General features: G+C 37.1%; 4 protein-coding genes and 1 pseudogene across 5 annotated transcripts in view; 3 read left to right on the top strand and 2 right to left on the bottom strand.

The window, feature by feature from the left end:
- Window positions 1–2,823, top strand: part of LOC122299559 (pathogen-related protein-like) — a 6,443-nt gene extending 3,620 nt beyond the window's left edge. The window contains exons 4-5 of the mRNA XM_043109932.1: window positions 2,241–2,306; window positions 2,403–2,823. Coding sequence (XP_042965866.1) covers window positions 2,241–2,306; window positions 2,403–2,546 — 210 coding nt within the window. The 3' untranslated portion in view covers window positions 2,547–2,823. The remainder of the gene's footprint in view (window positions 1–2,240; window positions 2,307–2,402) is intronic.
- Window positions 2,824–17,524: 14,701 nt separating this feature from the next.
- LOC122299504 (pathogen-related protein-like) lies at window positions 17,525–18,930 on the top strand. The gene is made up of 4 exons (XM_043109855.1): window positions 17,525–17,760; window positions 17,859–17,991; window positions 18,114–18,412; window positions 18,515–18,930. The coding sequence occupies exons 1-4, from the start codon at window positions 17,623–17,625 to the stop codon at window positions 18,656–18,658; spliced, it is 714 nt and encodes a 237-aa protein (XP_042965789.1). The 5' UTR covers window positions 17,525–17,622; the 3' UTR covers window positions 18,659–18,930.
- Window positions 18,931–19,987: 1,057 nt separating this feature from the next.
- Window positions 19,988–24,205, bottom strand: LOC122299503 (uncharacterized protein C57A10.07). 2 transcript variants are annotated; one of them, XM_043109853.1, is made up of 3 exons: window positions 23,118–24,205; window positions 20,977–21,101; window positions 19,988–20,445 (listed from the first exon to the last, which is right to left on the bottom strand). In XM_043109853.1, the coding sequence occupies exons 1-3, from the start codon at window positions 23,713–23,715 to the stop codon at window positions 20,128–20,130; spliced, it is 1,041 nt and encodes a 346-aa protein (XP_042965787.1). In that variant the 5' UTR covers window positions 23,716–24,205; the 3' UTR covers window positions 19,988–20,127. The 2 variants fall into 2 exon arrangements, with proteins under 2 accessions (XP_042965787.1, XP_042965788.1); XM_043109854.1 differs by having other exon boundaries at window positions 19,988–20,424.
- Window positions 24,206–25,514: 1,309 nt separating this feature from the next.
- On the top strand, window positions 25,515–51,793 carry LOC122299604 (annotated as a pseudogene).
- An 882-nt stretch (window positions 51,794–52,675) lies between these two features.
- On the bottom strand, window positions 52,676–55,304 carry LOC122298424 (glycolipid transfer protein 3-like). Its single transcript, XM_043108153.1, has 6 exons — window positions 55,041–55,304; window positions 54,900–54,955; window positions 54,490–54,620; window positions 53,596–53,731; window positions 53,024–53,167; window positions 52,676–52,926 (listed from the first exon to the last, which is right to left on the bottom strand). The coding sequence occupies exons 1-6, from the start codon at window positions 55,249–55,251 to the stop codon at window positions 52,891–52,893; spliced, it is 714 nt and encodes a 237-aa protein (XP_042964087.1). The 5' UTR covers window positions 55,252–55,304; the 3' UTR covers window positions 52,676–52,890.
- Window positions 55,305–59,289: the final 3,985 nt, after the last annotated feature.

Below are 59,289 nucleotides of genomic sequence, written 5' to 3'. Positions count from 1 at the left end.
CAGTTAGGACTATACGTCCCCCACAGCGTTTCTCACCTACTTTGAATTACATTCTGTTGACAGATGGTGGAGAACCGCAGAGTTATGAAGAAACCTTGCAAGATGAGAATTCTAGCAAGTGGGAGCTGGCCATGAAAGACGAGATGGATTCCTTGCTAGGGAATCAGACATGGGAGTTGACAGAACTTCCATCAGGGAAGAAGGCATTACACAACAAGTGGGTGTACCGGGTGAAAACTGAGCATGATGGCAGTAAGAGGTACAAGGCTAGACTTGTTGTAAAAGGCTTTCAGCAAAAGCAGGGTATTGACTACTCTGAGATCTTTTCTCCTGTGGTAAAGATCACAACTATCAGGATGGTACTGGCTATGGTTTCCACTGAAGATCTATTTCTTGAGCAGTTAGATGTGAAGACAGCTTTTCTTCATGGAGACCTTGAAGAAGACATCTACATGCACCAGCCTGAGGGGTTTGTGGTACAGGGAAAGGAAGGTTCAGTTTGCAGACTGAAGAAGAGCTTGTATGGCCTGAAACAAGCTCCTAGACAGTGGTACAAGAAATTTGACAACTTTATGCACAGTGCAGGGTACATTAGATGTCAGGCAGATCACTGTTGTTATGTCAGGCATTTTGACAATTCTTATATTATTTTGCTATTGTATGTGGATGACATGCTTATTGCAGGGGCTAGTATTGATGAGATCAATAATCTGAAGAAGCAGATGTCAGAGCACTTTGCAATGAAGGATTTGGGAGCTGCAAAGCAAATCCTTGGCATGAGAATTGTCAGAGACAGAGTCAGAGGTACGTTGAGACTCTCACAGGCTGAGTATGTGAAAAAGGTACTCAGCAGGTTCAACATGGATAAGGCCAAACCAGTTGGCACACCCTTGGGAAGTCACTTCAGACTCAGCAAGAATCAGTCACCAGAGTCAGAGGAGGAACGAGATTACATGAGTAAGGTTCCTTATGCCTCAGCCATTGGTTCACTTATGTATGCTATGGTTTGTACAAGACCGGATATTGCCCATGCAGTGGGAGTTGTGAGTAGATACATGAGTAACCCAGGAAAGCAACATTGGGAAGCAGTGAAGTGGATTTTGAGGTACCTAAAGGGTTCCTCAGAAACCTGTTTATGTTTCTCTGGAGAGAGCTTGGAGGTGCAGGGCTATGTTGATGCTGATTTAGCTGGAGATATTGACAGTAGAAAGAGTACCACGGGCTTTGTTTATACACTTGGTGGTACTGCAGTGTCATGGGGTTCTAATTTACAGAAAACAGTTTCTTTGTCTACAACAGAAGCTGAGTATATTGCAGTGTCAGAGGCTGCAAAGGAGATGGTATGGCTACAAGGCTTCTTGGAAGAATTGGGTAAGAAGAATCAGAAAGGCACTCTCCACAGTGATAGTCAGAGTGCCATATTCCTTGCCAAGAATCCAGCATTCCATTCCAGGACCAAACACATTCAGATCAGGTATCACTTCATACGGTCATTGTTAGATGACGGACAGTTGTTACTTGAAAAGATATGTGGAAGCAAGAACCCTGCTGATATGTTGACAAAGGGTGTTACGCTTGAGAAACTGAAGTTGTGCGCAACTTCAGTTGGTCTTCTAAAATGAAGACAGGAGCAGTGAGTTGCAGAGGTGGAGGATATCATGTTTGAGGAAGACGGTGATACAGCGAGTGTACCAGTCTCCAAGTGGGAGAATTGTTGAGTAATGTGGAGTCTGGTTCACACCGCTCGAGCGGAGTCATTGGCCGCTCGAGCGAAGTCAGGCAGAGTCGAACGCTCGATGTTGGCTCGACAGTGAGCTCGAGCAGGAGGAGTTCGCTCGAGCGGAGGCATTGGCCGCTCGAGCGAAATCAGGCAGAGTCGAACGCTCGACGTCAGCTCGACAGTGGGCTCGAGCGGGATGCGGAAGGGAAGTTCGCTCGACGCGCGCTCGACACGCCGCTCGAGCGAACATACGATTTAGGGATTCCGCCGTTTGAACTATAAATCTGATTTTTGCCTCTTAAGTCTGTAACAGAGCAGCTACGAAAACACTGTGGATGAACAGTGTTGTGACCCATCTTGTAGTGTGATTCCTCAATAATAAAAATCCTCTGCAGCTCCCGTGGACGTAGGCAATTTGCCGAACCACGTACATCTTGTGTCGTGTGTGATTGCGTGTGTGATCGTTTTCTCATTCGGTGTTATTTTTTCAATTCATTGTCATCGTTTTTCACAACAGGAGGGTCCTTTCAAAGGCCATGCTCCAACTGGAGAAATTGTTCAATTCTATGGAATGGCCATTTTTGAGGTCACTCTCCAACAACATCTTTTTTTTTTTTTCTTCTGGCTTTGTTGTTCTCTATATATACATGGCTTAATTATTTCTGTTTTCTCGATGAAACAGTTGGACGAGCAGGAGAAGATCGTGAAGGTGGAGTTCTTTTACGACCCTGGTGAATTGCTGGGAGGTCTTCTGAAAAGTGAGAGCCTGGATGGTTCTGCAGAGGAGCCGAGTACAAGCTGCCCTGTGCTAAGGAACACAGGCTAGAATAAAAAAAATTCCCAACCAAACAAACTTTTCTTGCATTTTTCATACTTGATACTCAAATAATGTGCCACACTCCCAAGCGTAGGCAGCTTTGGTTTTCAAGTGATAGAGCACAGGGTTGGTTATTCAGCCCAGGTTGTTTAGGAGTCGTTTATTTGTTTCCCTTTTTACTCTCTCTTTTAGGAGTCTTCCAGGAGTTTGATTGGTTTGGAGTCTGTTCTGTATAAACCTATTGATTTCAATAAAAGGCAGTAAATAAATCCAGGTTGTTGAGGCAGAGGTTGCTGTAATATCTCCAGAACAAAATAATTTCGTATCTGTAGTATGATGTCTGCATCTTATTTCTAAAGATGTATTTGTTGCTTGCTAATCTACACGAATTACTTAGCTGGCAAACTCCCTGCTAGTAAATCTTCTGAGAAATCTGGCTTGACCATTGAATGTTCCTGCACATGGATCCATACTTGTAATTGTTGACTATTTTGCTCCTTTAACTTAAATCCCACATGGGTGGGAAGTGAAGGAGGAGCAAATCCTCAAGTCTATAAAAATGAGGTTTGGCCTCATGGTTAAGTGCACCAGTCAAATGCTTAGCTAGTAACTTTTGACTCTAGTTAAATTCCTCTGTTGTCCATTTTTGTAAAATGGGAAGAGGTGTGAGTTAAAGTTTTTCTAGTGGGAAAGCTTTGTGGGTGTGTTTGGGGTGAGGAGAGAAATTATGTGATTGTAATAATTTTTCACATAGTGTATTTTCTTCTCTGGGTCTGGTGGTTTTTCTCCTGTTTTGGAGTTTCCACGTAAATTTCTTGTGTTGTTATTATTTCTCTATTTTTCTTGTTACTCCTGCAAAGGGTAGATCCTAGGGGGGGTGAATTTGGAGGTCCAAATTCCCAATAATTGGTATCAGAGCCACTAGGTTCTTTTTGTGGGGTGGAGCTTTGGTGTGGTAGTGTGGATACGTACGGTCTAAGGAGGTTCTGTCTAGGAGATTGGAAATTTTAAGTGTGTCCATTGTGACCCTCCAATCTTTCCTGGGAACTGACTTAGTGAGGTACTATTCATTTCTACAGTAAATTCATCAAAGCAATGTTAGGAAGTAGGGCTTCAAATCTTGTCAGATTTGAGGTGGAGAAATTGGTTTACACAAGGTGTGGAAGGGCAGATCAACCCCTGAAGTCAGCAGTGATTCTAGCGACTGGTGAAACGGTTAGTACAAGGAGCGGATTCGGCAAGTGGCTCCAAGTCAGTAAATGGAGATACTGGTATTGATGCTAATGTTGTGTCTCTCTCCATGAAAAAGGAGACATGTACATCCTTATGGCATGCTGCTAATTCCCAAAATTGCCATGATAGAGGATGTGTTAATATTAGCAGGTCCACAAGTTTGCACACGGGCATTGGTTTGGCATTAATGCAGGGTGTGTGGTGGAAATTCATGTCGATGGCTGATGAACTTCCAGGAGAGCCAAACGTGGAAGTTACACCATAATTTTCAGCAAGGTTATTTTCGACATGGGCCGAAGTGAAATACTTGGAATTAGTTTATTCTAAGTGGGTATGCTTTTATGGTGAAGCATGATAGCGGAAGTTATGAAGATCTTCATTGAGGTGGAGCTTGGCTGTAGGATCAGTCAAAGTCGCAAGGTAGAGATTGTTGACTATTTTGCTCCTTTAACTTAAATCCCACATGGGTGGGAAGTGAAGGAGGAGCAAATCCTCAAGTCTATAAAAATGAGGTTTGGCCTCATGGTTAAGTGCACCAGTCAAATGCTTAGCTAGTAACTTTTGACTCTAGTTAAATTCCTCTGTTGTCCATTTTTGTAAAATGGGAAGAGGTGTGAGTTAAAGTTTTTCTAGTGGGAAAGCTTTGTGGGTGTGTTTGGGGTGAGGAGAGAAATTATGTGATTGTAATAATTTTTCACATAGTGTATTTTCTTCTCTGGGTCTGGTGGTTTTTCTCCTGTTTTGGAGTTTCCACGTAAATTTCTTGTATTGTTATTATTTCTCTATTTTTTTTGTTATTCCTGCAAAGAGTAGATCCTAGGGGGGGTGAATTTGGAAGGTCCAAATTCCCAACAGTAATGTCTTTGCCTACCAAGAACTGCAGCAGACAAAAGAAATGCAGAGTTGGTTTATGAAAGGATAAACTTCTCATTTCATCATCTCTTTTTTGCCAAAACTGAATCCCTTTCATAACTTTGGGAACTCTATGCTTAAATTAAGGATGAAAAAGATAATCTTTACATTAACACTTGGAATTTAGAAACTTTGACGTCTGTACCCAAAGCCCCTTTAGCTGTAGTATTTTATCCCATTGTAGTTATTAAGTTATAAATATATCACATCTCATTTTATAAAATTAAAATAAGAGAAGAATGTGGTGCATAATATTACTTTTAAGATAATACTGCAAGTGTTAAAAATAATATTAAAAAAATTATATTTTAATAATATTTTATTGATGAAGAGTCCTAAATTCTTGAAGTACCAATTGAATGGTCTACACAAGATGAATTTAACCAAAGATGAATTTAGATATTTTGTTTTGTATCTTTAAATCGACTTCTTAGGCTGATGTTGTGGAGAATTGAAGTAGAACCACGATTGAACAACTACCGCGTAAAGAAGCCATCTTCTATTTAACTTCATTTGCAAAATCTGACCACGAAAATGTCCACAAATAATGACTAATCTTCCTTTTCTAACCAAAGAAAATCTGAAAAAAAATCAAGAATATCATGTTTTCCATGCAGGATGTTTCACCCAACACTATTCTATTTTTATATAGAGAGATGATAATTATAGTTGTCAATGTAATCATTTTAAAAAAATAAATAAATATAAGATTTATATGAAAAAATATTAATTTTTTAATAATAAATCTTACTCTTTTTTAAAACGATTGAACAACGTTTGCATCTTTTACAATTATGTTATGTAATATTATTTATATAATATATAGATGATCAATAGAAGAAATTAATTATTTTAAAAAGAATAAAACCAACAAATATAGATAGGTGCCTAGCTACCAACCAACACAGTCTCCAAAAAAAAAAAAAAAATGCTTAATGCACAAGTTTCAAATGAGAACGGTGCTACTCTGCCGCTTAGAGTGCATCCCAAGAAAAATGTGACCTTATTTTCTTCTTTTTTCTTATTTTTTTTGCCCATTTCAGTGAACGGTTTATTTTCACAACTCTGCCTTGGAATGCTATATGTATAAAATCAATATGTATTTTTCAAAATACCAAATTTTATTGTTGAGAAGTCGCATAATATATTTTCGATTTATGTTATTATTAAATAAATATTATATATACAATTAATTAAACTTATAAAATAAAATGATACATATAATAAAATTATTTAATTAAGTTATTCATTTTTTTTAAAAAATTAGTAGTAATGTATTTTTCCTAATGTATATATTTTGTTTACTTAATTTATGCCCATTTATTTTAACAGACTATATAGTAGTTGATTAATGTTACATACAGTCGTGGAGTGTGTATCGCGCAATCATTTTGAAAAAGAGTTTGATCCACTATTAAAAATTTAATTTTTTTTTTATATGGACCTTGTATTTACTCACTTTTTTTAAAGAGATTGCGTGACGCTTGCATACTCCACGACTGCAAATACCATTTCTAATAATAGTTATTGGTTACTCTTTACTCAAATTCTTTGTGAGACATATCATTGCTAGCTAGAAATAGAGTTGAATGAGTGACCAGAATATCAAATTGCAAGTTAGAGCTTTATAAATAAAATTTCTAACTGAAATCTTTTAAAGATCTTAGATCTACCTCTTTTTTTTTAGTCAACAAGTAAGATATTTTATAGATAAACTAACGGATACAAGTTCAATCGGGGTGGGAGTCTCCTACAGTCTTTCCAAATCCATCACACATTACAACATAAAAGAAAAAGAAAAAAGGGGATAATTAGAGCCAAAAGATTAGCTCCCACCCTATTCCCATAAAGGGAGACCGCTCGGTGACGGTTTTAAAATAATCTGATGAATAGACTATCTTACTGTAGCTAAAAGCCGCAGTAAGGAGGGGTGTACTGCAACGTGTTGGTTTAGAACGGTTGGAAGAAACTACCACAACCATTTTCACTTGATCTTTGGTTATGGAAAGTAGAAACATAGGAAAGTATCGAAAAGCTAAGACGAATTTCTGGCGAGGGACCACCACTGTCGATGACGGCGTGTGCAGCACACACGCTGCAACTGAAGAGGAGTGGAAGGTTGGAACAAGAAGATCCAACGCAGGAGAACTCAATCGTACCGTGCGTGGCGACAGAAAACGTCCCTAGATGCAATGTTGCGTGAAATTCGAGCACGGCATAAGCCACGTGTGAGACGAACGCACCACTTGGAATGACAGACTTCTTGTAACAGCCCGCTAGAAATTCAATTAAGGAATTTCTATTGACTTTAGGAACCTTGTGAAAACTCTGTAAGTTTACACGAATCGACTAATCGCATAAATTTTAGCCTGTCAACATAGTTAGTGTTATCACTCACTATGGTGCTAGAAATGCGATTTTAATTATTTGAGATAGTTAAAAGTGTCAGAATACATTATAGTCTATACCACTAGGCTTAATTAAATATTTAGAATTTTTCAGTACTAAGTTTATTACGTTTATTTTTGGAGTGAATAGTAACCTCGGTAAATGTACTGAGCGCAGTGTTTTCAAAATCATAGTGTGAAATGTCCAAATTAGGATAACGATATTTTATTTGGACACTTGGCAAGATCTTAACCACACATAATGAATAGTATTAGATACTTGGCACAAAGAGAAACCATTAGATGGAATTGTGAAGGAAATCAAGGTGTGAGATCATGACACCTAAGCAAAATACACATTTGAAAAATATCTTAAGAATAGAGATTTAAAATACACATAGAAAGATTTTAGCCACCTTACTCTTCCAAGTCTACTCCACATTTGGAAAATATATTGAACTGATTTTTATAGATATTATTGGATAGAATATTTTGAGATAATATTTTATAGATATTTTGGGTAGGAGAAAACCACACTCAACTCTCAACTCCAGTCTTATCATCTCCCTTATCTCTTCCATAAGCATCTCCAGCCATCACCCACGAACTTATCTTCATTTACACGTTTCTTTAAAAGAATATCAAACATTCTCTCTCGGACAGCTTTTAGGAGTTCTTTTGCATGCCCATTTCGAAGCTGTTGTAAGTGTTTTATCATAAAGTCTCCTTCATATAAGTTGTTCCTTTTTGAGTCTAGTTTACATGTATATCTTATTTGCCCCATTTGAAGATAATTTGGTCAGTCAAATATTGTGTAAACTATAGAAAGGTCATTCTGGGAGATAAACTGGAGAATATGTTATAGTTTGGAGTTTTTGACCAAGCTAATGGATAGATATTGGTCCGAAATTTTTATGGAGTATTGTTAACATGTATATATGACTATTGGTTGATGATTTTTGCATGATTGAAGGTTTTGATGAAATATTTGCTTAGATTTAGAAACTTAGAAACTGGAAGAAGAAAAACAGTTTCTATTTTGAGAAAGTTTAACTCTTTGGTGGTCTAAACCTATTCTAATGACTTTGATAATTTTATTGGAGGATCCTAAGCATCTTATATACATGTTATATTATTATTTTGAAGATATTTGATGTTAGTTTCAAAGATATGAAATTTTATACAAAGAGATATTCAGATAAGCCAAAGTGTGGATGTTCTTGGCTAAATTTATGTTTTGGTTAATTTTTAACCATGTGATCTTGAATTAGAAGCTTATATATGTTTTAGGACATCTTTTTAAACCATGTGATGGTTTGGTTTGAAGATCACATATTTATAAGTCATAGATCAAAAGGTTGATCAAAACAAGTTAGAAACAAAAATCAATAGAAATAGCATATGAGAATTTCGGCCCTATGGAGTTTTAATAGTTGTGATTAGTTTTAAATTTTTCTAAATTGATATTTGAGTTAAGGATAAAATTTACATGAGGCATGTAAATTTTGGTGACTTTTGGAATTAGTATGCAAAATCCTTAAGTTATGGGTAAAACGGTCATTTTCCTACATGTAGGAAGTAAAATGGAAATTTTACTCTTTAAGTTAGTATTTTTCCATATTTCAAATTATTAGTGATTTAGTACTAACTCTTAGAATCACTAATTACAGTTCCTCGTGATCGCGCTTGAGGTTTTATAAGAAACGCGGAGATCGAGGTAAGTTAGCTTTTAACTTACTAGCAGTCTACTGTGTATGTGTGCTAAGTAAAAGAACTATAGTGTATGTATGTGTGTTATCATATATGTCATGCCACGCCAAGTTATCACGTAATTGTTTATTATACAGAATTTATTCTGTCATCAATTTTTATCTGTTACATAATATATTCTGTTATGTATTACTGTACATTACAAGTACGTCATGCTAAGTATGCCATCTATTACATGTATGTCAAGTCATGTAATATTCACTGTTGCAAGTATGTCATGTTAAATATGTTGTCTATTATATGTTATGCCATGTTACGAAATGTTTCTATCTCAAGTTGGTCATGTATTTCAAGTTATGTTCAAGTCACGTTTCATCTTGAGTACATTATGTTTGTGTAGAATACATGGGGCCACAACAACTGTGGAGTATGTATTTACACGTAGAATACATGGGGCCACAACAACTGTGGAGTATGTATTTTTCATGTTAAGTCAAGTTTGTGTAGAATACATGGGGCCACAACAACTGTGGAGTATGTATTTACACGTAGAATACATGGGGCCACAACAACTGTGGAGTATGTATTTTTCATGTTAAGTCAAGTTTGTGTAGAATACATGGGGCCACAACAATTGTGGAGTATGTATTTACACGTAGAATACATGGGGCCACAACAACTGTGGAGTATGTATTTTTCATGTTAAGTCAAGTTTGTGTAGAATACATGGGGCCACAACAACTGTGGAGTATGTATTTTTCATGTTAATTCAAGTTTCAGAGCAAGTTCATGCTAAGTCAAGTTTCAGATCAAGTTCATGTCAAGTCAAGTTCAGTTCATGATTCAATTTAAGCTATGTCAATTATGCTATGTTGTACGCTAAGTTATGCTTTAATTACTTATGAATTTGATTATGCATTTATGCTTTTACTGTCATACATGTATCATTAGTCTGTATGGAAGTTTTTTGTTAACTTGCTGAGATTTGTAATCAAATCTCACTTTGGTAGTTCCAACTACCATTCCCCCCGAATGGTAGATTTTGTTACAGGACCTGAAGGAGAATCAGGAGCTGATCAACTAGACACAGTTGACTAAGTGACGGTGCGACATAAATGTTGATATAGTAATTAACGTAAATTACTACTTGTACGATTGAGTTGCATCTCTACTACTTTTTGGATCATAACCATTTTGGACTAGTGTTGTGATCTTAGTTGTTCAATGGATTTTTATGTATGAAGTATGTTTTAAGCATTTGGGATATTTTCAATTTGGTGCATAGTATTGTTAAAGAAAAAATTTATCCGCTGCGAATATTGCATATTGTTAGATGCATGTTAGGAATATTGCATCTTATATGTCATGAACGGGGGCAGGTAACCTTGTGTTGCATGTCTCGACGCTTCAAATGTCCGTCCGATCCCAAACGGAATTTGGGGGCGTCACAGGGTGGTATCAGAGCAATACGTCTCTGGGCAGTAAATCCACATGTCCTTAGGAAATGCACCAAACATTAGGCTTGAATTTCTTAAGGTATGAAAGGTAGTTTGTGGTTTTTATACATATACTCGTGTGTTTCAAGAAGGGACACATGACTCGTGATAGAATACCTCGGAATCATAAGGGAGATAATAATCAAGAGGATCAGAATTTCCTGATGGATGAATGATTAGTTGAGGTAAACATAGTTAACGTTGATCTGATTGCAATTGATGGTAGTATTGCATTATTGTTATTTTGGAGTAGGTCAAGTCATTGGGGTTGGTAAATTGTACATTGTTTGATTCAAACGAGTCATTGTTTCTATTAATTGTGGTGCTTGAGAATTCAGCTTGGAAGTTGAATTGTTACTCTAGTGGTAAGAGTAAAAAATTTTCATTAGAAGTATTATTGTTCATACCAATGTAGATATAGAATACATTTTAGTAATATGAGAAAGGATATGTAAGATTGATGAATGGTATTCCACATATTTGGAGAATTGTTTCGATTCTAAAAATACGATAGAAATTGTGTTTGGAAGAGTAATTTGATTAGGAGAAGCTTTAGCCTTAGTAGGATTCATTTATGATAATAGTATTACCATGCCGCCAGTAAATGATTTCTGGCAAAGCACTATCTTTATGGATACATAGATCGATCTTCTTTTGAAGACTATTATATGGAGAGTAAAATCTTGGTCTTGAGGATTTATGTGAACATTAGGAACAAATCATTTAGAGTTAGAATAATTGATAATTTATGATGGATAGAAGAGTTATGACAATCATAAGAGAGAAAGTTTCAAGTTTAAGTTATTAACTGGTCAGTTATCAAAGTACCACCTAGGAAGATGACTGATTGTTGCGATTATAAAGAAGTAAGTTAGTCCTAGACCAGTAGAACTCCTTGAGGTTTTTATTAACTTGAAGATTACTGAGAGTTTGGATATGCATGATTAAATGCATATTTATATGAGTCATTGGATCATGTCATATATATGAAAATCCCTGAAAGAAATAAAATGGAGTACATAAAACATATACCAGAAGATAGAAATACAAATATGAATATTTGTGAAGTATTATTTTATTATCATAAAGCAAAATTACAGAAATTTGAGGCTCTTTGCCTCAATCTTTAAACGTTCTTGCTTTTCAAAAATCTGCATGCCTCTCCTGTCTAAAGGAGTAGCCACTCGAAAAGAAGAGTTAAGCAAAGATTTTAAATCTCTGTTCTCTCGCTTTACTGCTTCTATCTTCATGTTGGATTCCATAAGAAGCCTCTGAAGCAGAGAAATACTCTCGTGGAGTTTGTCAACCCCACCAATCCTGGATTGCAGTCTCTGAGAATATGCGACAATGGCTGATGAGTATCGAGTACCGAGACTCACAAGCTCGTAGATAAGTTCATTTTCTGACTTATTAGTCAGATCATTATTTGATTGCATAATAGCACCTATGGAAGAAGCAGAAACAACTGGGGAACGAGGTGCAAAATACCTCATGTTTTGGCAATGAGAAGATTGCTGAGCCATTGCAAAGTGAGTAAGCAGAAAGAGATTGCAGAGTAAGAATGCAGATTAATTTCAGAAAAGTGAAGAAGATGAGATGAGAAAGAAGATGAACTGAATAATTCTTTTATAGAGAAAATTATGACGAATCACCTCTCGTGAATCATTTCTCTACAAGAGACAAGAGCAATGTAGTATCATAGCTGCGGTGCCTGACAATTACAGAAGAACAAAGTAGTGTCGTAGCTATGCGGCGCCTGACAACTACAGAAGACCTATAAAAATCACGCGGATCAGAGTTGTCTGGTCTAAAACAGAGTGCCACCGATTTTGTTAAAAAGAGAGAGGTTAACGGTTTAATTTTGATGAATTCTTTACTAACTATGGTATTTACAAGAACATTTAAAGTATATCACCTATGCTTTTCTAAAGAAGAGTTTCGGAAGATTAATTACTTAAAGTTTTAGGTTTGGAGAGTATGTCGTTACAACTTGGCCAACCTTGTGCAAAGAAGTATAATCTAATTGTTGATTAAAGTAAGAGAGTTAAGGAATGACATAATCTCAAAGGCATATATATATATATATATATATACGGGATAGACAATAGGTTGGTAAGCAACACCTCCTCATTAAATTGCTACTTCTTATTTAATTCGATTTCGAGGACGAAATCTTTTTTTTTAGGAGGGGAGATTGTAACAGCCCGCTAGAAATTCAATTAAGGAATTTCTATTGACTTTAGGAACCTCGTGAAAACTCTGTAAGTTTACACGAATCGACTAATCGCATAAATTTTAGCCTGTCAATATAGTTAGTGTTATCACTCACTATGGTGCTAGAAATGCGATTTTAATTATTTGAGATAGTTAAAAGTGTCAGAATACATTATAGTCTACACCACTAGGCTTAATTAAATATTTAGAATTTTTCAGTACTAAGTTTATTACGTTTATTTTTGGAGTGAATAGTAACCTCGGTAAATGTACTGAGCGCAGTGTTTTCAAAATCATAGTGTGAAATGTCCAAATTAGGATAGCGATATTTTATTTGGACACTTGGCAAGATCTTAACCACACATAATGAATAGTATTAAATACTTGGCACAAAGAGAAACCATTAGATGGAATTGTGAAGGAAATCAAGGTGTGAGATCATGACACCTAAGCAAAATACACATTTGGAAAATATCTTAAGAATAGAGATTTAAAATACACATAGAAAGATTTTAGCCACCTTACTCTTTCAAGTCTACTCCACATTTGGAAAATATATTGAACTGATTTTTATAGATATTATTGGATAGAATATTTTGAGATAATATTTTATAGATATTTTGGGTAGGAGAAAACCACACTCAACTCTTAACTCCAGCCTTATCATCTCCCTTATCTCTTCCATAAGCATCTCCAGCCATCACCCACGAACTTATCTTCATTTACACGTTTCTTTAAAAGAATATCAAACATTCTCTCTCGGACAGCTTTTAGGAGTTCTTTTGCATGCCCATTTCGAAGCTGTTGTAAGTGTTTTATCATAAAGTCTCCTTCATATAAGTTGTTCCTTTTTGAGTCTAGTTTACATGTATATCTTATTTGCCCCATTTGAAGATCATTTGGTCAGTCAAATATTGTGTAAACTATAGAAAGGTCATTCTGGGAGATAAACTGGAGAATATGTTATAGTTTGGAGTTTTTGACCAAGCTAATGGATAGATATTGGTCCGAAATTTTTATGGAGTATTGTTAACATGTATATATGACTATTGGTTGATGATTTTTGCATGATTGAAGGTTTTGATGAAATATTTGCTTAGATTTAGAAACTTAGAAACTGGAAGAAGAAAAACAGTTTCTATTTTGAGAAAGTTTAACTCTTTGGTGGTCTAAACCTATTCTAATGACTTTGATAATTTTATTGGAGGATCCTAAGCATCTTATATACATGTTATATTATTATTTTGAAGATATTTGATGTTAGTTTCAAAGATATGAAATTTTATACAAAGAGATATTCAGATAAGCCAAAGTGTGGATGTTCTTGGCTAAATTTATGTTTTGGTTAATTTTTAACCATGTGATCTTGAATTAGAAGCTTATATATGTTTTAGGACATCTTTTTAAACCATGTGATGGTTTGGTTTGAAGATCACATATTTATAAGTCATAGATCAAAAGGTTGATCAAAACAAGTTAGAAACAAAAATCAATAGAAATAGCATATGAGAATTTCGGCCCTATGGAGTTTTAATAGTTGTGATTAGTTTTAAATTTTTCTAAATTGATATTTGAGTTAAGGATAAAATTTACATGAGGCATGTAAATTTTGGTGACTTTTGGAATTAGTATGCAAAATCCTTAAGTTATGGGTAAAACGGTCATTTTCCTACATGTAGGAAGTAAAATGGAAATTTTACTCTTTAAGTTAGTATTTTTCCATATTTCAAATTATTAGTGATTTAGTACTAACTCTTAGAATCACTAATTACAGTTCCTCGTGATCGCGCTTGAGGTTTTATAAGAAACGCGGAGATCGAGGTAAGTTAGCTTTTAACTTACTAGCAGTCTACTGTGTATGTGTGCTAAGTAAAAGAACTATAGTGTATGTATGTGTGTTATCATATATGTCATGCCACGCCAAGTTATCACGTAATTGTTTATTATACAGAATTTATTTTGTCATCAATTTTTATCTGTTACATAATATATTCTGTTATGTATTACTGTACATTACAAGTACGTCATGCTAAGTATGCCATCTATTACATGTATGTCAAGTCATGTAATATTCACTGTTGCAAGTATGTCATGTTAAATATGTTGTCTATTATATGTTATGCCATGTTACGAAATGTTTCTATTTCAAGTTGGTCATGTATTTCAAGTTATGTTCAAGTCACGTTTCATCTTGAGTACATTATGTTTGTGTAGAATACATGGGGCCACAACAACTGTGGAGTATGTATTTACACGTAGAATACATGGGGCCACAACAATTGTGGAGTATGTATTTTTCATGTTAAGTCAAGTTTGTGTAGAATACATGGGGCCACAACAACTGTGGAGTATGTATTTACACGTAGAATACATGGGGCCACAACAACTGTGGAGTATGTATTTTTCATGTTAAGTCAAGTTTGTGTAGAATACATGGGGCCACAACAATTGTGGAGTATGTATTTACACGTAGAATACATGGGGCCACAACAACTGTGGAGTATGTATTTTTCATGTTAAGTCAAGTTTGTGTAGAATACATGGGGCCACAACAACTGTGGAGTATGTATTTTTCATGTTAATTCAAGTTTCAGAGCAAGTTCATGCTAAGTCAAGTTTCAGATCAAGTTCATGTCAAGTCAAGTTCAGTTCATGATTCAATTTAAGCTATGTCAATTATGCTATGTTGTACGCTAAGTTATGCTTTAATTACTTATGAATTTGATTATGCATTTATGCTTTTACTGTCATACATGTATCATTAGTCTGTATGGAAGTTTTTTGTTAACTTGCTGAGATTTGTAATCAAATCTCACTTTGGTAGTTCCAACTACCATTCCCCCCGAATGGTAGATTTTGTTACAGGACCTGAAGGAGAATCAGGAGCTGATCAACTAGACACAGTTGACTAAGTGACGGTGCGACATAAATGTTGATATAGTAATTAACGTAAATTACTACTTGTACGATTGAGTTGCATCTCTACTACTTTTTGGATCATAACCATTTTGGACTAGTGTTGTGATCTTAGTTGTTCAATGGATTTTTATGTATGAAGTATGTTTTAAGCATTTGAGATATTTTCAATTTGGTGCATAGTATTGCTAAAGAAAAAATTTATCCGTTGCGAATATTGCATATTGTTAGATGCATGTTAGGAATATTGCATCTTATATGTCATGAACGGGGGCAGGTAACCTTGTGTTGCATGTCTCGACGCTTCAAATGTCCGTCCGATCCCAAACGGAATTTGGGGGCGTCACACTTCTTCTATCTACTTGAAGATCGGAGCCCAGGGAGGTTGATGGCGGGGCGCCCAGGTAAACCTACATGCCATATAATGCTTCAAGATATTTAATTATATGGACTATTTTTTAATTAATAAATCAGTCATATTTGGGTACTAGTGATATGAATTTTCAATTTTTAATTTCTATTGGAGATAAAGGTTGAAGTATTCAAAGATTTGACTATTGGAGATAAATGTTGAAGTATTCAAAGATCCACCAGACCAGAATCGATTTACGTTGCTGTTATTACTATTGCGTGCATGATATTTGAATTAGTCAAAGATCCACCATATCGTTGGTTTACGTTGTAGCTGTATTATTTTTGATTTTCAAATTACTGATATGTAGGAACAAAGTTACCGAGAGTTGCTGATGTAGAAACACTCATTTCTCTCCTTAAAAGGTCTAATAGGATGAATATGGTAATTTCTTATAAAGATTAAGATGAGTTTGTTCGTAATACATGTGGGGCTTCTCAATACGCCCTCTCATGTGTGAGCCAGTATTTTCGGTACCATCAATGTGGGTAGGTCGCATTTAAAGATCCACCAGACCAGAATCGATTTACGTTGTTGTTACTGCTATTGTGCACATCAAATTGGAATTAGTCAAAGATCCACCAGATCGTTGGTCTACGTTATAGCTGTATTATTTTTTATTTTGAAATTTCTGATATGTAGGAACAGAGTTACTGAGAGTTGCTGATATAGAAACACTCATTTCCCTCCTTAAAAAAGCCTAATAGGAGGAGTATGGTAACTCTTTATAAAGCCTAGGATGAGTTTGTTCCTAAACCATGTGGGACTTCTCAATACGCCCTCTCATGTGTGAGCCGGTATTTCTGGTGCCATCAATGTGAGTAGGTCGCATTTAAAGATCCACCAGACCAGAATCGGTTTACGTTGCTGTTACTACTATTGCGCGCGCATCAGATTTGAATTAGTCAAAGATCCACCAAATCGTTGGTTTACGTTGTAGCTGTATTATTTTTTATTTTCAAATTGCTGATATGTAGGAACAGAATTACTGAGAGTTGCTGATATAGAAACATTCATTTCTCTTTTTAAAAAGCCTAATAGGAGGAGTATAGTAACTCCTTATAAAGCCTAGGATGAGTTTGTTCCTAAACCATGTGGGACTTCTTAATACGCGCTCTCACCTGTGGGCTGGTATTTCCAGTACCATCATCGTGGGTAGGTCGCGGGAGCCCATCATTGGTCATAGGTCAGCTTGTTCTAATACTATATAGAAACACAAATTTCTCTCTTCAAAATGCCTAATAGGAGAAATATGATAACTCCTTATAAAGCTCAGGATGAGTTTGTTCTTAAACCATGTGGAACTTCTCAATACCAGACCAGAATCGGTTTATGTTGCTGTTATTGCTATTACGCACATTAGATTTGAATTAGTCAAAGATCCACCAGATCGTTGGTTTATGTTGTAGCAGTATTATTTTTGATTTTCAAATTGATGATATGTAGGAACAGAGTTACTGTGAGATCTCCATAAAATCTTACAAGCTGTATACACTTAACATCAATGAAAATATATTTCTTTGACTTTTGTCTGCTAAGTTTTACAATGACCAAGTTTACTACAAGTGGTCATATTTAATGCTATCTAAACAATTCACTTGAAATCTAAATATGATAAGATTAATTTCATATGTTTTAAACTACCACCAGTGATCACCTCGGTCCTTGCGTCATTCCATCCAAATCTGTAACGCTTTGTAAGACTATTCTTTGATTGGCAGGTAATGAAGAACCTCTATATAAGATCCTTTACGAGCCAATGAAAATTCAACTTAAACAAGTTATTGTTCTTTTTGAGCAAGAAGATGGCGTCTCAAAGTGTTGATAAAGACAAATATCGTAATTACTTGAACGCAGAAGAAGTGAAGAACATCGAATGGAGGTATGGAGCCCATCCAAACTATGATGTTGTCAACAAGCTCTTTGAAGAAGGCAGAACTAAGGTTTCCCACCCTTCCTCTCCTTTTCTCTGTGTGAGTGTGTGTTTGTTTTTTATATCATTATATCAGCCTGATCTGTAATTAACATTCTTTTATGGAAGATATGGCCTCCTGGGTCACTTGAGGAAAGCGTGCAGAACCTTGTAAAGACATGGGAAATGGAAATTTTCCATAAGACCAGCCTGGATGACTTCAAAACTCTTGATCCCAATAAGTACACTTTCAGCTTAAATGGTATTCATTACATAACCCCCGGAAAATTTAAAGTGCTAGATTTCAAAGCTCTTCCAAGGTTACGTTTTTAGCATGTCTATAGTGATTAAAATCTTCGTTTTATTCGAATTTGAGGATTTCAGGCAGGAAGGCCTTAACTTTGGAAGAAGTAGGCAAGCTGGGAGGGTATAATCCACTGCTGCAGACCTCTCTACCTGAGAAATTTAGGGGCTATAATCCAGATAAGGAAACAGCAGATTCTTCTCACCGGTCTTTTACGACAACATTCCCTCGAGGGTTTGCTTTGGAGATTTTCCAAGTGTATAGTGGGCCACCGGTGATTGTGTTCAAGTTCAGGCATTGGGGTTACATGGAGGGTCCTTTCAAAGGCCATGCCCCAACTGGAGAAATTGTTCAATTCTATGGAATGGCCATTTTTGAGGTCACTCTCCAACAACATCTTTCTTTTTTTTTTTTTTTCTTCTGGCTTTGTTGTTCTCTATATATACATGGCTTAATTATTTCTGTTTTCTCGATGAAACAGTTGGATGAGCAGGAGAAGATCGTGAAGGTGGAGTTCTTTTACGACCCTGGTGAATTGCTGGGAGGTCTTCTGAAAAGTGAGAGCTTGGATGGCTCTGCTGAGGAGCCGAGTACAAGCTGCCCTGTGCTAAGGAACACAGGCTAGAATTAAAAATTCCCAACTAAACTTCTCTTGCATTTTTCATACTTGATACTTAAATAATGTGCCACATTCCCAAGCTTAGGCAGCTTTGGTTTTCAAGTGATAAGAGCACAGGGTTGGTTATTCAGCCCAGGTTGTTTAGGAGTCGTTTATTTGTTTCCCTTTTTACTTTCTCTTTTAGGAGTCTTCCAGGAGTTTGATTGGTTTGGAGTCTGTTCTGTATAAACCTATTGATTTCAATAAAAGGCAGTAAATAAATCCAGGTTGTTGAGGCAGAGGTTGCTGTAATATCTCCAGAACAAAATAACTTCGTATCTGTAGTATGATGTCTGCATCTTATTTCTGAAGATGTATTTGTTGCTTGCTAATCTACACGAATCACTTAGCTAGCAAACTCACTGCTAGTAAGTTTTCTGAGAAATCAGCCGAGACCATGGAATGTTCCTGCATATGGCCCCATAATTGTAATGTCTTTGCCTGCCAAGAACTGCAGCAGAGAAAGAAATGCAGAGTTGGTTTATGAAAGGATAAAAGAAATGCAGAGTTGGTTTATGAAAGGATAAACTTCTCATTTCATCATCTCTTTTTTGCCAAAACTGAATCCCATTCGTAACTTTCGGAACTCTATGCTTAAATTAAGGATGAAAAAGTCAATCTTTACATCAACATTTGGAATTTAGAAAAAATTACGGTGGTTCCAATTTTCAGGAGCTTCTAGCTCTAATAAGTTATAGACATGCTGATATATGGCACAGAAAACAGAACAAATTATAGCAGTGATTCTGTGATAAGAGCTGGAGGTCCATACTCGCGGTAAGCTCGAAAGCTTCCAAAAATGCACGCTTTTTTCCTATTTACAATGATGCAGTTCAACCGTACGTAGCCTGATGATGACAATGTCAAAATCTTCGCACACGCACATTAAAAGTATTATCACAATTTTTTTTTTTTTTGGAAGTAAATCACAAATCCCTCTTGATTCTTGATTTTGTTGCCGTCTTCCTTATTTACTTCTGTGTAGGATGAGAAATCCATCTTCATGTTCTCAACCACGGGAATATTTCATGCGGAGAGACTAGTTGCTCGTAGTTATGAAAATTTCTTGGGAAATGCGTGTTTCCAGATGCAACTGACGAGTCATCAGTATTTTTTTTTTTTTAAAAAAAAAATTAGTACACATTCAGAGAACCATATTCTACGTTTCAATGAGCAAAGCCAAGAATTTTTTTAATTACGTAATAAAATAATTAGTTTTGACTTTCGAGTGAGTCGCAGCCAAAACCCAAAAATAGGAAAAAGAAATGACAAGAAGAAGAAGCATACTCTGGTAGGTACGATGAAACTCGAGCTGCAAGTGCTAGTTATATCTCTAGGATTTGATTCACATCTGTTTCTGGCTGTTTAGGTGGATTTATCTAATATTCCATTCATTAGAGTGAAAAGAAAACAGAAATACTCGTAACTAGTTTTGACTAGGACCAAGGAAGGGAGCCCGGATAAGGAGCCGCTCCGCAGTATCTGAACAGACCTTCAATCTCAGGGCACCCATTTGGATAAGGAATCGATCGGTGAAAAGGATCCCGCCCGAGCTTTTTCCGATAGAGTGATCCTTGGCACCCATAGGGATCTCCTTGGAATTGGGCCCGCACCAATGCCTCACCTTTCAGAGCGGCTTCTTTTGAAGTCTGTGAAGCTGGGGTGCCTATGTAGAAAAACCTTGGCTCTGGAAATCCAATTGCAGACCGATGCAGATGTGCAAATCTCTCTTCCTTAAAATCATAACTTACAACCTGATTACAAGGTCATTTACTTCAAACGTGTCTTGCAGAAATTTAATGTTATAACTACAATGGGGTAAAGAACTACAGCTAAAGGGGCTTTGGGCATAGACTTCAAAAGGAAAAGAACAAGCATGTTCTATGATGGTATTTCGGCACTAATCCCATCGACAACTACCATTTTAGAAATTATTTAGTGACCCATTTACAGCCAGACTATAGAAAACATAGGTGAAGAATGGGAATCTCAAATATTTGGTGTGACGAACATTTGATTTGAGGGTCAAGAAAGCAGTGTACATTGGATTTCAGAGTCAAGAAAGCAGATACGATTTCAGAGTCAAGAAAGCAGATACAACTGTCTGGTTGTTTCCCCCTCCCCCCAATTTCATACCATCACGTGTATCATTCATATATTTTATCTCCAAGAGGCAAGGAAGAAAAGAGGAGAGAGGGAGAGGAGGGGGAGCTGCAGTAGGAGGGAATTTCTAATAAAATTATGGGGTACTGTTCTTTTTGCCAAAAAAGGAGGAGGGGACTCACAGTTATGTTATATGGATACATGCCAGTAAGCTCTCGGAAACGACACAAGCTAAAGAGAAGATTCTCAAAGCTGTCCCTTGCATGCTCTTCTGTGAGTGCCCTCCATCTCACATTTTCTTCCATGCCTATAGAGACAATCACAAGATAAGTGGCATAACAGTAGGATAAACCAGAATGTCCCACATATTTATGTGTCAGAACCAACCTTCCCATTCAAAGAAATCATGGTTAATCTATGAAGTTTCCATTTGTTCCATAGTGACAATCAATAGCTCAAGACTCAGAGAGAACCATGCAATGAAGATGTCCATTTATCATACATTACATGCTATAGAGACTATATAATGTATTAGAATATCATGAAATAAAATTGCCGCCATTAAAACTTGTTAAAACATTTTAGCAAGAACAACTCTAAAAAACATGAGATTTGACAGGTAAGTTGGCCTGCTTGGAGTAATTCAAGGAGCTTTATGGTATAAACACTATTAATTATGGCTTTAAGAGTAGTTTCATGAACTGGGAAAGAAACTAACTTGCCTTTTTGAATATTGACAATGGGAGATGAAGCAGAAAGATCCTTCCTATCATGCAGAAAGACTGAAGGAGAAGGCATTTTCCACGTATTGCCATGCAGAGATATTCTAGTATTTCTGGATGTGGAACAAAGGAACAGTGGTGTTGATGGACATAGAATTGGAGGTGGGTGCCACAAAGGTAAACACTGTAGGGCTGCTAGCATTTCAGTTCTTAAAGCAATTCTGGAAGGAGCCAATTAGGGTCGAACTGACAAAAGTAGAGGCAGTCATGTGTTAGAGGCAGCAGAAATAGGATGAGTAGTGTAAGGCCCCAAGGATGGCCCAAGCCACATCTGGGCCAAACTCCAAAATGATTAGTCAATGGTAGAATTGGAACTCCATTGGAACCATTATAAAGAGCAAAAACTTCTCTCCCCTAAGCAATATAGGATCTCAATCCCATACAGCATGGGATATCACAATGTCCCCCCTCAAATTCCTGACGGGGCCTTCATCGTAGATGACATGACTCAAGTTCCACATTTTCGGTTAAGATAAGCTTTGATATTATTTTTAATGCTCTAAGGAAAACCCAAGCCATATCTAGGCCTATACGCACAAAAGGACTAGTCTATGGTACAACTAGAGTCACATTAGAATCATTATAAAGAGCAAGAATTCTCCCTCCAAGGAATATGGGATCCCTTAAACCACCTATACTCATCACCTTCATCATCAATCATTAGTGGGTATCACAATCAGAATTATTGATAATTTTAGATGTGGTGAAGAGTAGTAGCAGTGTTCATCGAGATATGGTTGTCTGATCAGTGTTGGTAATGTAATGGTGAAACTGGTCACGCTTCAGTGTCAGTGATGGACCATTCAAATTGAAGCAATGGACTTTTAATTCCACTTGATAAACGGATTTCACAATATCAAGTTATTTACTCAGCAGCTAAATCAATTTATACAGGAAGAGACTCTCCTATGCATGTCTTGTAACACCAATCTCAGCACTGTATTCCTTGAACATCCACTGGAAAATGTTCCACCCTAGAGAACGATGTAAAAGCATGCAATGAATCAATGATATGATTGACTAGAAATTATTGTCTCTAAAACAATGGCCAGTAAATAATGTGAAGTTCCCAAGAAGTAGCCAAATCTAAAACACAATATTTCAAATTCTGATAGTTTTATTACTGTGCATTATGATGATATGAAGCAACTATAATAGGAATAGCTCAAGAAATAATGTCACAAATACTTGCTTCACTTGCATGGATGCACTTCATTTTCTTTTTTATGCACTTCATTCTTGATCTCTACCAGATAGATTAAAGTCCAAGCATCTTTATTTAGCAAATCCTCGCAGCCACTAGGCTCACTACACTGAAAGGCGAGAAATTTAATGGCACCTAATTGTGGATTCCACTAGATCTAATTCTAAAGTGAGGTCAATATGGGTATGAGAGTATGATAAATGATCACGACATAATCTAAGTAATTATTAGACCTTTTATTTAGCAATCACGAACCGGATCAGTTCTGAGTTTATAAATATTTTCCATACAAATAAGGGAAAATAGATATAAAAAGTAAGATAATACACGGACTCACCAAACCATCCTCTGAATTCAGCGACGCTCCAATAACTCTGAGCCTCGCTACGAGGACCAGCATCTTTCCGTGTCTCTCCACCACTAAACAAAAGCAAAGCTGCATCATCTTTGGCTGCAATTTCAACTCCCTCTTGTATATGTCTCACAAAGGTAGCAGCTTGGCCTGGATTCTTCTGATAAGACTCCAAAAACCATGAATCCTCCTTTTCAGCTCGCCCACAGCTACTACTCGTATATACAGAATGCCCGGCAACCATTACAAGATTACGAAGCTTTGGGAACGGATAATCACCCGAGCTCACATCAAGCTTTTGATAACTACCCATCATCCGGTAGTGGCTCTCATACAGAGACAAAACGATGAGAATTGTGATCCCAAGGGACAAGAAGATGATGAATACTAGAAGTGGGTGCATCTTATAGTAATATTGAAGGCGGGTTCCCAATGAATTAATCATTTTGATGGGATGAAATGGAGAATTCTTAGGCTTTCGGGCACGTCTAGTGGTTCCTGATTCTAAATCAAATTCAACAGCCCTTGGGTATGCGTGGAAGGACTTGGGACTCCCAGAAGACCCAAATGAATATTTGTTCATAGTAATACAAATCCAGCTAATGGGCTTCGAGACGAAATGCAATTAAGCATACCCAGAACGTAATCTAAGCAAATTAAGCAATGGGATCATGGGTTTTTTTTTATATTCAGAGTTCAGAGGTAATAAATAAGTACAATTACCATCACGAGAGAAATCATAAATCAACCTCTATTTCATAAATTTCGCATCTTGGGGGAAAGAGAATTCAATCATGTTGAGGAATGAATAGCGAGAGGAGACCCAATTGGATTTGTGAATGATTTATACAAAAAGCGAAGCCAAGAAAGAAAGAGAACTCACCTAAAAACTCTGGGAAATCTGGGATGTTAGTTTACGATTAAGAAGACTCACACATCCAGAGGATCTTGTTGACAAAACAAAATGTTAATTCTTAGAGGGTATATACAATATGTTCTTGGGAGATGACGCTGATTGAAGGGTACTAGAAACAAGATCCTGAATTTCTGATGAAAACTTGAGTTCACATTTTAGTTTCGCTTTGTCAAATGTCATTTACATTCTTTAGAAGGTCCATACACAGGCCCAAAAGTAAGGCCTTTCTTAGAGATGGACCTTTCTTCTGTAACTTATGAATGGGCTTCTAGTATAATTGAACGGAATTTTATTACACAACCTCCCAACATCTCAACGTTTTATTTTTTTTTAATTTTTTAATATTTTTTTAATATTTTTTTGAATTTATTCTTTTTAAATTAATTTAATTATTTTATTCATTATTTATATATTAAATATTTGATAAAAAATAAAATAATAAAAATTAAAAAAATGATGGAATGTTGGGGTGTTAGGAGATTGCGTAGATTTTTTCAATTGAACGAGGGCCTTCAATGCGGTTAGCCGACTGACAACGGGTCAGCTACAACTTTACATCACAACAAGATGATAGTTAATGGTAGTTAGCCGACTCAAAAGCTGTACCGTAGGCTTATTTGAATTTAGAGATGGGGTAAGAAAATTATAAATAAAAGTTAAAATTTAAATAAAATATTATTAAAATATAATTTTTTAATATTATTATTATTTTGAGATTTAAAAATGTTGAATTGAGATTTGAAAAAGTTGAATTGTTTATTATATTTTATGTAAGAATTTAAAAAAATTGTAATAATTAGATAAGATGAAACATTTTTTAAATCCAAACGAGTTGATTTTAGTTTTTGTTCAAATTTGAGTGTTTAAGCGCGATATTACTCATGAAATATTTAGAGATATTTAATATTTAAATAGATATTTAGAGATCTTAAAATATTTATTGTTCATTACTCACGTATATTTAGTAAAGAGAGTGCTAAGATATAAAGTGATTATATAAAAATAAATTTACAAACTGACGTAGTTTTATATAATTTATTATATTAATTTTATAATAAAATTAAAAATAATTTTACAATCTAACGTCAAACTTTTATGAATTTACTTAATTTATATAATATATTTACTACTAAAGTATTTGTCTTTATCAAAATTACAATCTACTAAGTTTGTTGAGATAAAGATATCTTCTTACATGTCAAACACACATTTAAACTGAGGATTTCTACAATGAATTTTCCTGAGAGTAGGTTGCTGGATAGCATCGTAGAAGATATCATGTTAATTTCCTAGTTTTGGTGTGGCATATAATATAGCATTCCGACGGGAAAGTTTCCGTCTATTTCTCTCACGATCACTAACTACAAGAAATAGGACACGAAATACTGCATTGGAATGACCATTGCTGCTGGCATATATTGTATCATTTGGACGGCAAAGTTTCCATCTATTTCTCTCTACAAGAAATGTCAATTCTTTCTATTAGCCAGACAACATCTTCCTCAACCATGCCACCCTCTTTAGGTTCTCCAGCACGCAAATCATCTGATTCAGAAGAGTCCTCTAGAGGGTATGTTCATGCAGTATCAGAGGTTGGCCGCCTTCTCCCTTCAGCAAGCCGCTGGAACTCTATAGAAATCGATTTTAACATTATCCCTCAATCTATGAATGGCTAAGATTCGATCCCCTCTCGATTATGAAAATCCTATGATTGTGATCTAACTATCACTGATAGAAAGTACTTCAAACGTTTTATTATCATTTCAATCTCAGTAGCCTTTGTAATCCTAACTCTTGTTCTGTTGATTCACTTTTTGCCTCAAAAACAGCTAATATCCACTGATGAAGTTAATTTACAGAATAGTCCCCAACTCAGCTTAGATGACAAAGGCTAGCTTAGGTCTTTTATGTAATTTAGCAATTAGTTATTTTCATTCTGACACTAGCTGAGATGTACAGCTCTTAGTGGTAGGGTTAGTTATTTTTTACAGACTGTGAATATTCCCTTTTGGATCGTGATGTACAGAGTGCTACATATACCACCTCTCTATAATTCTATTTTTTCAGTAACTTTTATGAAAGAAATGTAAAGTTCTTCTACAACTTGAAATTCCTTCTATTCTCTGTGTCATGTTTCAATATTTCTTACATGGCATCATATCAGTAAAAACAAACCACCATGACTACTGAAGATTCCTTCAAATCCTCACCTCCCCCAAATTGATTTCTCAATTTCAATGATATCACCAACCCCTATCAACTCGACCATGGAGATAATCCATTTGTTTCCCTTGTCTCTGAACTTCACTGTTGATAATTACACAACTTGGTCTTGGGCTATGCAGAGAGCTCTTCGAGTAAAAAACAAGTTGGGTTTTATCAATGGTGAGATTTCTAAACCCACCAACCCAACAAATCCCTTACTTGAAGCTTGGGAACTGTAACAGTCCGCCAGAAATTCAATTGTGAAATTTCTATTAACTTTAGGAAGCTCGTGAAGATCCCATAAGTTTTTACGAATCCATTAATCATATAGGTTTTTGTCTAACTCCATAGGTAGTGTTATTATTTACTATGGTATTAGAAGTGTGTTTTTGATTATTGAAGATAGTTAGAAGTGTCAAAATGTATTATGGTTTGTGCCATTAGATTCGGAGGGTTATTTAAGGTCTTATGGCGCAATAACATTTTTTTCATATTTTCGGACAAAACGTCTGTTCAAAACTGTAGATATTATTGGATAAAAATATCTAAAACTAATTTTGTGGATATTATTAGATAAAAATATTTTAAGCTAATTTCGTGGATATTATTGGGTAAAAATATCTTGAATTGATTTTTGTAGATATTATTATGTAAGAAAGTCCTACACTCCACTCTCACTCCAACCTCATCTCTTCCATATCTCATCCATAAGTATCTCTAGCCACCTCTCCCCACGAAATTATTTTCATTTATACTTTCCATTAAAAAAATATCAAACACTCTCTCTCGGACAGCTTTTAGGAGTTCTTTTGCATGCCCATTTCGAAGTTTTTGTAAGTGTTTTATCATAAAATCTCCTTCATATAAGTTGTTCCTTTTTGAGTCTAGTTTACGTGAATATCTTATTTATCCCATTTGAAGATCATTTGGTCAGTCAAATATTATGTAAACTATAAAAAGGTCATTCTGGAAGATAAACTGGAGAATATGTTATAGTTTAGAGTTTTTGACCAAGCTAATGGATAGATATTGGTCCGAAATTTTTATGGAGTATTTTTAATATGTATATATGACTATTGGTTGAAGATTTTTGCATGATTAAAGGTTTTGATGAAATATTTTCTCAGATTTAGAAACTTAGAAACTGGAAGAGGAAAAACAGTTTCTGTTTTGAGAAAGTTTAACTCTTCGGTGGTCTAAACCTATTCCAATGACTTTGATAATTTTATTGGAGGATTCTAAGCATCTTATATACATGTTATATTATTATTTTGAAAATATTTGATTTTAGTTTCAAAGATATGAAATTTTATGCAAAGAGATATTCAGATAAGCCAAAGTGTGGATGTTCTTGGCTAAATTTATGTTTTGGTTAATTTTTAACCATGTGATCTTGAATTAGAAGCTTATATATATTTTAGGATATCTTTTTAAACCATGTGATGGTTTGGTTTGAAGATCACATATTTATAAGTCGTAGATCAAAAAATTGATCAAACCAAGTTGGAAACAAAAATCAATAGAAATAGCATAGAGAAATTTCGGCCCTATGGAGTTTTAATAGTTGTGATTAGTTTTAAATTTTTCTAAATTGATATTTGAATTGAGGATAAAATTTACATGATGCATGTAAATTTTGGTGACTTTTGGAGTTAGTATGCAAAATCCTTAAGTTATGGGTAAAACGGTCATTTTCTTACATGCAGAGAGTAAAATGGAAATTTTACTCTTTAAGTTAGTATTTTCTATATTTCAATTTATTAGTGATTTAGTGCTAACTTTTAGAATCACTAATTATAGTTCCTCGTGATCGCACTTAAAGTTTCATAAGAAACGCGGAGATCGAGGTAAGTTAGCTTTTAACTTACTAGCAGTCTACTATGTATGTGTGCTACGTAAAGGAACTACAATGTATGTATGTGTGTTATCATATATGTCATGCCATGCCAAGTTATCACGTAATTGTCTATTATACAGAATTTATTCTGTCATCAATTTTTATCTGTTACATAATATATTGTCATGTATTACTGTACCTTACAAGTACGTCATGCTAAGTATACCATCTATTACATGTATGTCAAGTCATGTAATATTTACTGTTGTAAGTATGTCATGTTAAATATGTTGTCTATTATATATTATGCCATGTTACGAAATGTTTCTATCTCAAGTTGGTCATGTATTTCAAGTTATGTTCAAGTCACGTTATGTTACGTCAGGGCATCAGTCATTTCGTATTCCAGTCACGTTTCATCTTGATTACTTATGTATAGGATCACAGCAATTGTGACGCATACACTACGTGAGACACATCAATTGTGACACGTTGAATACATGGGGCCACAACAACTGTAGAGTATGTATTTAAGCAGTTAAAGAATAAGTTTCCGTAGAATACATGGGGCCACAACAACTGTGGAGTATGTATTTACACGTAGAATACATGGGGCCACAACAATTGTGGAGTATGTATTTTTCATATTTAGTCAAGTTTGTGTAGAATACATGGGGCCACAACAACTGTGGAGTATGTATTTACACGTAGAATACATGGGGCCACAACAACTGTGGAGTATGTATTTACACGTAGAATACATGGAGCCACAACAACTGTGGAGTATGTATTTTTCATGTTAAGTTAAGTTTCAGATCAAGTTCATGTCAAGTTAAGTTAAGTTCATGTTTCAATTTGAGTTATGTCAATTATTCTATGTTGTACGCCAAGTTATGCTTTAATTACTTATGAATTTGATTATGCATTTATAATTTTACTGTCATCCATGCATCATTAGCTTGTGTGGAAGCTTTTTGTTAACTTACTAAGATTTGTAATCAAATCTCACTTTGGTAGCCCCAACTACCATTCCCCCTGAATGGTAGATCTTGTTACAGGACCTGAAGGAGAATTAGGAGCTGATCAACTAGACACAGTTGACTAAGCGATAGTGCAACGTTAATGTTAATATAGTAGTTAACGTAAATTACTACTTGTACAATGGAGTTGCATCTCTAGTACTTTTTGGATCATAACCATTTTGAACTAGTGTTGTGATCTGTTAAATGAGTCTTTATGTATGAAGTATGTTTTAAGCATTTGGGATATTTTCAATTTGGTGCATAGTATTGCTAAAGAAAAAAATTATCCGCTGCGAATATTGCATAATGTTAGATGCATGTTAGGAACATTGCATCTTATATGTCATGAACGGGGGCAGGTAACCTTGTGTTGCATGTCTCGACGCTTCAAATGTCCATCCGATCCCAAACGGAATTTGGGGGCGTCACAGGAACGCTGCAATGACCTTGTAACTTCTTGGTTACAAAATTCAATCTCTTCTTCCATCAAGGCTAGCATTGCTCTTGTAGATGATGCTTTCATGGTCTGGACTGAGTTGCAGGAGCATTTTACTCAACAAAATTGTGCACACATCTTTCAACTTGAAAATGCACTAGCTGGACTGCAACAAGACCACGATTCAGTATGTATCTACTATGGAAAACTGAAAGCTCTATGGGATGAACTCAATGTGTTTGATCCATTGCCTGATTGTAATTGTGGAAAACTCAAAATCCTCTTGGATAGATACCATAGGGACTGTGTTATTCAATTCCTAATGGGCCTTAATGATTCCTATAATAACTCAAAGGACCAAATCATGTTGATTGATCCTTTACCATCCGTTGGCAAAGTTCTTTCCATGATCCAACAATAGGAAAGGCAACATCTCATGTTGAGTGGTTGCCCCTCTCTTGATTCAATGGCCTTAGTTACAAAGAGATTCTATTCCCCTTCCAAACTAAATGTCTAAACTGGCCAACCCTCTAAAAATCGCCCCTATTGCACCCATTGTCATCAATCAGGCCACTCTATAGACACCTGTTACAAGGCTGGAAATGCTGAGCTACCTACTTGTACACACTGCAATATGAGTGCTCATATAGCAAAGAAATGCTACAAACTTCACGATTATCCCCCTGGACACAAGTTTTTCAATAGAACTAAATCATCACCGTCCTTTGTTAATTTTGCTTCTGCTGATCATGATGAAGACTCGAATCCCAGGGTTGGCTTGACCAAGGAGCAATATCACCAATTACTTAGTCTGTTGCAGCAAAAGGAGCCTTCAATGATGCCTTCATCCTTTTCTAGCTCGACCAAGACATCCTCTTGCCAATGCAGCAACAACACCCACTATGTCTGGTATCCCTTTTTTCAAATATGCTAAGCTTCCTTGGATAATCGATACAGGTGCTATAGACCATATGGTCTGCAGCACCTCTCTTTTGACAACCATCACTGATACAATTTCTTATTCTGTAAAAATGCCTAATGGAAATGAAGCACCTGTCACACACATAGGCACAGTCCAGCTTGGAAACCATATTCTTCTCCAGAATGTCCTATGTGTTCCATCATTCACATTCAATTTAATTTTAGCTAAAAGGCTTGCCAACTCACTCTCTTGTTGTCTTCTTTTCTTTTCTAATTCTTGTTTTCTTCAGAACCTTTTGTTTTGGACAACGATTGGGAAGGGTGAAGTGAGGCATGGACTCTATTATTTGCAGCATATTGAAGTGCCTCCAACAGCTCTTGCTGATCATCTTTTCAAGCTTTCAAATAAAACCAACTTTGTCTCAGCCTAATGCTTAGCAATTCTTCACTACCAGAACTTTGGCACTATAGACTTGGTCACACTTCTTTTTCTTGGATGTCTTTAATGAAATATCCTCTTGCAAGCACTGAGATTTCTACTTTTAATGAAGTTCCTTGTTGCATCTGTCCAATGGCCAAGCAACATTGCCTCCCTTTCCCAATCAACACATATACAACTTCAAGAATTTTTGAACTTGTCATTTGTGATATATTGGGACCTTATTTTGTCACTGCCCACGATGGATCTAAATACTTTCTCACTATTGTTGATCATTTTTCTAGAAGCACTTGGCTGTATCTTCTTAAAACAAAATCTCAAACTCGACCCTACATTGAATCATTTTGTAACCTTGTTGAAACTTAGTTTGATGTTAAAGTCAAGACCCTAAGAAGTGACAATGGTGCAGAATTTAAAATGATAGAGTTCTTCAATCAAAGAGGCATTTTTCACCAAACCAGTTGCATTGAAAATCCCCAACAAAATGCCATTGTAGAACGTAAGCACCAGCACCTTTTAAACATTGCTCGAGCCCTTAGATTTCAAAGTGGTCTCCCTTTAAAATATTGGAATGAATGTGTCTTAACCGCTCCATACATTATCAATAGAATTCCTTTCCCTCTGCTGCAACAAAACACCTTATGAATTACTCTTTAATAGCAAACCCAAATACATTCATATGAAATTATTTGGCTGTTTGTGTTTTGCATCCACAATCTCATATGGCCGAACCAAGTTTGATTTAAGAGCTAGAAAATCTGTCTTTCTAGGCTACCCATTTGTTATCAAAGGATATAAGTTGCTTGATCTTGATACCAACACTGTTTTTACATCTAGAGATGTTGTCTTTCATGAGACAACATTTCCCTTTCTTCACCTCAAAACTTCTGACCCTATACCAGACTCCTCTCCCAATTACAATCCATTTCCAGCTGCCTCTTCCCCCCATCACATTTCACCTGCATTCATTCCATCAACTCATTCTGATCTCCCTATTACCCCAAATCCATCTTCTGTTCTTGAGTTGCCCCCTTCTTCACCTTCATCAACATCCACTCCTCCAACAGAAACACTGGCTTCTACCCCTCTTCCCATCCGCAAGTCAACAAGGACTCAAAAGGCACCTCAATACTTGCAGGATTTTCACTGTTAGCAGGCCCACTTCACCTCTCCACATCAATCTTTAGCCAAGCAATCCTCCTCTACTCAAGGTACTGCTTTTCCTTTACAAAAATCTCTATCTTACCATCGATTATCTCCTGCTTTTGCTGTTTTCTCCACTTCCATTTCCTCTAAACTTGATCCTTAAACATATAATCAAGCTGTCAAGGACTTGAGTTGGTGCGAGGCCATGTAGGCTGAACTGGATGCTCTTGAGTTCAACAAAACATGGGTATTGACTAATTTGCCACCTGGAAAAGAACCAATTGCTTGTAAGTATGTTTAAAAATCTAAATTTCATTTGGATGGTACTATAGAGAGGTTAAAGGCCAGATTAGTGACCAAAGGTTACACACAATATGAGGGGATTGATTATCACGAGACTTTTCTCCTGTGGCCAAGATGGTAACAGTTAGGTGTCTTCTAGCTCTTGCAGCCATGAAAGGTTGGCATTTGCAACAATTTGATGTGAATAGCCTTCCTTCATGGAGAGCTAGAAGAGAAAATATACATGTGTAAGCCACCTGGCTACACCAAAGGAAAACTTGGACATGTTTGCAAACTTCTCAAGAGTTTGTATGGCCATAAACAAGCATCTCGTCAATGGCATTCTAAATTTTCAACTTCACTTATTCAATATGGTTTTCAACAGTCCAAGTCAGATTATAGTCTCTTCACAATGCTTCTTGGAAACACTTTCATAGCTTTATTAGTGTATGTAGATGATATAGTTGTTGCTAGCAACTCTCTTGATTGCATCAATTCTCTCAAAAGTTTTCTGAACACACAATTCAAGATTAAAGACCTTGGTTCACTTCGATATTTTCTTGGCATTGAAGTGGCTAGATCTACTCAAGGGATCCATTTGTGTCAAAGGAAATATGCCCTTGACATTTTGTCAGACTTAGGCACCCTTGGATCCAAACTTGCCAAGCTTCCTATGGATCAAAATCTAAAACTCAGCAAGGATTCAGGTTTCCCTCTTCATGATCCTAGCATCTACAGAAGACTAGTTGGAAGGCTCTTGTATTTAACCATCACTAGACCCGATATTAGTTTCTCAGTTCAAGTCTTAAGTCAATTTATATCTCAGCCTACTGATGCTCATCTACAAGCTGCATACAAGATTCTGAAATACTTAAAGGGCAATCCAGGCCAAGGAATCTTACTGCCCTCTTCCTCTTCTTTCCAACTGCAAGGGTATTGTGATTCAGATTGGGCTTCATGCCCTGATACCAGAAAGTCCATCACAGGTTTTTGCATCTTCCTTGGGAACTCACTTGTCTCTTGGAAGTTTAAAAAGCAAACAGTTGTCTCTCGTTCATCTGTAGAGGCTGAGTTGAGCCATGACAGCAACTTGTTGTGAATTTACTTGGATCAAATAGCTCCTAGTAGATATGCACATCTCACACTCACATGCTGCCATTCTTCACTGTGATAACCAAGCAGCCTTACATATTGCTGCTAATCCTGTCTTTCATGAGAGAACTAAGTACATTGAAGTAGATTGACATCTTATTCGAAATAAAATTCAAGAAGGAAGCATTGTGACTACACATGTTCCTACTCACTCTCAATTGGCTGATATCTTTACTAAGACGCTCTCCTCTACAGTTCTCAATGCTCTCCTTTCCAAGATGGGAATAGTTAATCTCTATTCTCCATCTTGCTGGGGGGGAGGTATTAGAAAATAATGATCATAAGCAGCAGCTGATATCCATTGATGAAGTTAATTTACAGAGTAGTCCCCAACTCAGCTTAGATGACAAAGGCTAGCTTAGGTCTTTTATGTAATTTAGCAATTAGTTATTTTCGTTTTGAAACTTGCTGAGATGTACAGCTCTTAGTGGTAGAGTTAGTTATTTTTTACAGACTGTGAATATTCCCTTTTGGATCGTGATGTATAGAGTGCTACATATACCACCTCTCTGTAATTCTATTTTTTCAGTAACTTTTATGAAAGAAATGCAAAGTTCTTCTGCAACTTGAAATTCCTTCTATTCTCTATGTCCTGCTTCCATATTTCTTACAAACATACCCTTAATGTGCCTTCAAAGAATCTGACGCTTGCATTAAGCCAAGCTCTAATTTTTTTTTATGCTCAAAAGTGTAATATTTTGCTATATTAAGCATATCTTATACAAAATGATCATATCTTTTGATTTCATTTTCTTCAACTGTTCATGTAACTGATTGAAAAGTACTTGTTCTTTTAGCTGGATGTTACCAAAAAATAGTCCGGTGAAGTTTCGAGGAGATTCAAGATTGCTTGATGGGAATTCAGGCAATTCCCATGTGGACCTTGAAGGTGGTTTCTATTATTCTAGCAACAACATAAAATTCAGCTTCACTACAACTTACATTGTTACCCTTTTAAGTTGGATTGTCATCGAATATCATGAAAAGTATGCTGATATTGGTGAGCTCAAACATGTTAAGGACATCATAAAATGGGGAAGTGACTACTTGCTTAATTTTTTTCCTCCCCAAAATGCAACTTCAGATGCCATCATATTGTATTCTCAGGCAAAAACATAAATCATCGTACCTGATATTTGAAAATTGAATGACAATATTCTTTGTTTTGCAGCTGAAACAAGACTTAATTAAAATAATAATGTTTTCTGCCTCTTAAGTTGTAGCTAAAACAAAACAAAATGACAATCTTTTGACTTTGTGAGTTCAGGTTGGAAGCACTAGTAATGAAACCCAGAACACTCCCAATGACATAAACTGTTGGCAAAGATCAGAAGACATGACTTATCAGCGTCCTGTTTCACAATGTGGGAGCACAGCTTCAGATTTAGCTGGGGAAATCGTTGAAGCATTATCAGCTACATCATTAGTATTCAAAGAAGATACAAAGTACTCCAACGATTTGGTTGAAGCAACAGAGAAGTTATTTGAGATTGCTTCAAAGGTAGACTCCACTAGTTAGGGAACATACACCACAATTAATGCTGCTTGTGCAGGAGATGCAAGAAAGTTCTATAACTCAACCGGTTTCGAGGATGAATTACTTTGGGAAGGAACTTGGTTGTTCTTTGCTACAGGGAACACTTCTTTCCTCAATTATTCTACAACCGGAACATATAACTCATCCGTGGCCAAGGAAAAATCTTCTAATAAAGGGGTTTTTTTACTGGAACAACAAGCTCACAGCTAATGGAGTAAGTTTATAAATCTTTATGGACCATTTAGAAGACCATGATTATATACAAGTTGGTGTGGATTTGTTAAATTATAAATCTTTATATTTTAAAACTTTTTGTTGGGGTTATTCTATATCGATTATGGAAAGGTCTGGTGGTCAATTTATAAGTGTGAGGAAAAACTTCACCTCTTGAACTAGATTTTGAGGTTGTGAGAGGCCCAAGACCACACAACACTAGTATCAGAGCTCAGGTTTACTAACAATCAGGTCCAACAGTCTGCAGAGAAATGGGTTGTCGTTGTCTCCAACCCAGCTGAGCCTGATATGTGAGTGGGAGATTATTTGGATTATTCTACATCAGTTGTGAAATGAGTTGGTGGTCAGTTTATAACTGTGAGAGAAAACCTTACCTCTTGAACTAGTTTTTGAAGTTGAGAGATGCAAAACCAACCAACATTTATAACATGTGCGAGTAATCAAACTTAACAAGTGGACTCATCAGGAACTATAACATTTAATTAAATGAAATGTGAAGTATGCAGTTAAGGTTTGAATTCCTAGAATTACGTGCTGATATCATATTAAATCTTCACTTGTATCTCTAATAAAAATAGTTAAATTTATTCTCTCTTTCTAACAGATTTTTTAGTGGTTTCATAACTAGTACATTATTTTAGGTTTTGTTAACTCGAATTTGATACTTCCACGATCTTGGTTACCCATATGAAGATGTTTTCACATCGTCGACAAACATGACTGACTCTGTCATGTGTTCTTATCTTTCTTGACAGAGTATGAGAGAAAACAAGTATTGTTGTATTTCATTGATAATAAAAACATAGATGTACATGGCTCTATTTATAGAGATACAAGAAGAATCTTTCCTAAGCATATTTATAGACAGTTAGTGTGTACTGCCAAAAATACAATGCAATATGCAGATCTAGCATGTAATATTCCTTTGCCAAACGGTTACAAAAAATGCCAGAGTGCACACACCAAGCTTCCTAAGTAATTCCTAAAGGTTCTAGATCGGTTTCTGCTGTGTTGGATGTTTGCCATGTAATTTGTGATTTGGAATCCAACGTGGATGGCTCAATATGCCCCCTCGAGCCAAGCGGGGTATCAACAATAGTGAAGCTCATTCTAAGCAGTTGAAACCGTGGTGCTGCAAGGGGCTTTGTGAGAATATCAGCCAGCTGGTCTTTTGATGGTAGAAAGGCAACTTGGAGAGTCTTGGCAACAACTGATAGGTAGGTTGCACCAAGATTGTCACACCATAAAAGAGGAGTTTTAGCAATAAAAACGTGCAATTCTTTTATAGATTATGGAACCAAAGTAGCTCAATAGTAGTGTTGGTGAGAGCCTTGTATTTAGCCTCAGTACTGGAGTAAGCAACAGTGCGTTGCTTGCGAGATGACTAGGAAATTAAATTTCTACCCAAGAAGATACAAAAGCCACCCGTGGAGTGACGATCATCTGGGCAACCGGCCCAGTCCGCGTCTGAGAAGGCTTGAATTTGAAGGGGGGAAGACTTATGAATGAAGAGACCAAAATTCAGAGTTTGTTTAAGGTATCTAAGGAGACGCTTGATAGCTTGCCAATGTGAGAATTTTGGGTTATGCATAAACTGGCAGATTTTGTTAATTGTGAAGGCAATATCTGGGCGAGTGAGAGAGAGGTATTAAAGATTCCCAACAATACTTCGGTACATAGTGGAATCAGAAAAGGTTGAGGTGTCTAAAATGGAGAGGCGACAAAAGGGAGCCATTGGGAAATTAGTGCCCTTTGCAGAGAGCATATTGACCTGAGAAAGAATGTCACGTATATACTTCCATTGGGAGAGTAAAATACCAGTTGAAAAATGAGAGATTTCAATACCAAGAAAAAACGACAACTGACCCAAATATTTAACAAGAAAAATAGATGACAGAAAGGAAATAAGATGATCAGTCTGAGAGGAATGAGAACTTGTCACAATTATATCATCTACGTATATGAATACATAGATAAGCACATATTTGCAAGAGTAAACAAATAAAGATGGATCTGCCTGAGAAGGTAAAAATCCATACTCACAAAGGCGGGATGAGAGTTGCGCGAGGTGCTTGTTTAAGGCCGTAAATGGCCCTGTGGAGACAACAGACATACTCGGGGTGTTCAGGATGAACGAATTTGAGTGGTTGAGCCATGTAAACAGTTTCTAAGAGATCTCCATGAAGGAAAGCATTTTGGATGATGAGTTGTCGAAGAGACCATCCATGAGAGATGGCAAGAGAGAGGACCAAGCGTATGGTTGTCGGTTTGACAATCGGGCTGAACGTCTCCACATAATCGACACCTTCTTCCTGGTGGAAACCCTTGGTGACAAGTCTCTCCTTACGTCTTTTGATGGAACCGTCGGCATTGTGTTTGGTTCGGAACACCCACCTACAACCAATAATGTTAGAGGAAGGGGATGGGGGAACAAGGGACCAAGTGTTGGTCTGAAGTAGAGCTTGAAATTCCATACTCATGGTGTCACGCCACTCAGAAAATCATGAGGCAGTGCTATATGACAATGGTTCTTCAGGGACATCAATGGTGAGAGTAAGGCAGTGATGAGTTTTTGGGTAAGGAATTTGGCCATGGGTGAAGAGTTTTGGACGTGAGTTATTTGTTTTAGATCAAGTAATGATTGGCGATCGTGGAGGAGGAGGTAGGGGTGGGGGTGGTGGTATGGGAGGATTTTGAGTAGACAATGGTTGAATGATAAAATGGGTTGAGAAGATGAATCTGGGTGAGGGAATGGAGCTGTTTGGGGGTGAGGGTTATCGTGCATCGGGTTTGAGGTATGGGATGAATCCGTTTGGGAAGAAGAAGGTGATAAAGGGCTGACTGGAATGGGGTTGGAAGGAAATGGACCTTGTGGCTGCGTTGAATTTGGGCCCATGGCAGGAGGAATGAAAATGGGCAAAATGGTATGGGTCTGCTGCATTGGATTGGAGCCCGAATTTGAATGAGAAGGATAGGGAAAGGAATTCTCAATAAAAATGATGTCTCAAGATATATATAGCCGATTTGTGGGACCATGTAAGCACTTGTATCCTTTGTGTACCTGTAATATCCGCTTCTTCTTTCTTCTTCTCTATTTATGAGCCTCGATCTACATGTGGAACTTCGGTCTACATGTTGAGCTTTGTCCTACGTGCTGAACTTCGATCTAGGTATTGAGCCTTATCCTAAGCGCTATACCTTGATGGCGTGTTAAAAAATTTATCCAGTGGATTTCGAAGTAAGATAGATATTTTAAAGTTTACGGATATTTTAAATATTATGGAAATATCTATAGGAGATATTTTTAGTATTATTAGATAAGCTTTTTTTTAAAGTAATACAATTATAATATTTTAATGAATTCTGAAAATATTATAATTGTGGATAATTACTTAGATTAAATGTTTTAGTTGTTTTAAAATATTAAGAGGTTTAACTTTATGTTGAAAACTCTTAACAAATTTAAATGATTTTATTTTCTTTGAGTAATTAACAATACTTTATCAATTTTATATAATGATGAAGAAATATTATTTTATAAATTTTAGTTTATAAAATAACATTCTATCTTAATTCTTCTCAGTGTCTTATTTAAGACACTTACGTATTTTCAAATCAGTATTTAAACTTATCGTTAGATGGTTTTGAGGATCTCGAAGCTAATGATTTAGATTAAATACCCATGCCCCTTTCTTTTCCTCCTCACTTTTTTTCTTTTTCCTTTTCTTCCTTCTCTTTCCTCTCTCTCTCCCATGCACATCCAGCCTGAACACGATTTCCCTCCACTGTTCGGTTCAAGCTTTCCAGCCGGCGCTACCTCTAGTTGCCGTGCCCCACCTCCACCTCCGGCATGATCCCCCCCCACCAGCGACCACTACCTCACTGGTGGTGAGCTACATCGGCAGCCCTATCTCTCTTATTCTTCCTCCAAGCAAATGGGTTTTACACCCTTTTTCTTCTCATTGAGCCACCATACACGGCTGAAACAACCATCAAGCACCACCAATGGATTCACCACTTCATGGGCTTTCTCCTCATATCTTTCTTTTCCTCTAATTCTCTCTCTTTCTCCAATGGGTCTCCATAACCTTAGTTTCGGTTGCACCGCCGTGCACCACCGTACACGGCTACCCACAGTGTTTCACCACCACCACCTTGTTCCTCTTATCACCATGATCTTCTCCAATAGATTTCATGTCCAAAGGAGTTATGAACAGCTCTCACTCTCCCTTACTCTCCAAGGTCGCATTTCACTTCTAATGGTCGATCCGCCGCTGTGAGCCACCGTATGGCCACCACCTTACCACCACAGCTCCACCACATCTTCCTCTACCTTCCCCTAGCTTCTTATGAAGTTTTATGGCCTCCATCTACCTCAAACAAACTTTCACCATTTCGGATTCACTGTTTTCGGCGTGATCCGCCTTGCTTCGCCACCTTTGACCACAACAAGGGCACCTTGAGCCTTTTCAAGACCACGCCTAGCTATTTTTAAGACCAAACCGCCACTTTATATGGTGGACAGCCATCGTATGCAGTGTTACCACCACGTACGACTCCTCCGACGCTTGATCGTGACGAGTAGTGAGTAATGCACGAGTTATCCCGTCGATGGTATAACCCTCTATTTTTAGTTATTTACGTTTATAATAGTTGATTGGTTGGACTGTAGACCTTGTAGTTAGTATTTGTGGAGTTCACTGCGTAGTTGTGAAGTGAAGTACAGTTGTGAAATGTTGGGCTTAATTGTATAGTATTGTGGATTGTGATGTGAAGTGGGCATGAGATAGATGCCGTAGTTGTGATACGGCGTGATGTGTGAAAGGAGTACGCATGGAGCGTACTCCATGTACTGCAGTGATGCATCGTATGACGTGCGTTGTAGTGAAGTGTGGCGTAGAATGTAGGGGGTGCGTGTGGAGCATACTCCGTGTTGTATGGCGATGCACCGTGTGGTGTGCATCACGTTAATAAGTGTTGTAGTGAAGGGAGTATCGTGTAGTGATGCACCGTGAGGCATGTATCGTAGCGATATGTGTTGTAGTGTGGATGGAATAGAGTTCACATAAGTGTACTCTGTATTATGTCGTGATACACTAGAAGCCGTGTCACGAAGGATTGGATGACGTAGCAGAGAAGTGTGGAGTGTATGATGTAGCATCGGGAATTATGTAACAGTGTCCTGAAGCAGTGGTAATGTGGCTGTAATCCAAGGTGACAGGTGGACTTGAGGTTGACTTGTGGCTAAGAGTATAAGGAAGTGGTGAAAAAGTATCAGAGAGTGCAGCAAAAGCATGATGGGCTTCGTGCTGTTATTTGAGAATTTGTCTCGAGCTGCATAGTGTGACAAAGGCGCATTTATGGATGCAGTTCTCTTGTTAAGTGGCGGGAACTGTGTAACAGTGTCTTGAAACAGTGGTGATATGGCCTATAGTTCAAGGTAACGGGTGTCACCTTATAGTTGACTATGACTAAGAGTATAAGGAAGTGGTGGAAAAGTATCAGAGTGTGCAGCAGAAGCATGATGGGCGTCGTAACATGACTCGTGATTAGTCTCGAGCTGCGTGACGTGACATATGTGCATTTGTGGATTCAGTCCTCTCCTATCAAGTGTTGGGATGAACTTGTACAGGGCTGGGAAGTAGGAAGAGTCTTATCAACCGGGTCTGAACAAGTTGGTTTTGGAGTATGGAGCTTGTTTATACAAGCGAACGTTCATTGAAATTATGAGTTACTTTTAAGTGATAAAAGGGGATGAGATACAGGTGTCTCTGGTGAGACACGAGTGTCGGATAGGTTTACCATATGTAATGGGTAATCTGTTTTCAGTATGGTTACATGGTATTTTAGCCCTAGAGTTGGCTTAAATTCATATAGCCTGACTGGATGGAAATGAGGATTTAGTATGGGCTAGGATACGTGAAGGCAATAATGGGTAAGTAGTCTAAGGTTAGGATGCATGACTCTGTCGGTCGGAATCATGCGTCGGATTATGGAAATAGAAGAACGAGACAAAGGTCTTAGTCTCTTAACTCTAAGGTGAATCACGAAGGTTCACTTTAAAGAATAAGATCCCGAAAGTTTTAGCATAGTAAATGGCACGTAAGAGCCCAGGGATGGACAGAGAGTGTTCTAAGTGAGGCATATTTCTATTTTTAAAATGGTTACTTATGCATTAGAAAGATGATGACGTAAGTTATGTTTATGTATGTAGTTTGCCATCTGATACGCACATGAATGGACTACATAGATTAAGTATGGCATGAAGTCCAGGTAAGTATTACGTTCATACTCTTCTAGAGTTTTTCTTTATACAAACAAAGAAGAAGATGAAAGTTTTTCTCTAAAAGGAAAATGAAACTTTTCTCCACGAATACACGTTTACGAAAGAAGAAGAACGAAACATAAGTTTTCAAGTATAAGTACATAACGGCCTTCCTTGGCAGTCCCTTTTTACGCACCCAAAGTATGTACATGTATGCATGTGAATGGATGTTATAAGTAATACGTATTGTATGAATGTTCATGAAAAGAAACGGAAAGAACCTTTAAAAGACAAGTAAGAACTGTTAAGGACCGTAAGGACTGAAACTGAAATGAAAAGAAAGAAAACTATTTTTTTCTTTAAAAAAAAAAAAAGAAACTTCTTTTAAAACAAATTTTATGAAAAAGAAAGAAAACCATTTTCTCTTAAAGAAACTTCTCTTAAAACAACTTTTACAAAAAGAAAGAAAACTATGCTTTAAATAACGTGAAGAAAGTGTTTTAAAATGTCCATTTGAAAGTGAGGCTTCAGCCCTATGTTTAAAATGTCCCTATGAAAGATGATATTTTAAATGATGCCATGAAAGATGACTTTTTCTAAAATGACTTTAATGAAAATTATTTTCTTTTAATATGGCTTTTATGAAAGAAACGAACTAAAGAACCGTAAGAACTGTGAGAATTTAAAATAAAAGAGTGGATTGAAAAGGAAAAGAAATGACTGAAAAGGAATGAACGAACTGAATGGATGATGTATGAAAATACATAATGGCCACATGGACTGGAATGGAAATGGTACTAATGAATGGACTGGACTAGGCAGATTGTAATGCCGGGTAAGTAGTACTGGTAGTGCACCCAGTGCTACACCCTAATGGAATGGATTCCCAACCCATGGCCACGGGCGGAATCAGGTCTAAAAGACTGCTAACCCTAGCACACGGGCGTAACAGTGTACTATGGTCAATGAAAGTGATAAAAATGAATGGATGCATGTTAAGAAAGAATGCATGTATGTATGGATGAACGGAATGCATGAATGTATGTAAGTAAGAAAAGATGAGCGTATGAATGTATGTATGTATGCATGAATGTACGTAAAAAGACGTATGTATGAACAGACTCTTTAAGAAATTAAGGCAGCGATGCGTGGGGAATTGTTTTAAATGAAGAAAGCATGTTTATAGAGAAAAACTCCACCTTGCAACGTTTTAAAATGAAAAGAAAGACGTATGCATGCTAAGTACAATATGTATGTACGGAATGATAAATGCATGACTGAAAATCTATGTTATTATATTTTGACTGTATGAAGTAATGCTTACGAGTCATCGACTAATTTTAATTTTATGTGTGCCCTCCCAGGCATAAGATGAGCATGACAGGTCAAGACGGGCACAGTCCAAGGGGAAGAGCACAAGGCATGTTTTATATGTTTTATATGAAAGATATTAATTATGAAAGTTTAATGTTTTCCACTGTGATCTTTTAATTAAGAAAATGAATTTTATTTATAGTATGGAGTCTTTTGTATTCTTGTATGAATGGAAAAGAAATTGAAAATGAATCATAATTCCCGTCAATTTTTATCAAAATCGTTATGAAAAGGACCCACCATAAGGACGGGCATTACAGTACCGGACTATATCCAAGAAAGAGACAAGAGAGGGAACGAAAATGGATTTTGTGATTGTTGTAGGGCCAAAGATTTGGCCAACATTCGGACCCAAAAACTTTAAGAAATGAATAATCTGGGTCTTTGTTAAAGAGAATGAGGTGTGGTGACTTGTTGTGAAGGGAAGGTGAGAGGAGTAAATTGATACGGTAAGTTGCGGTATGAAAAGCATCAGACCAAAATTTGTATGGGAGAGATGCCGTTGCTAATAGAGCAAGATCAGTTTCAACGATGTGGCAATGCTTTATCTCGACCACACCATTTTGTTGGTGGATGTGAGGGCATAAGAGTCGATGTATAATGCCTTGGGATTGAAGGAGAGTGGTTAAGGGTCGAAATTCTCTGCCCCAATCACTTTGGACAATTTTAATTTTAGTATTAAATTGTCGTTCAACATTTTTTTGAAAAAGAACAAAAGTTGATGTGGCATCATCACCCTTAGAAGAAAGTGGATAAAACCAAACCAAGTGTATCGGCTATAGTCATCAACAAAAGAAATGTAATACCGAAAACCATCATGTGAAATATAAGGGGATGGTCCCCAAACAACTACAAAATTAAGTGCAAAGGCCCTAAGGACCGATTAACATTAAGACTGAATGGTAATTATCTATATTTCGCAAGTGGACAAGTAGACTAGAAAAGGGAAGTCTGAGTGGGAATAAATGGTAAACACTTGGTACGCAAAATGTGAGGCACAAGCCGAAGAGATGGGTGACCAAGTTTGTGATGCCATTGAGCAGCTGAGGTTCTTTCACCAATAAAGGCAGCAGGATATGAGTTTGTTGTGGCTGAAGGAGGAAAGAGGTAGAGTCCATTATGTGTTGGTCCTTGGAGAAGAAGATTCCCGGTTTGCTTGTCCTTCACAGAAAAATGTAAATCATGAAATTCAAAGAAAACAAAGTTATCATGGCAAAATTGATTCACAGGAACTAAGTTTTTGGTGATATGAGGAACATGTAATAAATTGTGAAGAACAAAATTAGAGGATGAGGAGGAAATCCGAGAATCACCAATGTGAGATATTTTGAGAGTCTTACCATCATCGATAGTGATTTGCTCAGGGCTAGAAAATGGTTGGGAAGAGATGTTTAAGTTGTGAAGGTTGGAGGTTATGTGGTTTGTGGCAGCTGAGTCAGGGTACCATTGGGAAGAAGTGTTGGATTGTGAGGAAGTGTAGTGAGCTAAAGGAGGTTGTGGGGAGTTCTATTGATAGGCTTGGTCAAATCGTTAGTAACATTGTAAGGCAATATGACCCAGCTTGTTACACACTTGATAGATCGGTTTGTTGGAAGTCGGAGATGGAGAGGAAGGGGGAGAACGACCACCACGAGAATCATTTCTCCCACCGCGAAAACTAGTGCGACCACCTCGAGAGAAGAAAGAAGTCATGATATTAGCTGCTGGAGTTGGAAGAAGGCCGTGCTGAACTGAGTTGAGGGACGTACGACTTTCAAAATTTAGAAGAAGATTAAAGAGTTATGTTGAGGTTATTGGAGTCGCACGGGTGGAGACAGATGTTATGAAGGATTCAAATTCTGAGCTAAGTCCATTTAATAGGTAGGAAAAGACTTCAAAGTTGCGGCCGTCATCGTGTCAGATAGATGACAAACTTTGTGATAGTAATCAGTGATAGAGAGAGAGCCTTTTTTTAGATTGGTGAGTTGATGATGGATTTGAAAAATCCTGGCCTAAGATTGAGAAGTGAACATAGTTTCAAGAGTAATCCAGAGTTCGCGAGAGGTGCGGGAAGAGATTGATTGAGCAAGTATTGGTTTGGTAAGAGAGGATAGAAGAGAACTAAGAAGAAGTTGGTTGAGTTTGTGCCATTTCAGATATGTTGGGTTGCTTTGAGGGATTAAAGAGGAAGATGGAGAAGCTGAGGCAGAGGGAAGTATCAGAGGTGGGGGTGGGGTGGAGCCATCGATGAAGTGAAAAAGCTCTTGGCCATGAAGATAGGGGATTATTTGGGCTTGCCAAAGGAGGTAGTTGTCAGAGTTTAATTTGACAGAAACGAGATGTGAGAAATTGGCTGGAAGCTGAAGAGTGGGTGAAGAAGAGATAGGTTTTTCCAAGGGAGAACCATCGCTAGACATGGTGAAGAAGAAAGTTGAAGAGAAGAGAATAGAGAAAGAAAAAAGATGTTAGTCACGTGCGGCTCTTGATACCATGATAGAGTATGAGAGAAAACAAGTATTGTTGTATTTCATTGATAATAAAAATAGAGATGTACAGGGCTCTTTTTATAGAAATACAAGAGGAATCTTTCCTAAGTATATTTACAGACAATTAGTGTGTACTGCCAAAAATACAATGCAATATGCAGAGCACGTAATATTCCTCTGCCAAATAGTTACAACAAATACCAGAGTGCATACACCAAGCTTCCTAAGTAATTCCTGAAGGTTCTAGATCGGTTGCTGCTGTGTTGGTTGTGTTGAGTACTGTGGAGTCTGGTCCACACCGCTAGAGCGGAGGCATTGGCCGCTCGAGCGAAGTCAGGCAGAGTCAAACGCTCGATGTCAGCTCGACAGTGAGCTCGAGCAGGAGGAGTTCGCTCAAGTGGAGGCATTGGCCGCTCGAACGAAATTAGGCAGAGTCGAACGCTCGACGTCAGCTCGACAGTGAGCTCGAGCGGGATGCGGAAGGGAAGTTCGCTCGACGCGCGCTCGACACGCCGCTCGAGCGAACATGCGATTTAGGGATTCCGCCGTTTGAACTATATATATGATTTTTTGCCTCTTAAGTCCGTACAGAGCAGACACGAAAACACTGTGGACGAACAGTGTTGTGACCCATCTTGTAGTGTGATTCCTCAATAATAAAAATCCTCTGCAGCTCCCATGGACGTAGGCAATTTGCAGAACCACGTACATCTTGTGTCGTGTGTGATTGCGTGTGTGATTGTTTTTTCTCGTTCGGTATTATTTTTCAATTCATTGTCATCGTTTTTCACAACAATTAGTATCAGAGCCAGGTTCGGGTCTGAGGAGAAACGATGGGTGGAGATGAATTGAAGGTATCGAGGATCGAGAAGTTTGATGGCACGGATTTTGGATACTGGAGGATGCAGATAGAGGACTACCTCTATGGGAAGAAACTTCATCTTCCACTATTGGGGCAGCAACCGGAAAAGATGGATGATGCTAGTTGGAACCTGTTGGATCGACAGGTTCTGGGGGTTATTCGATTAACCCTGTCGAGATCCGTTGCACACAACGTCATCAAGGAGAAGACGACGGCGGATCTCATGGCGGCTTTGTCAGGTATGTATGAAAAGCCGTCAGCGAATAACAAGGTACATCTGATGAAAAAGTTATTCAATTTGAAAATGGCAGATAGTACGTCTGTTGCACAACATTTGAATGATTTTAATACTATCACAAATCAATTGTCGTCTGTTGAAATTGAATTTGATGATGAGATACGTGCACTGATACTATTGGCTTCATTGCCAAATAGTTGGGAAGCCATGAGAATGGCCGTTAGTAATTCTGCTGGTAAAACTAAACTGAAATATGATGATATTCGTGATTTGATTTTGGCTGAGGAGGTGCGCAAGAAAGATTCAGGCGAGACCTCGGGTTTGAGTTCAGCCCTAAATGTTGACTCTCGAGGGAGATCACATGACAGGAATTCAAACAGAGGAAGATCAAAATCAAAGTACAGGGGCAAGAGCAAGTCGAGGCCTGGTCAGCAGGCAACTTGCTGGAATTGTGGCAAAGCTGGCCACATAAAGAAAAACTGCAAAAACCCCAAGAAGACGGAGAATGATAGTGCTAATGTGGTAACTGAAGAAGTACAGGATGCACTATTGCTTGCAGTTCATAGTCCAGTTGATGACTGGATACTGGATTCAGGGGCTTCCTTCCATACATCTTCCCACCGGGAACTAATGCGGAATTATGTTGCAGGTGATTTTGGGAAGGTATATTTGGCTGATGGTGAGGCTTTGAACGTAGTGGGGATGGGAGACATTGACATTGCACTCCCTGGCAAGAACAAATGGACCTTGCAAAAGGTCAGGCACATTCCTGAGTTGAAGAAGAACCTCATTTCTGTTGGGCAGCTTGATGAGTGTGGTCATTCAGTGGTGTTCTCAGATAGCACCTGGAAGGTCACAAAAGGGGCATTGGTACTAGCTCGGGGTAAGAAAACTGGTACACTTTATATGACTACTGGTTTAATTGACACTATTGCTACTACCGTTGCAGAGAGCACAGCAGATTTGTGGCATTGTAGGCTTGGCCATATGAGTCAGAAGGGTATGACGGAACTTCTGTCTAGAGGCAAGCTACCAGAACTGAAGACAGTTGATCTCGGTATGTGTGAGAGTTGTGTTATGGGGAAACAAAAGAAGGTCAGCTTCTTGAAAAGTGGCAGGACGCCAAAGACAGGAAGACTTGATCTTGTGCACACAGATGTGTGGGGTCCTTCTCCAGTTGCATCTCTTGGAGGTTCTCGCTACTATGTTATGTTCATTGATGACCATAGTAGGAAGGTATGGATTTATTTTTTGAAACATAAATCTGAAGTATTTAATGTTTTCAAAATATGGAAAGCCATGGTTGAGACAGAGACAGGCTTGAAACTGAAGTGTTTGAGGTCTGACAATGGTGGTGAGTATGTTGATGGCGGGTTCAAGGAGTACTGTGCAGCTCTGGGTATCAGAATGGAGAAGACCATTCCTGGGACACCACAGCAAAATGGAGTTGCTGAGCGTATGAACAGGACTATTAATGAGCGTGCTAGAAGCATGAGGTTGCACGCTGGACTACCACCCACTTTCTGGGCAGATGCAGTCAGCACTGCCGTTTATTTGATAAACAGAGGGCCATCAGTTCCACTGGATTGTGGATTGCCTGAGGAGGTTTGGAGCGGGAAAGAGGTTAAGTTTTCTCACCTTAAAACCTTTGGTTGTCTTTCTTATGTGCTTGTTGATTCTGATGCTCGTAGTAAGTTTGAGGCTAAGTCAAAGAAATGCTATTTCATTGGCTATGGAGACGAGGCATTTGGCTATCGTTTCTGGGATGATCAGGGTCGGAAAATCATAAGAAGCAGGAATGTGATTTTCAATGAGAAAATGATGTACAAGGATAAGTCGAGTACAGTTTCTGCAGTAGCTCCTCAGGGGTCCGAGTTTGTAGGATTGGATGACCTACCAGAGGTCACAGTGCAGTGCAGAGATGTGAGTGACGGGGAGAGTGGGTCTAGTGCACCCATTCCTATTATTCCGCAGACAGTTTCAGAACCGTCTACTCCTACAGTTGCAGTTCGCAGGTCAGTTAGGACTATACGTCCTCCACAGCGTTTCTCACCTACTTTGAATTACATTTTGTTGACAGATGGTGGAGAACCGCAATGTTATGAAGAAACCTTGCAAGATGAGAATTCTAGCAAGTGGGAGCTGGCCATGAAAGACGAGATGGATTCCTTGCTAGGGAATCAGACATGGGAGTTGACAGAACTTCCATCAGGGAAGAAGGCATTACACAACAAGTGGGTGTACCGGGTGAAAACTGAGCATGACGACAGTAAGAGGTACAAGGCTAGACTTGTTGTAAAAGGCTTTCAGCAAAAGCAGGGTATTGACTACTCTGAGATCTTTTCTCCTGTGGTAAAGATCACAACTATCAGGATGGTACTGGCTATGGTTGCCACTGAAGATCTATTTCTTGAGCAGTTAGATGTGCAGACAGCTTTTCTTCATGGAGACCTTGAAGAAGACATCTACATGCACCAGCCTGAGGGGTTTGTGGTACAGGGAAAGGAAGGTTCAGTTTGCAGACTGAAGAAGAGCTTGTATGGCCTGAAGCAAGCTCCTAGACAGTGGTACAAGAAATTTGACAACTTTATGCACAGTGCAGGGTATATTAGATGTCAGGCAAATCACTGTTGCTATGTCAGGCATTTTGACAATTCTTACATTATTTTGCTGTTGTATGTGGATGACATGCTTATTGCAGGGGCTAGTATTGATGAGATCAATAATCTGAAGAAGCAGATGTCAGAGCACTTTGCAATGAAGGATTTGGGAGCTGCAAAGCAAATCCTTGGCATGAGAATTGTCAGAGACAGAGTTAGAGGTACGTTGAGACTCTCACAGGCTGAGTATGTGAAAAAGGTACTCAGCAGGTTCAATATGGACAAGGCCAAACCAGTTGGCACACCCTTGGGAAGTCACTTCAGACTCAGCAAGAATCAGTCACCAGAGTCAGAGAAGGAACGAGATTACATGAGTAAGGTTCCTTATGCCTCAGCCATTGGTTCACTTATGTATGCTATGGTTTGCACAAGACCGGATATTGCCCATGCAGTGGGAGTTGTGAGTAAATACATGAGTAACCCAGGAAAGCAACATTGGGAAGCAGTGAAGTGGATTTTGAGGTACCTAAAGGGTTCCTCAGAAACCTGTTTATGTTTCTCTGGAGAGAGCTTGGAGGTGCAGGGCTATGTTAATGCTGATTTAGCTGGAGATATTGACAGCAGAAAGAGTACCACGGGCTTTGTTTATACACTTGGTGGTACTGCAGTGTCATGGGGTTCTAATTTACAGAAAACAGTTTCTTTGTCTACAACAGAAGCTGAGTATATTGCAGTGTTAGAGGCTGCAAATGAGATGGTATGGCTACAAGGCTTCTTGGAAGAATTGGGTAAGAAGAATCAGAAAGGCACTCTCTACAGTGACAGTCAGAGTGCCATATTCCTTGCCAAGAATCCAGCATTCCATTCCAGGACCAAGCACATTCAGATCAGGTATCACTTCATACGGTCATTGTTAGATGACGGACAGTTGTTACTTGAGAAGATATGTGGAAGCAAGAACCCTGCTGATATGTTGACAAAGGGTGTTACGCTTGAGAAACTGAAGTTGTGCGCAACTTCAGTTGGTCTTCTAGAATGAAGACAGGAGCAGTGAGTTGCAGAGGTGGAGGATATCATATTTGAGGAAGACGGCGATACAGCGAGTGTACCAGTCTCCAAGTGGGAGAATTGTTGAGTACTGTGGAGTCTGGTCCACACCGCTCGAGCGGAGGCATTGGCCGCTCGAGCGAAGTCAGGCAGAGTCAAACGCTCGATGTCAGCTCGACAGTGAGCTCGAGCAGGAGGAGTTCGCTCGAGCGGAGGCATTGGCCGCTCGAGCGAAATCAGGCAGAGTCGAACGCTCGACGTCAGCTCGACAGTGAGCTCGAGCGGGATGCGGAAGGGAAGTTCGCTCGACGCGCGCTCGACACGCCGCTCGAGCGAACATGCGATTTAGGGATTCCGCCGTTTGAACTATATATATGATTTTTTGCCTCTTAAGTCCGTACAGAGCAGACACGAAAACACTATGGACGAACAGTGTTGTGACCCATCTTGTAGTGTGATTCCTCAATAATAAAAATCCTCTGCAGCTCCCGTGGACGTAGGCAATTTGCCGAACCACGTATATCTTGTATCGTGTGTGATTGCGTGTGTGATTGTTTTTTCTCGTTCGGTGTTATTTTTCAATTCATTGTCATCGTTTTTCACAACAGGTTGTTTGCCATGTAATTTGTGATTTGGAATCCAACGTGGATGGCTCAATATTTCTAAACAAGACTTCAACAAGACACAAGGTAAATATCTGTTTTGCAGAAACTGTGTGCATTTAAGTACATATGAATGCACACTTTGGGAATATCTCTATGAATATATACGTAAAAGAGCAAATATATAGCCCATTTACTTATGATTTTTTCACATAAAATTCCTTTTGTAGGTGGATTGATCCTCCTAAAGCCTAATTCTGGCACAACACTTCAGTTTGCGGCAACAGCAGCTTTTCTAAGCAAATTGTACAGTGACTACCTTGATCTTCTGCGTAGATCAGGTGTGAACTGCAAGAGTGATGGTTTTTCTGTGAATATGTTGAGGAGCTTCTCCATGTCTCAGGCAAGAACGAATTAATATCATAATAATTTTGAGTCCTACTCCTTAATTAAATGGGTTCTTTAAACGAGAAATATTTGGTTCATGAAAAGTTATCATGAAAGTAAAATTCAAAAACGAATGTGGCTTATTGTGATAAGTACATCAGATTGTAAAACTTTTTTTTATTATAAAACAGATCTGTGAACAAGTTCATTGTAAACCTGCCTCTTCTCTTTCCGATAAAGTTCATTTATTTGAATAGCTTATGTTTCCTTTCATGTTGTACCCTTTTAGGCTTATTACATACTAGGACAAAATCCAATGAAGATGAGCTACGTGGTTGGCTTTGGAGACCATTTCCCAACCCAAGTTCACCACAGGAGTGCATCGATCCCTTGGGATGGTAGAACTTACTCTTGTGAAGAGGGAGCTAGGTGGCAAAACTCCATTGCTGCAAATCCACATGTTCTTTTGGGAGCCATGGTGGCTGGACCAGACCAGTTTGATAATTTCCTAGACGAAAGGGATAAGCCATGGTTCACTGAGCCAACCATCGCTAGCAATGCTGGTTTAGTTGCAGCACTGATTGCACTTCATGATCCTCCTCTCCATTCTTCCAATTCAAATGGCTTTAACTTGGGCATAGACCAAATGGCTATCTTTAGGAATATTCATTTAGTTCTTGCAGGTTCTAATTAATTAATTGAGATCTGTCAAAATTGCTAACCTTGATATGGAAATGATCATGAATGGACTAGGAAAGAAAGAGAAAGTGGAGAAGAAACATTTATTGATAACAATTAAATTAATAAGTTCCCAGTTTAAACATTGATCCCTTGGGAATAATAATTTTTTTTCCACATAATAATCACTTCTGTGACTCTCTCTGAGGTACTGATGAATTGGACTTGATCTGTTTAAGAGCTTTTGGTCGAGCTTTACACGTTCTTGATTATCTTCCAGATCCTCGAAAAAGAGAGCAATAATAATACATGTATGTATGCAGCTTCTAGCAAAATAGAGCGTATATATTGGATCTCTAGACCGGGAAGGAAAAAAAACCAACAAGTGTTGCTGGGAAGGATGATAGCATACGTGGGCCATGCGCTACTAGAGTACTGATATGGTGGTGGAAAGTGTTGGATCAATGGGCGGGCGGCACATAGTTGCTATAGGTGGGCCGACCATAATAGATCTAGGTTTTTAAGTTTCGACCAAAGGGCGGAGGAAAAGAGAGAGAAAAGATTAGAAATTGAGTTGAAGACCAGCCAAAAGAGACCAATATTCAATAATTAACTCAAAAGAGGCATGAAATTGACCACATCATGATGAAGATGGTGTGTGGGGTTCATGTGCCGGCGGTATGACCCGTATGAGCAATTGATGGTTGGTGGAGGGGGAGCAACAAACCACCATGGCGTGTGATGTTTTTGGAATTAGTAATGCTAGATATGGTTTTAGAGTGTGCAAGTTTCATGCACTTCTTTTAAAAATTTAAATGAGTTTAAAGAACGTGCTTTTGGCAATGTTGGGATCAAAGAAAAATGTTCCTGATTATTCCATTGGCATGCTGTTGCTTGTAGCAAACAGACGATGAGATGATATATATTTACACGCATAGAATATACATTATAGTAGCTCACGCTTCTTATTTTTTTTCTTCGAAAAGAAAAAAGAAGAAGAGAGGAGCTATTTACATATTTATATTACATTTCAGGTAAAAGGGGTAAAAAAATCATTGCTAAACCAGACGGTAATATACATATACAGTTCCGCTTTCTTTATGTGGTATTTCCTTAGGTAGACTTTAATCTATCCAAGCCATAAACTCTCTGCAAAAAATAATATCTATCAGTATGAATAAACATATATATACAGTTCTTAATACAGTAATACATATAGTGCTAGAAAACATGAAATTAAGCTTACCAGGATAGAGTGGATTTCCTCTAATAAAGGCAAAAACAATGAAATCAAGGTTTGCATTTCTTCTTTAAGGGACTCATTATTTCCATCTTTCCCCATGAGAGTATTAGTGAAGGTTTTCCTGTCTGGCACTAGTTTTAGAGCTACCTGCAAATGAGCTACAATTGTTACTTGGAGTGTTTTGAAGAGTCTGAACAATCATATAGTACTAAAACGAATGCTTTAATGCTTGAGAAAACTTATAACAGTGAAATAAGGCCTAAAAATGAACTCATATACTGTATATATTTCCTTTAATTTCAATCAAATCTGCTTAGAGAAAGGTCCTAAAGAAAAAAATAGCACTCATGATGAGATATTTAACTAGACTTGAAGAGCACAAATGTTAGAACCTGGAGAGTAGACATTAGTACTAGCTCATACATGGGGGTCTGGGGCAGTCATTGAGAAAAGCAAAAAGCTCAAAAGTGACCCCATTGATCAATTTTACTGATCACCCAGCTTTTTGAAAAAATAAGTGATGGAGATAAAAGGATATGGGCATTTATATAGGGAGGGACATGAGGTATTATTACTTTGAAAGCAGCTGATGATATCCATCCATGCCATGGCTTCAATGTGTTATTATAAGACTCTTCAACTACTTGTTCCATCCTCTGCTCAGGTTCTTTTGTTAATTCTTGTAATAATGCCAAAGTAAAATCCATGGATCTGGGAAGAAAAACAGAAGAAGAAAGGAAGAAGGAGAAGAACATTAGTTTGATACACTCATTTCACTCGAAATAGAAAGCGTGTATTTACTGTAAAATATGAAGTAATTTTAATCATTTCACTTGTCAATCTAATAGTTTTTAAAAAATATACAATGATAGAAATACATACCTTATATTTTGCAATAAATAGATTCTATCAATTTCAAGTGAAACGAAAAGATCTTTTATCTACTTAGCAAATAACCAAGCCACTAAATGCTTACGTTTTAATCCAGAATTACTAATAGCAAGTCATGAATAATCCAAATTAAACTAAAAAAAGGAACACAAAAGAGAGAAGAAAAATATTTTTTCATGGAATTATGCTGGGACAAATAGATCAGACTTGTGGAAAATCATAAACAAAATGATCATGGCCTTGATTCTCTAATTATTGTCTTATTCATGACTTGGTATATTCGTAATCCAAAGGTAAAGACAAATATTTGTCATGCCACATGAACTGTTAAATGACAATTATTATTATTATTATTATTATTATTATTATTATTTTATTAGTACTACTACTGTTGTTATCTTGAAATTGATGTTGATGATTAATGTTGATGTTGATGATTATGAGGTTGCTCCCACTTACATGCCACATTCAAGGAACAGCTATATACAAATATCCCCCTCTCGACGTTGTTAGACTGGCCTATTTTTGGTGAACTTTTCTATTAGAATGTTAAAAGCCAAAGACAGAAATATGTTTACCTGGTAAGCCAAAGAAAGGCTCTGCTACAGCTTGTATCTTTCCTTGCATTGCCTTCACTGGCCTCTTTCTTCAAGATCTCAACCAGATTTGAATTCAGCAAAGGATCAGATTCATGGACCATTTCCAATTTCTGCACAAGAGTTAGAACATAATAATGGAAGTTTCTAAAGATAAAGGTTAGTAAATATCTCAGAAAAGCAACCTAGTTTCTGTCTTTCTGATAATAAAGCATTGCAACCTTGAGAGTGGCAGCAGGAAAGCATGCATGACTTTCCAAATTCAAAGGGGTATTTAATACACAAACACCACCCCCCCCCCCCCCCCCCCCCCCCCCTGGGGGGCGCCTCCTAAAAAAAAGAAAATAAGAGCTCCATTTTTTGTATACCATGTTTTTCCTTCTAGTTAATACCTGCACATTCTGATGAATGTCCTGTCTCAGAACAGCCATTGTTGGTCCAAGCTTATCTGCAAGATGTATTCAACAGAAAGGTTTGTGATGTTTGTGATTATCTACACATCCAAAACTATTGAGAGAGAGAGAGGACCAAACCAAGAACTTGAATAACCAAGTTGCAGACATAAAGAAAAGGCTTTGTGGGGATGTGAGGAGCAGAAGCAGCATGATTATCACCAGGTTTAAGTTTGACTATCAAAGAGAGCTCTTCAATGGCATATCTCATCTCTGTCCCCTTCTCCATCTCTCTTCTCCTCTTCATTTCAACCTCTATATCTTCTTTCTGTCCCTCGTCTTGGGCTTGCATCTCCAGACTCTATAAATGTAACAAGATATAGGGAGATCAGGAGTTCTCTTTGTTTTTTTTTTTTCTAAATTTTATTCTTTGCGAAAAGATCGGAAATTTGCATTGATCATGAGTGTCTTTCTCAAAGTTTTTGTTCGTTTTATTCTATATGCCATTTGATGGCGACCTTAAATTTGACCTTGGAGTTATCGGCTCTCCTACGATTGCATTTCTTTATTGTAAACAGATATTCTTTGACGTGGGTCGTTATGTAATTAAAAATTAACTAGATTGCCGGCAAATTAACCACATCATTAATGTCTGAGTCTTCGCTACTATCGATCACACTTTTTTTCATTGCAACTTGATCATGAGGGAATATTTATCATAATCATGTTGGCCATGTCCATGCTGCAAATGCCAGCTGAAGCAGCTCGTTATAATGTTTGAACATGTCATGTATGTATGAACATGTCATGTATGTGTGAACATATCATGTACATATATAAGCACGTATGTATGCAAGTGTATGTACACACATTTTTTGTGAATTATATATTACAAAAGAGGATCTTTCACAGCATTGATTTTCCAGAGTACAAGGAGGAAGAAGAAGAAGAAGATTGATGGGTATAACATGCTTCCAAAAGTATAATATCTTATAACCCATGCTTGATTAGTATCTTATAAATTAAACCCCTCTACCAACTATCAATATAGCTGATCTAGTGGTTGCAATTTAAAATAATGATTTAACTCCTAAATACAAACAAAACCCAGAGATCAGCTCCTCTCTATGTATGTAATTGGCAGATTTTCTTTTGGTTTGCCGTGTACCAAGGTTGGAAAAATCCTAAGGTCGACGTGCGTGCGTACGTACGTGGTGTATTTTTCTTCTAATATCCAGCGAAGTAAGAGGTGAGCGGCGTAGGGTGCCTAATGCATGATACATAGATCCGGACTTATGCTTGATTCTTGACAAAACTGAAAAGAAATCAAACCGTTGCAATGTCTCTTTCTTTCTTTCTTTCTTTTTTTTAAATTTTTTTTTATTTTTTATTTTTTATTTTATTTTTTATGTCCATCAAATGATCAATTAATGAGCTGATGTGGTTAGGAGTAAAGCCCATGATTATTTGACCTTATATGTTTCAGATTTATAATAATAATGTTTTATAGAATAATATTATTTTTGTAATTAAATATTTGTAATTTTTTTTTTAATTTTTTGTAGAAACTATCAAGTGATGAAATTTTAGAAGACCATCTTTCATTTTTTTATGTCCATCAAAACAGATTTGTCACTTAACACCAAGTTGGGAATACCGTTGAAATCATGAGATCTACCCATTCTGATATAGTCAAGAGATTTGAGGGAAAAGAGTGTGAAATTTTCCTTTACTATCTTGATACTGTAATCTTATATTTATATCATTGTAATCTTGGATTTGATTATCCGTGACACTACGTACAAGATGTGTATATAAGGATATGTAAATATGAAATGATATATACAATCCCTTTTAATTAAACTCTTCTCTATTAACTCTTGTTCTTTCATGGTATTAAGAGCCACAAAGGCTAACACCACTATAGTTAATTATTAAGTTTCATGTAAAATTTTAAATTTTTTTTATCACATTAAATATATAATGATATAAGTGAAACCTTTAAATATGTATTTTTCTTGTTTAATAAAATTTAGAGGATATAATCTCTCAACTATTTTTCATATGGATCATCAATCTTAAATGAATTTTTCCGCCATGCCTATATATGTGTATATATATGATTTCTAGGGCATGCATGCATGCATGCATGTATATGAATGTCTCCCTTGTTAATTAATATTCTTCTTCACCTAATTCCATCGATCATTTTGCAGAGGATCAAAAACAAAATCATCATGACTTACGTTAGACGTTGTAGAGCGATTCCAAATGCATGGTAGTTAGTCTGTCCTAGTATATGCTTACATGATCAGTGCTGATGCATGCCTTAATTATCGATTTTCGTGCTACTTGTATGTATTTTGCAATTGGCATATCTATATCATCATGTCTTATTCATATATTAATTTTTGTAACGCATGAGTACTCTGACGTACTTGATATATATGATGCATCCAGCTATGATTATAAAAATATATATATCCACTGCCTATTTCCCTATCAATTTATATAATACTTCAATGAGTCTACATACTGATAACTGGCCCTTATGAGTTAATCATAGAGTCCCGTACTCATATGTAGCTTGACTTTTTTTGGGAGTTATATATATTTTTGGATGGGATACGACTCAAGTTTATTTAATTTCCGAGACCTTAAAACTAGGACTTTGCATCGGGACCCAATTTTTCCGGTGCGGTCTGGAATCCAAAAAATCGAACTTATTTGGAGTCTGCTATCCGTCCTAATTTTATTTGGGTTGGGTATTTATTTGGGTTGATACCCAGGTCTCGTATCCGTCTCTATTCGATGCAGATACTGTTATATAATATAAATTTCTGATTAATATTCGGTATCTTTAACCTGGTTTCATATTTTGTTGCTCAGATGACTAATACAAGATAGGGTGAATTGAGTTGTATTTAAAAAAAAATAACAATTATAAATCAAATATACAATATAAAATATAAACAAAATATGAAACAGTAATAAATATAAAGAATAAGGGTAAGAGAGAAGCAAACTCAGTATGTTAACGAGGTTCGGTCCCACTGCCTACATCCTCGCCTCAAGCTACCCCTTGAGAATTTTCAAATTCACTATTCAACTTCTTTCAGATGGAAATAGAAACCTATTATATATTTGAATAACACCGTTATAAAAGATCCATGTAGAACACCCTCTACACTTGCAATCACCTTACAAGTAGTGATTCAACTATTCCCTGTGTAGAACACTTTTTATACGCACAAGGGTTATACACATCATTTTACTGATACAAGAGCTTATAGTGGGTAGGTTATCAGAAAACACTCCTCAATGAGTGGAATAAGAACAATACAGCGCAAACTATATCTCTCAAAATGAATAAGAATTAAGGCTCAATGCTTAAAGAAAAGTGAATGAAAGCTTTGAATAAATGTTGTATGCTCTTGGTGTTGTGAATGTGAATCTCTCAAATGATCTATTTATAAGTATATGAGACTTTATATTCAAATTTAAAAAGATTCACATGTCAAAGACAATATCATTCACTTTCTCAAAAAATTCAAATAAAATGTTCTTCTTTTTTAATTGTCAAAGGCAACATCATTCATTTTTCAAAAACTTCAAACCTAATATTTTACTTTTGGCATATGACAAAAGGAGCACATTTTACTTTTTAAAAAATTCAAACTTAATCTTTTACTTTTTGCATATGACAAAAAGAGCACACTTTACTTTTTAAATTTTTCAAACAAAATCATCTACCTTTTGCATAAGTCAAAAAAAGTATAAATCACTTTTGAAAATATTCAAATAAAACATGCACATGTGAAAGATGACAATCAATCATCTTTAATATTTTCAAAGTTCAACCCTTTAATCAAGGTATGCACATGTGAAAGATGACAATCAATCATCTTTCAAAATTTTCAAATTTAATTTTTAAAATATTCGTGCACATGTGGAAAATGTATTTTAATGCTTTATGATAAAATATTAATTTTGAACTTTAATCCTAATTTCGAATTTTTAAGAGATTTACAACATTACTCTATAACTTTAATATGAATTTGTTCCTTTCTTGCTCATGCTTGTTTCCTTGATGTGCTTGACTCCATTGTGTAGACAACTTGAACTTGATACTTCTTTATTCTTTGAATTCATTTGTTATCATCAAAATCCATGTGTAGATATATAATTACACAAAGCTTGAAACCTTGGATTCAACAATCTCCCCCTTTTTTATGATGACAAATACTTGATAGAACCTGGAACTTGTATTAATACTTAAGCTCCCCCTGGGAATGTGTGTTAGTTTTTCAAGCAAAAGTATAAATAAAATTCCAAGCATATATAATAAGTTTAACAATTCAAACAATGTTAATGTTCTAATCTAACATTT

Source organism: Carya illinoinensis, chromosome 16 (assembly GCF_018687715.1).
Source record: "Carya illinoinensis cultivar Pawnee chromosome 16, C.illinoinensisPawnee_v1, whole genome shotgun sequence".
Lineage (NCBI taxonomy): Eukaryota > Viridiplantae > Streptophyta > Magnoliopsida > Fagales > Juglandaceae > Carya > Carya illinoinensis.
Note: the sequence above shows the minus strand (reverse complement) of the source record. Positions and strands in the feature narration are given on the sequence as shown.

Coding starts and splice junctions, on each gene's coding strand:
- LOC122299504 (XM_043109855.1), top strand. CDS start 17,623: ATGGCGTCTCAAAGTGTTGATAAAGACAAATATCGTAATTACTTGAAC. Junction 17,761..17,858: donor TTGAAGAAGGCAGAACTAAG/GTTTCCCACCCT, acceptor CTTTTATGGAAG/ATATGGCCTCCTGGGTCACT. Junction 17,992..18,113: donor GTACACTTTCAGCTTAAATG/GTATTCATTACA, acceptor TGAGGATTTCAG/GCAGGAAGGCCTTAACTTTG.
- LOC122299503 (XM_043109853.1), bottom strand. CDS start 23,715: ATGAACAAATATTCATTTGGGTCTTCTGGGAGTCCCAAGTCCTTCCAC. Junction 21,102..23,117: donor TGAATTCAGAGGATGGTTTG/GTGAGTCCGTGT, acceptor TTGTCTCTATAG/GCATGGAAGAAAATGTGAGA. Junction 20,446..20,976: donor TGTATCCATATAACATAACT/GTGAGTCCCCTC, acceptor CCTTGTAATCAG/GTTGTAAGTTATGATTTTAA.
- LOC122298424 (XM_043108153.1), bottom strand. CDS start 55,251: ATGCAAGCCCAAGACGAGGGACAGAAAGAAGATATAGAGGTTGAAATG. Junction 54,621..54,899: donor ACATTCATCAGAATGTGCAG/GTATTAACTAGA, acceptor ACTCTTGTGCAG/AAATTGGAAATGGTCCATGA. Junction 53,732..54,489: donor GCCTTTCTTTGGCTTACCAG/GTAAACATATTT, acceptor TTTTCTTCCCAG/ATCCATGGATTTTACTTTGG.